Source organism: Olea europaea, chromosome 12, assembly GCF_002742605.1.
Source record: "Olea europaea var. sylvestris chromosome 12, O_europaea_v1, whole genome shotgun sequence".
Lineage (NCBI taxonomy): Eukaryota > Viridiplantae > Streptophyta > Magnoliopsida > Lamiales > Oleaceae > Olea > Olea europaea.
The window spans coordinates 11549533-11621621 of record NC_036248.1 but is presented as its reverse complement, the minus strand read 5'-3'; the positions used below and the strand labels follow the sequence as shown (position 1 = coordinate 11621621).

Genomic DNA, 72089 nt, shown 5'->3' with positions numbered 1-72089 from the left:
AAAATTTATCTTCAAAAAATAATAAACGTTAATGAAATAATTGAATTTTTTTAAAGAAAATATGAGTTAAACATCTCTTTTAAAATGTACTTTTGACGCATATTTAACTGTTTTCGAAATTCGTTTGGACCATTCAATATAACTACGATATAGAAACGAGCTTCTAAGTGACGTAGGCAATTTGTGGATTCAGGTAGTATAAGATTATCAACAAACTTTGAAATTTAGAATAATATTGAAATTCTTGAGATACTAGTTTGAAACGAGCTACTTTGATGCATCATAATTTTTGCTGCGGTTGATTAGTTTGCACGTTATTAACTAGTGAAAAACTAGATTATGAGCACTTATGGTATTAAAAATGTAATATTTCGACTTCATTTGATATCTCGTAATGAGTGTGTCAAAGTAGAGTCAAATAATTATTTTCAGAAAAAAAAAATTGTAGAATCATTTGACTCCACATGGCCCCATGTGGGTCCACCCCTACTCAACATCCAAGACAATTTGCAATTATGATATCCAGACTTACAGTATTGTAAATTATTTACCACCATTTGGCCCCCGTTAATTTTGATTATAATGGAGGGAGTAGTGTTTTTTTTAAAAATGGATGGTTGTAAAAGAATGAAAAAATTTCGATTTACATGTAATATTATTTTATTCAAGATTGTGTGGTTGAAAATAGGAACGAAAAAAATTTAATTTTGTGAGATGTAATAAGAGCCAAACAAGGGCTTAATATTTAGTTATTTGTAACTCTATAGCGTGATTCTTTTAAAATGCCAACTTTATTAAAACAAAAATCTCACATCTTTATACATTGATTATTATATTAAAATGTGTGCAATTATATAATATGCTATGCAAGCTGCATGGAAAACACTAATTTTGAAATTTGACCGAATTTTATATTAATTAAATTGCTAATTTTAGATTATGTGAGTTCTGATACGATATTAAATCTTACAATTTCTTTAAATGATCAAACTTTATGAAGTAGCCTAAATCCTTTATTTTCTAACTGGCTAACTCGCGTTTTAGTTTATCGACCAGTTTTTTATTTATTGAAAAAAAATGGAGAGAGAATTCATTCCTACCTCGAACATTCATAAACACTATAGTTATTACTTTCATTAAAATAAAAATAAATGAAAATTTATAATTCTAAAATGGTTGAAATAATTAATAGATGCTTCAAATGATTTGTGCCATTTTTTTCGCATAATGATGACATACTTTCCATCTTGTTTGCTTTGAAGTAGACAAAAATTAGTGTGCTATCAATCCTTTCTTAAATTATAAATGTCATAGTCAAATCGTGAATAGATATTGGTTTCATGACTTATTAGAGTGTTATACTATGGTATTGAAAAAGAAAAAGAAAAAGAAAAAGAAAAAGAAAAGAAAATAAAATAAATCACTTAAGCCTTGTTTGGGAGCCATTTTTTGCCCCAAAAAATTGAGTTTTTAACCGTTATTTCACTATTTCAGCCTTCATATTTGATTTCTTTTCTCACAGGTGGACCCCACTTTTCTCCTGACGGTCAAAAAATCAATTCTCAAAATCACTCCCAAACAGGCTCTTAATTTACTTGCTAATGAGTACTTTCAAGTAATCTTAGGGGCCGTTTGATCCCCATTATTTGTAGATTATAATGAGATGAATAGTATTTTTTTGAAAAATGAGTGTTTGAAAAGTTTTTGATTTACGTGTAATATTATTTTTTTGAAGATTGTGTGGTTAAAAGTAGGAGAGAGAAAAATTTAATATAATGTAATAAAAAATAATAAGCCTCAAACGGGGGCTAAGTAAAGAGTGTTATATATGGATTGACGAAAAATAGATGAATATGATTTGATTTATCCTTTTTGAAAATTGTTGGTGTCAAATTTCAAACCGCATTAGAGATATATTTCATTTTCATGTGTTATGCCATTTGTTTTTAATCTCCGAATATATTCAGCTTTTCTACCTGTGTATTATGGGCAGTATGGTGTGAAAGGAATAAGGTGTGCCAGGGTGAGAGGAAAGACCAGCAGTGAGTGGTGGAGACAGCAACTTGGCAAGAGCAATATTGCTTAATGAAGATAACGTGATTTTGTAAAAATATGCAATAAAATTGAAGTAATTATTAGCTTATAATCAATCAACTCTAAAATTTATAAATCTTCAAATATATCTTAATGATCTTTCGACGTGAAATTATGAGCGAGTTTACCTATAGCAATATCAATGAGAAATTCCACATTTTTATTGAGGTTGGATGGAGCATACTTTTGAAGCACATCATTTTTCTTGTCTATACGAGTTTAAAGATTTTGGGCTTAATTATCTCAAAAGTTATCTTGTACTTTAAAAGATTTTTTGTTAAATGCAAATTTTCGCTTAGATGTGATAATAGCTAATATATAAGGATTTGACAAACAATTGAATCCAGTCAAAGGGCAAAATTCGAGCCATGATCTTGGAGGATTGTCAAGAATAAAATCTCACAATACTAACATGGAATAAAATTTATATACAAGAGTTCGAATCAGTCGTTGATTTTTGAAGATGAAATTCAAAACTCAATATTTAGAGCAATTTACATGGATTAAGAGCTAATAAAGAATCAGATATGACAATTACAAAAAGGGTTGCAACTAATTGCTTAGGTTTTGTAAATTTTGGGCATCAATTTTCCATTTCTTGGCATTTTCAAGCCAATTCAACTCCATGCACCCTAGCTAAAGCATTTATTTCAATTTCTTACCTAAACTTCAACAAATCGTGGCTTCTTTAATATTATTTATGAACAATCTTATTGTTGTTTGATTAATCTCTTTTCAATTTGAATATGAACATGTTTAGTATGGTACATTAAATAATACATAAGAGAACAAAAAAAATAAAATAAAATTGTCTCTATCTTTAATTATATTCTAATGTACGATATATTGCATTATTAGATGCCTGACATTTTATCTTCTGCATCGCCCCTTGCGTAACGGACAAGAGTTGCAATGGAGATTGTGACATTCGTAAGGAAAATGTCTTGGGACTTGAATCTCTTACATCATTTTCTTTTTCTTCTTTTTTTTTTTTTTTCATATCCAGGTATCTCGGCTTACACTAGACTAAATCCTGGACCCTCAAGATCCTTGCCCCTAAAACCTTGGAGGGGGTAAATCGCTGATTATTTTCTTATCTTTTTGTTTTATTCTTGCTGGTATACGAGTATGTCGAGTCTTGATTGTTTGATTCGAGAAATAGCATTCAATCATCTCACACATCTCTTTTCTTACTTCTCTCTGAATGGATCAATTCTGTGTATCAAATAATCTGCTATAATTCAGTATATGTCAATAATAGACCAATAAGAAAACTTGTGTCAGAATTGCGTCATATAATTAAGAATTATGGGAATATTACATGTTACGCCTACAAGGAACGCTGCTTCACGTACAGGGTAAGGGTTAACCCATACCGACCGAATACTCACAACATCAAGGGATGGGTGGTTTTTTGTAGTTTTTTATATAGGCGGATCCCGCATGGTGTAAGTGTTGGTAACCCAGCAAAATTATTCTATGAGATATGTCACTTGACAAGTTCATATAAATAGAAAAACAAGACGAGCTCACGCAAGGTTCCCACTCTACTCCACCTCGCTATCCCACGTCTCTCCAAGGTGGTTGAACAATTGTGCGGAGATGATTGGACACCTTTTCTGAAGTGATAGCACTTCATCCGAATTGCTTCCGAGATGATTCGAAATAAATATTAGAGATTCAACTCCTACTCGATAACGCTAGTGGGATCTCCAATATTTATTTCTAGCTCTTTCACCATGGTTAATCTAGAATCTTGACATTTTAACTAGTAGAAATTTCAATAGAATGAATTGGCTAAGAAACTTCACTTTATTCTCCAAATTCTACGAGTTGTTCTGCACTACTTTTTAAAACAAAGATACATGTGCATATCAAACTGCCAATATCGCTTGCGTTTAGAACAAGAATTGCCTTATTTTGTTTTGTTTTTATTCCCATGCAATGGAGATTCTGATCCATGAGCTGGAGATCTTAAAGTTTTTAAAATAAGCCCAGTTTGTTTATCATTTTTGGAAGAATGAGAATGAAAAATATAACCGTTATGGGCTCCACACAAGAGATATAAATTCAAATTTGGTGGCTTTATGTGATAGATAACGATCATATTTTTCATTTTAATTAGAAAAAAATGGGAACCAAACAGGGGCTAAATTGCACTTCAGATTCCCTTGCAATTGTCGTTTTGACACGCAATTTATGTGCTTAACGTTGTTTATGAAATTAATGTATATATACAGATGTCACTCTCCGAATCATCCGGACAACCATGTACGCTCTCGTTCTTACTTACATTTTTAACTTTACTAAGCAATTTACGTGACTTGACATTTTTAATAGACCCTTTTTCTTTAGAGAAATAAGTCGTTTTTAAAGTTATTATTCTCAACAACCTAAGTGTAATTCTAGTACCCTCTTGACAACAAAATATGATATCATGCTTCCACCTCTTGAAAAAATTATTGGCTAGAATGAACTGAAAAAATTACTTTTAAGTAATTTCACTTTTAAGTTTAACCAAATATGCTGACGATTTTTTTTCCCCAAGAAATAAGTCATTATCACATTTATCAAATAGTTATTTGCCACTATCATATCCAGCCTCCATCAGTTTTCTCTTTACAAAGACACAAAAAAGTTCCATCAATATTTTCTGGCCGAATTAGGGCACAACGGGGTCCCATAAGCCAGAAAGAAAACAATTTCTAAGCCATTTTGCAAGGCAAATTCTGCACTATGAGACAATCCACTCCAGCTGTTTTTCCCATTTCTTTTTCATCTTTTTAATCTATTTCTGAAAGGGGCATCTCTTTTTTCCTTTTCTATCTCCATGCCATCTCTTCCCAGAAATTTCATGAATTATTGGTACAAGTGTAAATTGATACATGCCGAATTTATAGGATATATGGATTCTCCCGCTTGAGACTTTCTATTTTACTTTTTTTCTTTAAAAAAAATCAGCTTTTAAATAAAAATTGTTGGACACAATGGTCGTGCTTTGAACTGCAGCGCACTACTCGTGCCCATACATTGTGCTAGGTTTCACAATTTTCTATAACAGCTAGCTTGTACCAAACAAAAAACTACATATCGGGTCAAGGCATGAATAGTCCATGTCAACTCGAGTTGTTTTACACCTCTCATAGTTGATTAGTTCTAAAATCCAATTTAAAATTAAATAAAAAATAATAAGTTTTTTAACGAGTCGTTATCTAGATATTGTCATTTGTATTGAACACTATAGAAAATGCTTTATCATGTTGAATCATGAATAGCTTGTGTCAACTCGACTCAACTCTAACGATTGTGAATCATGGAATGTCAATTGGATTTAGAACAAAATTTTTGAATGAGTTTTCACCCTAGATATGATGTTTTGTCCTACTCTCACAGTAGAAGTTCACAAATATACACATAGGATATAATGATTGTAAAATGAAGAATTATAGAGAGTTGAATAAATGTGTGAATGGAGCAGGGTTAGTTTGAACATTTTCTAATAAAAAACCAGCAATGGAAATACATTTTATAAATTTAAGAAAACGTGTCTAGATTCACTTCACCTCTGCAAGCAAATTTGTACTATTCTTCTTGTACATTATAATCCTCCAAACTATAATAATTTAACTTGTCTTTTTATTAAAAATAAATTCATTTTAGTTTACAATGTATCCAACATTGTATTGTCATTGATTATACTCTATTGTCATTTTTGATAAAATAGAATAAATAACACTGAACAATATTAAAGGTTGAACCCTAACTTTGAGGGAGTATCGTGAGGAAGGTAAATCACGGGATGTGCCCTAGCAAGCCAGGGAACAAGAGTTTGCCCGTACTCTGGTGCCCACAAAGAGTCCAATTTCATATTTCAGAAATCAAATCCTTACACTAATACTGTCAACAAAGTTGAAACTACCTCACTCTTATCCTTTGCTTCACAGGATTATACCCTGAGGGGCACAACATTGAACAATATTAAGTACATTAAAGGTTACTATATAACGAATAATCCTCGCACCTTTGTACTTTAATATGCAATGGGTACAATATTACACCATTCAGTATTTGTAATTGTCATGTTTGATAAGATGATTTAAACAGTACTCAACACTACTATTAAAAATTAAAATATTATCCTCATACATACCTTGTAGATTCTATCATTCTACTTTGATCTAGAACATGTACACGATTGTATCATTGTTTATATTTTGTCATGTTTGTTAAGGCGGATTAATTAACAATATTGAATAGTACTATTAAAAAATGAAAAAAAAATTATTGTATACTGAACGTGCCTCGTAGATTGTGCCATTGTACTTCAATATATGTAACATTTACTACTATTCATTTAGAATAATGTTATTTGCAGTGAAAATTATCGACAGTCGTCCTATGTGATATACACTTGACAGTTTTTTATTTGATGTATAATTTGAAAAATAACTATCATATCTATGTATCAAATACCAAATTGTCAAGTGTATACCAAATAGGACGATTACTGACAGTCCTCACTACGAATAGCATTACTCATTCATTTATGGGTCAAAATCGACTAAATAGGTGGCTGTTCATTGAATCCAACCAAATTTGATGCTATTGGACAAACAAATTTATATGCTTTCCTTTATTTCCTAATATGGGAATTTTAAGGTTTTATAAGATGCTCCAAAATGCACATTTCGTTTATCCATTATCTTATATCACTCAAAAGTGGGCATATACTCTCCACTTCTCTATTAAAAAGTTTACATGAAATTCTATGCCCTTTTAAAATTACATACTTTACAGCACCATTCCATAATTCATATTCCTCATTACTTTCACATTGAAAAATAATTTACTTTTAAGTTTATTTTTTTTGCACACTTCCCTATGTGGAATGGCTTGGTGGGTTTTACTTTTACTATTGAGGTTGCCGCCAGCTTATAATTTTTCAATTGTCCTGGTTGTCAGGAAAAATCTGTTTTTGAGAATACTAAACTATTTAGCCATATAAGGAAGTAAATCTTATTTTTGATAAATTCGAGGTTGTATATACGAGTCTTTTACCATTTTAATTTTCATAAGGAGCTAAGTCCAATTTACATGCAGCTCTCTTGCAATAATTATAAATAAGACGTTCTGAAATTGTTATCATGCACTATCAAATAAGCACTCTAATTTTCCCTTTTGCATCTCTCTTTTTAAGTTTTATAGTTATTTAGTGACTTAAGTATTGAAGTATCGTGATGATAAGTTTTGCTCTCCTCTCTTAGATTGCATAGTATAGAATCAGATATATTTTTCAAATCAGTGAGACTTTTGATAGAATCTAAAATTACAATATTCGGTTGACAAAAATTAATGTCAACTCATGAGTCGTCTACTTAAAGGTTTTATGAAATCAGAATCTTTTACAACTCATAATTTGATTTGTCAAATGCAGAGCTGATGACGATACCTTTCACCCCTCCAAACAAGTCCTTAAGATTACATCCCAATTATGTTGGGTGTAAAATTAAGCTTTCTGTCCAATAAGTAAATAAATATTGGAATCCCACTTTTGTTTTCAAGAAGACTATCACTTCAGAAGTTTAACTCACAAGTTTGAGACCTTTCCATAGTTGCACAAAGCATGTGAGATAGTGGTCGCTTTGTGCTTTTTCAGAATGGGAAAAAGGACAAACAAAAATTAGGTCCATGAATTTAAATTATACTCTATTTTATAATATTTAAATGCAAATTGCAGTATGGAGTAATGGGGCCTCATTGCATGAAGAATAAATTGGAGGACAGAATCTTTTGTCCTTTCATATCCCTTTTCATTTCATTTTTACTTTTTGAATATATATATATATATATATAAAATTTTTGATAGTTGGCTTACATCCTCCATGACGTACCTCATAGCAAGACATACATTGTATAGTATCATTTCAAGGATAAATCTGATGTGCCAGGAAAATCTTGACATAGGGACTGATAGATTACTCACAATGTCGGAGCCCATATAAATAAAATATTTGAAAGAAGAAGTGGCTCCACCACCCAAATGTGAGGATCTATCAAAGCTTCTGGTGCTTCTCTTCTAGCACTGCTCTCATTTCAAAGTCCCAACATTTTTGCACATTTGAATCGAGACATATGTATATATATATTAAAACCATCCAATATCACCAATGGAAAATGGTTTCAATTTTAGTTGAAGACAATAATGTAGGTAAATAGTCCCTCCCACCAAAACGGCAAAAAGTTAATAAAAAAACCTTTTAACTTATTAGGCACCAGAAGTTGCCCAAAATACCTTGTGACGTTCACTTTGTTATCTATTAACTTTTCAATATGTTAATCTTATAAATCTTGATTACTCTCTAGATAAGTTCGAATTATAGAGCATTACTCTCTTAAATCATTGACCATTTGCGTATCAAATTATATTCTTCATTATCCAAGTAGTGCAAGTGGGAGAAAAATATAGTGCCAAAAATTAGGGTTGAAATTATAAATATAATAAATAAATATATTTTCTCTTTACAAATTATAACTTTTAAATAAGATAATTCTATAAAGTAATAGAGTAAATGAATATCTCAGGTAATTTTCATTTTCATATATTTATATATTAAAATATCATTTGCTTGATATTCAATTGAAAAAGATAGCTTGCATGTGAAAGGAGCAAGCGTGTTGAAGTTATAAACATGTTCTTCATTTTTTCCAAAGACTTCTTGTAACTTACTTTTTATTAATCAAATTAGGAGAACTTTGCAGTATTTGTTTTCAACTTATTGCCATGATAGCAAACTAGTTTTAAATCAAGGCTAAATTTTAGTTCAAGTGATTATAGAAGTGAATTCTTACCGAGTTGATGAATTCGAGCCTCCTTTTTGAGAAGGGGGTGAAATGTATCGATGCTCTTCTAAAAATTAAAAAAATAGTGTTAAATATTTGAAAATGAACAAGTTAATCTTCAAATTGTATTATAGTTGCACAACCAATTCTGAACAATGGAATTTTTCTTTATTAGATCATCGTATGAAAATCATAGAAACGTGTAACATTTAAAATTTTAGACAGCGGCCCAAGTTGAAAGGCAAATTGGCAAATTCTAACTTTGTTAATTAGAAACGTGTGAATGAAACAATTGTTTGCCGAAATTTTGGGTAGTTTTCGTCTCTGAGTTGTGCACCAACAATAAAAGACAAGAAACCAACTTATTCATTTTCAGATATTGGACCAATTTGCTACCGAGATAATACTTATAGTTGTCTTATTAAATAATATAGCTTAAGTTTATTTTTTCAGTACACGTTCCTTTAGAGAGGTTGTATATTAGTGGTCACCTAACTCACCCCGACTTGAGGACGAAAAGTGCAATTTTGTGTTTCAATTATTATACAGTACAAGGCTATATTGAATCATGACAGCTATGAAGTATATAGTGATACAAGTAGTCATAGTGTTAGCAATTATTGTGTACATGTAGACGAGTGTGATGTATACATCGGCATGAGTCTTGAATCTAACCTAAATATGTTGTAGTGTCATGATGTAAAAGCAATGAATTTGTCATGTCACATATTAGAATGTAGACTAGTGGTTGTAAACTAGAATTGACTAAACAAAAATTCAAAATTGCAATTATTAGGCTGTGATTATGCCATGGTAGGCCAACTTCTTGTTGGGGTCAGTCCTGAGTGAAATAAAGTTTCAATTAATCTGTAAAAAATTGATGTATCAACTATTTCGGCCACGCAAATTAGGATTTTGGACCTCAAAAATGCCAAATGTAGCAATTATTAACTGGTTGCTACGTATCATTTCAAACTAGAAATTATTGTGGGACCTTTTTTTTGGGGGGGTGGGTGCCAAGATTAGAACAAATGAGTGCATAATTTTTTTTTTTTAAAAAAAGGAAAAAATAGGGGAATTAATATAGACAAAAAAATTGCAAGAGTTTATGAAAAACGAAATGAAATAACTAATAATTTTGTGGGAACAAAATTTAGACATTTTAATTCTAGTTCTTCGAGTTTAAAAAACAAAGGCAAAAGAAAAGCTATTCATTTGTGTTGAAGTCAATCTGAGTCTTTTTCTCTTACATTTGTTATTTCAAAACGAATCCAAAATCTACACAAAATTGGATCCAAACTTACAATGAAGTGATCGCCATCCAACTCAGTCACTTAAAAATCAAACAATCGAATAATGACGAGAGATTAACACTCTCTCAAAATGTGCAATCCATGTTGTCCATGAGATTGAAGCTTCCATAGTGGAGGTGTGTAAATTCTTTACAATTGTAAATAACATGTCATTAAAAAATAAGAACTATAAAGATAAAATATCTTGATTGCAATAATGCAAATAACATATGATAACAAAATTCATTTGGTGCAATATTAGTGCGAATACAAATAAAAATACTAGCAAGAGTTTCAAACCAATTCGCTTTCTTTTGCCATGCCCCTTTTTTTATATCATTTCTAATGTCAACTAAAGAAATTTCATTATCAAGACAAGAACGAACTTCTATTTGTAGGCCCCGCTTATTATTCACGCAATTTCTTGTCCACTAATCAATCGTAAAGTATGATCACTGTGGCAAACATAAAATGCATCCATCTTTAATCATGTTCCTTAATCAAGAAAAAGAAAATAAAAACAATTCAAGATTTCAATGATCTTCAATTTTCATCATTAAAACAGCGCTTTCCTACTAATTAAAATTGCGTGTTTAATTAACAATGAAGAATGCGATTACTATGAATGCCACAAACAACCATTGATGACTTGCGCATATACATCGCATTCAAAGAATTAATTTGGTGCATTCACCTATGATTTTATTGCTTCTTACACTAAAAAATATGCAAATAAAGTAGTTAAATTAATTGTGAATGATTACAAAAATAAGTTGGGGGTGGGGGGGCGGGGGGGACATTTCACAACACTTGATGTTGATGTCCCTTCTACATTTTGTCCTCATTATATTTAAGAGCTTAGCTTTTTTCATCAAATTTATTAATATAATTTAATGTATGCTTGCGAGATCACTTGCTCTTTTATATGATTCACGTAATTTTTAAAAAAATAGATTTTGTCGACTATAATTTTTAAAACTATATCTTTCCAGTCATAAACAGTACTTTTCTAAGAAGTAACTTTTAAACAAAGACAAATACATATGAATGAATTCATAAAAGAATATAATAAAATTAAGATATGCTTATATACAAGAATGATCTAATGAGCACTGATAATTATCTTATGTTAAGAACCGACAACGTACCACATAAATCCATTAGTGAATTTTAAACTTAATTCAAATGTTGAAACCTACTATAAGTTTATCCATCAATGAATTTATATAATACATCATCGATACTTAATATAAGATGAATATCGATACTCATTAGATCATTCATATACTCGTATGATTGCAAAGAGCATAGTTGTGTTATTTCAATAAATATAACCATTGAAAAATAGGGTAATGAAATCGTTTATGGAGTTGAGATTAAATTTATTTGGGGTGAAAACTTAATTTATTGTTGTCGTTGTATGTCATTTTCACTTCTCTATCTTTTCGTTTGTCGAGAAAAAAAGCTTTGTGAAGACTTCAAAAGTCTGTCATTGACTCATTGGTTAACTTATAATTTCCATAAGTAAAAATTATGTATTCTCTGTTTTTCAAATAATAAAACAGTAAATTAAATATTATAATATCATGCACATACAACGCTTGACTCTAATGATTCCATAACGAAGATTGATCATATATTTTCTGTGTTGGATACCTTTCTTTGTCATCTCTGATCTGTCTCCTTTTTTAGAGAAGATTATTTTCATGAAGTTTATCTGATTTTACTTACAATTACGGTCTAAATTACACTAATTATTTCGAAATTTACTTGAACTTGACTCATTTTAAATTATAGATAAGTGAAGACTGAATATTTATGATCAAATAGTGAAATTCAGCCGACTTCAACTTTTCAATAATCAGCAATCATAACAGCTATTTACGCAATAGATTATGCCATCTCTTTCTCTTTCTCTTTCTCTGATCTACTCATTAAGCTCTGTAATCAGATTCCTTATCATATTTAATCATCCAACTTGGACTAAACACAAGATAATGGCCTATAATTATAAAAATAAAACCACTTCTTTATTTTCTCCAAAAAAAAATAAATAAATTATTCTATCGCTATCTTTTATCCTTGTTTGTAATATTCAAATTGATCCAAGGATTCATTTGACAGAGTTTTTGCTAGAAGAGTTCTATAAAAAAAGTTACTATAATTGATTTTTGGAAACTAAATTTCTAAAAGAACTTCATCTTTTGAAAGTGCACTTTGAGAAAGCTTAACTTTTTTAAAAATATCTTTTAACTTAAATAAACACTTTTGTAAAATTAATTTTTCAGAAGTTATTCCAAACGGATCTAACTAGCTCACCCGAAAGGGGAAAGAAAAAGGAGCTTGAAAACCACAATAAATAATCCAATTTTCCATTTTTTCGGAAAACGAATAATTTCTCTTTTAACGTTTGATTTTTATTTACAATATCAAAAAGTAATTTTTATTTATAAATTTTTCCTCATCGAGTGAATTCTGAATCAACCACGATCTAACTTTTTAACTCTTTTCTATGTGCCTATTCAAATTATTGTTCAGTTCGAGTTTTAAAATATTGTTTATACAACTTGTAATGAATTTTTTAATTTTTTTATTAACGATATCAAAGTTGGATAAGATTGAATTGATAATGAATAAGTTCGAGAGTAGGTTTGTTTAAAACAAATCGAGAAAATTGTAAGCCATCCAGACAAATTGAGAACTGGTCCATTCATTTTAGTATTTTTTTTTCTTTTTTTAGATTTAAATATTTTTAGCTTCTTGTTCGATCTTGATTTGACTTTTTTACCCTTGGCTCATTTTTATCTTTTAAGTTTTAACTGCGATAAAAATTCTCACCAAAAGAAGACTTCCAAGAAACGACAAAAATCAGATTCCTTCTCAGTTCTCTCTCTTTAATTTCGGCTGTTTCTGCAGCTGCTGCTCCTCTGTTTGACGCTTATAAAAGGACGGCCTCTGCATTAAAGAACTTCTCTATCAATTCTATATAGCCTGTGATTCTCTCTATTCCGTGCTTCTAATATAGAGAGAGTATATATTTATAGAGAGAAATTATACTGGCAAAGAAATGTACGATGAAACTGGACTAATGTTCCCCTATTTCCAGAGTTTCCCTCAAGAAGTTCAGCAGCTTGATGAGTTCTATTACTCTCGGAAACCCAATGCTCCATTGGTAATTGCCTTTTTGGTCTATTTTTCCCCCTTATTTTACGCTTTGACCTTCTCTTGAGTTCGCAAAACTTGATTGGCATTTCCTCGATGCAATACAATTTTTTGAAATTCTGTTGTGGAATGATGTTCATTTGGGCTTCTGATCTTTCATTTCGAACTGGATTTTTTTAATTTCAATTGTTTAGGATTTTTATGGAACATATGGGGTTTGACGTTCATAACTGCAAATGTGTTTGATCATATTTTTGTGGGTTTCGTTTGGTTTCTCTTAATTTGGGGGAAAATAATTGAAAGTTTTAATCTCGAACATTTTGGGGCAATTATTATTACAGTCTGAATAAGGAAAAAGTTTTCTGCTACGTCTGCCATGTAAAATTGAAAATTGATATGGGGTGAAGAAGAAAAGGAAAAAGGAAAAATTGAATTCTTTTGGAATGATTCGATTTTCTGTAAAGTTGTATTTTTCGTGGTACTTTAAGGGTATATGAAAAGTATTTGAGGTCTATTTTATTTGCTGGATTTTATATGGAAGGATAAAAAGGTTTGGAATTAATCTTAAAATGACAAGTTCCGTGTTCCGTGTTCCTTACTCCATTTCCCCTTTTCTTCCACACAGCTATGAGTTTACTTCCCATCTGATTCCCTCTTTATTCAGTAGAAGTCAATTTCATTTTCAGTTTTGTGCTTCTGATGTACAGGGCTGAGAAAGATTCGTAATAAGTCAGATGCGCCAGGCGTTGTTTCTAATGAATTTCGGTTCAATCGAACCATTTATTTTTCATCATTCCGTACTTACCGTTCATTGTTAGCAACCACATATCGTTTTTTGGTCTCCATAACTCCTCCTTTGTCTTCGAAGTGTGCTAGTGAGAGCATTCAGAAAGATTCATGTTAGAAAAAATAAAAGCAAAGCTAGTGCTTTATCCTTGTTATTTTATGGAGTTCTGCCTCTTGTGGAATTTCCAATTTTAGGAAAATCATATTTTCATTCTCTCTTATTCTTCTTGCTCCGTAGGTTCTTTGAGTGTAGAGTATTTGTAACTTTTAGGCTTGTTAAGGGCAGCTTAATAGCATTAGCGTCATAGTGCAAAGACTATACAATTTCAAAATTCTTGGAAAAATATGGCCTGATTTTGAAGAAAATAACAACCGCTGATATTTTTGTTGAGTCTTATATAAACCTTTACATGGTAGACAAGATCTAGCGTCCAATTTATTTATTGATGTCCTTTGCCGGGTTTCTTTGTGTGGTCGGAGTGAGCTGAAGTTTCAGGAAAGCTAACTAATTCATGGAAGACGTAAACCTTTTACATTGCCATGTACATATTTTATCCTCATCGGCACCGATTTTAGTCATTTTACATTTCAAATTTGTAAGCACCTCAGCAGTGATCATGCCAGACATCTATGGATGTGCACAAATACATTAAGTTCTATGTTTAGACTTCTGCATCGACGAGCATGTACTTTTCTTCAGTGCTAGATCAAATAATTTAAAAATAGCTCTGGTTCAGATGTCCCTTGAATGCACGGTAGATTAATTACAGATACTCTTGTTAAGATAAGTCTCTAAACATTTTCTTTAGAACTTAATATTAATAAGTTCGTGTAACCTTCATGTTGGTATGCCTTAACATACGAGGTCTTGTTCATCTATGGTTTGAGTTCTTAAATATGTTAGGACACGGGAAAGAGATGTATATAATAATATTTGAGGATGGATATGTGATGCTATGATACTTGAGATAAAAGAAATTATGCATTTGTTACACATAACTAACTCTTAACGACATGTTTTCTTACGTCTTCGAATTTCTTAATTTTGAATTTTAATACAGGGCAACCTCAATCAGACATCCTCCGTATCGGATTACAACCTCGGGGAAGAAGGGGATCTCTTCAAGGCTCCTGAACCAGTAATTCAAGAACCATTGATTGGCCTTGATCCAATGACAGCTGCCATTTCAATGATTTCTTGCGGAGAAAACATTATCTCCCCCGATGCACTGACAGCTTCCGCCATTGAATCATCAATTGAGAGTGGGCAACTCCTTAGTGAGGTCTACTATGAATGCAAGAAGGATATTTTGGCTAAAGATGCAACAGTAACACCACTCTCTGACATCATGGATATCAAAGTTCCGACTGTGAAGACCGACAAACTCCCAATTTCTGATGAAAAAATGCTTCCCGAGGGTCTGTTCCAGAAAAGTGTAAGTTCTGGTTGCCTATCATCGATGGACTGGATACGTGATGCTCCACTGAGACCGAATTTTCTGATTCCTGGCATGGACTTGGGGGAAGTTTACGGGATGCGAAGAGCATTCAGTGAGGGAGACATAAAGGTTAAGTTTACTCTTGCATCTTCTCTCTTCAATTCTTGTTTATCCATTTTCTTTTCCCCCTCGAGACTATTGAGTTGGAGAAAATGACCACTTTAAGATATGAGTGGATATATAAAGCCCAAAATTTCAAATTACATTAAAACAAATAAGTTTGAAATTCTGGTGAAATGATTAGTTGTCCAACCCTGTTCCTGTTGCGAACAAAAATCTCGCAATAGAAATATTTTGATTGAGCTCCATGTATTTATGGCGTGTTTGAGAGGAAGGATTGTATAGCACTCGATGGTATGAAGGAATAAAAATTTAAATTCACAGTGTGACCAAACATGTACTTATTGGTTCCATGACAAAGTCTACGAACTGAGAAATGTTTAGATGTTTCTTTCCTTCTAACAGGATAGGGCAGGGTCATTGATACTGAGTTTTTATGACAGACTCTTGGTAATGGTAATGTAAGCCTCCTACCATCCCCAGTTGGACAATCGCAGATTATAGGCAGTTGCACTTCTGAAGGGCGCAAGGAGAAGCTATCTAGATACTGGAGTAAGAAGAGTAAGAGGAATTTTGGCAGAAAAATCAAGGTGAGAGTTTTAGAGCTTTAACCCAGCTATATTTATGTCAAAAATTTATGCCAATTGCCGAGCTTGGTACTTCCACCTGCTAACCTGAAACTAGGGAAGTGCAAGATTGTGATTTTCTTGCTGGAAATGTTTGCATGGTGCTTATGGAATGAGAAGAAATAACCATATAAACGTATATCTCTCTTGGACGTAGTGTGTTCCTTGTGATTTAAGATGCTGAATCATAATTTGTGTGTATGGATGCATAATAGCATAATGGCCCATTGTAGTTGTTAAATGATTTAGTTGCTTAAATCTGCCATTAGATTTAGTAATGAAACGAACGGAAAGGAGAAAAATTGGTTAATGTAGCAGATCACAAATTAATCTGGAACAAGGCTAAGAACATGTTTGAATAAGCTTGAAAGGTTCACTTAGATGTAAATGAGTAAGTTTTAAAATAAATAATTTCATTAGTAAAAGCTGAAAATAAGTTTGGATGTGCATACCACTATGAACGCTGGAGTTAAAAAGCATATGCTAATGATGTGTTTATTTCAGTATGCCTGCAGGAAGGCCCTAGCCGACAGCCAACCAAGAATCCGGGGAAGATTTGCAAAGACAGAAGAAATAGGCACTCCCAAGAAGCAATAACTCCGAGCAGGATGAAAAAATATAGGAAGGCAGTAGGTAGAACTGATGCTGTAATGAAAGAGATCCATGGTAATGTTAGCTATTATAATTTAAGTCTATGCAGGATCTAGAAATAAGCTGGGATTTAGTTGATTTCTTGCTAAGTGAAATAATCTGTAGATCTAATGTTCAACTGGAGTTGTATATACCGTTTGTTCAATAAAAATATTTTTATATATTAAATAAACATATCCTTGGTAGTTAGGGATACTAGAGGTGCCAAAAGTGGCTGGATGGGTTGTCTGGCCTTAGTCCTGTCAACGTCCTCTGGTTTTAGTTTTCGTGTATATTTTAATGTTTTGAATGGAAAACCTAGAAAATGAAATTTGGGAAGAAGTATACACGGATCGGGTTGAGAGAGTCTTTGAAAGTGTCCATGAATAATATATCAATAGCCAATCCAATCCTGTTTTGATAACACTAAGGTGGATGCTATCAAATTGTCCTAAAAGCTACCTTTGTAAATTCGAAGAACATTTTACTTGTAACTTGAATGTAGAAATATTTGCAGTCAACACTGAAGACTCTCCACCAAAACCATGGTCTCAAACAAGGAACTTTCTCCTTTAAAACTTGTCGAATAACTTTTGAATAATAAATTTAAATCATGGTCTTCGACTACGAAGCTTTTCTATCTCCCTAACTCGACGAATAGCTTTTGAACAATAGTTCCATACTAGAGGTCATTCCGAGCTCCGACAAGAGGTTTGAATTGTCCATTATCCGAGTTGTTCTTGTGGATCTACATTAATCAATCGGGTTTGCTTTGATGAAAAAAATCCCATCAGCAAGAAAATTTGTTTTCCAGAAATAGAACAAATAGTCTTGCAGTAAAAAGTTTGAGCCACATTAATGTAAGAATGAGAATGAAAAATGTAGTCGTTACGGGCTTCACACAACAGATAGATTTTCAAATATGATGGTTTGATGTGATGAATAACAATCATATACCTTCTTTAAACACCCTTCCGCACTTACCATATTATTCACCTCCATTATCTTAAAAAGTCTACCTAGGCACAGAAGTTAACCTTGCCCTTGACCTTTTTTAAAACATAACCCAACTGTTGTGCAATCACAGTCCAAATTGACCTTATTCAATGAGACAATTCCATATGCACATGAGGTAAGATCGTTTATTTAAATCACGACGCCTCAAACTTTAAATCATTCATAACGTGCACTTCGATGTCTAGGGGGTATAAGAAAGAAAATAAAGTAAGTGTTGGATGCGAGGTATTACAATTGAATAGCTCAATATTCGATGTGTCGTGATTTGAATGGACAGTCCTATAGCGTGTGCGTATAAAATTATTATATCAAAACTTCTCTCGTTATAACATTTCCTTCTCTCCATATATCGATACGTCCATAAAATATTATAATTTTCTACGTTACGCTACATTATAACTGTTTTACACATTCATATGCAAAATATCATCGAAATCATCATTTCCATATTTTATTCTCGATCATTGTCCGGATGCACATATTCATTTCTCACCTTATACATTTAGGCCCCGTTTGATTACACGAAATTTTCCATGGAACTTGGAATTCGAATTCCAACTTTCACTTTTGGCCTGTTTGATTGACAAAATTTTCCAGGGAATTGATTTTCCATGAATTTCTAGGTACAACACCTTAAAGCGTGATTTTCCACCTTTTTTTTCCTAGGGGATAGGTGGTTTTTGGTTTTCCACCTTATTTTTATTTTATTTTTTTTTGCTTTTTTTAATTTTTTTTAATTGTTGACAATGGGAACAAATTTTAGGAATAATTGTAAAAGAGGATATCCCTGAAATTGACAATTTCCACGTAAAACAAAGTCAAACGAACATCAAAAAATACTTTTACTTCAACATTTTCCACATGAAAAATTTATACAATCAAACACAATAATTTACAATTTCCATGAAAACAATTTCTAGGTAATTCAATTCCCTGGAATTCATTTTCTTTCCATGTAATTTTCCTACTTGTAATCAAACGCACCCTTATTTATTTTACGACATTGTCCCATGTACAAAGTTGTATTCTAATACAAGTCCAGAGAATTAGATAAAGATTATCCATTTTTAGTAGAATACAGATATTTTAATTAGTATTGGGTGGGGGGCGGACGCCGACATGCGAAAATCTCACGTCAAAACGCTTAAGGCGTCATCTTACACGCTGCTCTCGCACGCTTCTCTATTTACATAACCCCTCCCCATTTCTTCTTCCTCCAATTGCTCTCTCCGGTAAGCTTATGAGATTCTCACTCTCCTTCTTCTTTTTCTGTATCAGAACCAATCAATAATGATCAATTTATAGTATACGATCAAAATTACTACAATTGTTGTTTGATTTACACCTTTTTTTTAATTTGTTTATGATTTTGTACATATTGCTATCTGTCGCTACTAGTGAATTTAGCTTCGGTGTGAAAAAATTACACCGATTGTTGTTTGATTTACAATTTTTTTTTTTTTTTTGTCTTGTTTATGTATGATTTTGTGTTAAAGTGTAATTTGCTGCTATTAGTTTTAGTAGGTGTGTGTACACGTAGTATTGTCAACTTGAGTCATGAACTTTTAATTGAATACCTCACAGTTCTTACTCCTACAATTCTTATGTCAATATACTTCTGTTAGCCGTCTCCGTGTTCCTCTTCATCGTTGGTTAATTTTTATAATGGGTTAACTTTAATATGATTAAAATATGAAAATAATACACTAATTGTTATTTGATTTACATCTTTATCGTTTTACACATACATGATTTCATCTTGTAAAGTAGGATAATTTAAGGGTACCACTATTTCCATTCACACTTTTTATATATACATCCACTTTTAAAAATTAAATTTTGTTATATTTTAAATCCTATGTAAATTTACTTAAATCGACATTAACAAAAATAAATAAAAGTACTTAACTCCAAATTGATCAAATAGTTTTTATTTTCATTTATGCTTAACTAGAATCCTAATAGATAGAGAAAAATACATTAATATAATTATCGGCGATGGTGGCCCTGAATGTGATTTCTATGCCGGGAATCATATCGGATTTCAAAGAATGCAAAACGGAATCTGATGCAGTTTCATCAGTTAATCAAGAAAGAAGAATAATTGTAGCCAACAAAGATAGTAAAATTCAGTTTGCTTAATCGAACTTTCTTCTTCTTTATTTCTTTAGCCTTTGTTGTTTGAAGCATTCTAATGCTCAGAACTTTAATGACAAAGAATTTATTTCATGTTAATTTAATGTTCAATCAGTTCGGCTTTATTCTTATTTAATTCATTTGGTTTAAGAGTTTATGATTTTAGGGATTGGGCGAATATATAGTGATAGGGATGTATTTAAAGTCGGATGAATAAATAAAATTCATGTGAATACATAGTATTTAAATGAATGAATTTAATAACGACAAGATTGGAATATGATGTGGATGTAAATAGTATTTTCTAAAATTTTTAAAATTTTATTAGGGATAAACTTAGAGTGGGATGTACCTATAAAAAATATGGAAGGAAACAGCAGTAAATTTAGCTTCAGTAAAGCATAAGTGTTGTCCTTGTTCTTCATCATTAATACTGATTTTTACAGCAGTGCACAATAATGTTTGATTCACACATTTTTTGCTTTATAATGTTTGATTCACACATTTTTTGCTTTATATGTTTATGATTGTCTTATAGTATAATACATTGTAATCTGCTGCTATTAGTATATTTAGCTTAGGTTTAGAGGGTGGGTGTATATTTTAGTAATTTTTCGGCTACAGATAATGATCTAACTGTAATGTGATTAGAATATGAAAAAAAATTAAAAAATTGAACCAATTGTTGTTTAATTTACAATTTTTTCGTTTTATTGTTAGTGATTTTGTGTTGTAGCGGTGTAATCTGCAGCTATTGGTAAATATATCTCCGTTTTTAGTAGGTAAGAAGTTTATGAAATTTTATTGGATTTTTGAATTTTGTTTGTTTAGATTGTAGATGGCATTGTCAATTGGAGTATGGTCGAGTTCTACTCTTGAAGGTGTTGAATTACCTTGTTTCCGGTTACTGAATAACCGTAATTTGTTGATGCGACAAAAGTTTTTGCTCCCGATTTCAAGGATCAATGATAATTATTTGCGGAAGCAAAAGGCAGAAATCAAGTGTTTAGCATCAAAGGAAAGTGTAACTCATGCGTTGGAATCTGAAGAAAATGTTAGTGCAACTAGCTCTGGTTTTGTGGAGGATGATGATTTAAGCCATGTGATGAAGTTCAAGATGTCAGACTTCAAAATTCATGATCGTGTTAGCATCGGTCTATGTGGCAGGGTATGAAAAGAAAACTTGTACTTGAAATGATATGTTCTGCAATGTGGCTGGTCTGATTTATGGTTACTGCTTTGGCTATCTGTCATGCAGGGGAATGAGTTAGTGTATGAAGCCACCATGAAAGATCCTTGTAGGTTTGTTTTGATTTACTTTTCTTTAAGCTGAGTATGACTAAAATTTTGGGGAGAGAAGGAGATTTTAATATTAGTTTCTAAGATAATGCAGTCCACTGTATAACACGAGAGTTGTTCTTCGGCGGCTTATTAGTGCTCAGGCCAAGCGTAGGGGAAGACGGGCAATAGAGGTTTGTGAAATGATTGGAAATGTCATATTATTACAGAATTAGTGATCTCAGACTTGCTTCACTATCTTCTATGGTGTTTCATTGTAGGTGTTAAAGAGGTTGACTCATCGACGACTAATGTACCATTCTTATGCAATGAATGTTCATGGTTATGTTTGCTCATCCACAACAGGAGACAGTGATTCATTTACTCTTGTTCACGGAGTAAGTTATTTTCTATTAAAATACATTTCTTGTTTTCCGTACTCTCAACTCCTGTCTGTCCTGCAAACTAGAGGAAAATACTAATAGTTTTGGAGTAGACTGTGTAATGAAGAAAAAAAAGTATAAACCAAATCGATTTTTTGTTTGGTGCTTCTGTTTGTTCGTGTGTTTGACAGTATATAACATGCATTAATATAATCACTTGACTTTAATTGGCATCTTGTCAAATTTATTTTCCTATACTCCACCCAGCAAAATGATCACTGATGAGGCTTGCAAGAATACTGAGAATTTTAACTCTTTTCTTCTGCAGTACCATGGTAGCTTTTCCTTGAGGCATTGGCTTCAACAATCAGATTGGCTTCCAACTTTGGAAGCTACTCTTGCCTTGGATGAGGAGTCTGTTAGGAGAGTAGGAGATGACACAGTAGGAGGGCCAGCAGTTTCTCGACAGTTACGACTTATTCGGATTTTAATGAGGGATCTCCTAATCGGAGTATGATTTATTTTCATAGTATTATTGTGTCACAAGCATATAAGCAAATGAATTATTGTTGTCAGAATTCGACTGTTCATGATGTTTATGTTTCATGTTCATCCCAGGTGAATTACTTACACAGCCATGGACTTGCCCATACAGAGTTGAGACTTGAAAATTTGCATATTTGTCCAGTGGATAGACATATCAAAGTGAGTATAAGCTTTCCATTATTCGATAGAACTTAGGAACCTACTGTTAGGTCTATAACTTTGTGAGTGATCTAAATTTGACTTCCCTGAAAAAGTACATGGCTGCACGTTGTCTTGACATGGTGATGTAACTTCTCATAGTGACAACTGCTACAATACTGTTGAGATGTGCTATTATACTTGACAGGGATCATGTAATTTGATACTTTAATGAATCATATAGGTCAATTTCATTTTTTCTCTTATTTTTGTCTTTTCAGTAAATGCCCTACTCCATTTGTATAGTCATCACTTTTCAATTTTTTAGGTGGGGATATTGGGCAATGCTGCCGACTTTCATGAGTACAGTCCTGATGATAGCAAAATGGGCAGCTATATGGATAGGCGGCAAATGATGATTGCATTTGACATGAGGTATGATACACATACTGAATAAGTGTATTCTAAACTCAAATATCTTACAAGTTATTCATGAGATACCTCTTTCTCTTCGTGTCTGTTAGATGCGTTGGATTTGTCCTGGCTAAAATGGTGTTGAGGGACCTAATGGATCCGCTCATTTTCTCGAAGTTCAAAGCATTCCTCTCCAAGGTATTACATATTCAATCTGCAAAATATTCTTAGACTCATGAATGGAATTTTTGCATTTAGCTTTTGTCATATCCTTTTTTTTTTTTTTTTTTGGCCACTTTCAGGGAACCGACCCTTCCTGCTTGCGTGAGTTTCTGATGCATGTTGTCAATAGAAATTCTTCGTCCAAAAATGTTGGATTCCAAGTTAGTAAATAATCCATTATACATATCGTTATCTTGTTTCTTCTTTCCATTATCACAAAGATGTGCTCATATATTATGCTTTTTGCAGATCCTTGATAGAAATTGGGGTGCAGGCTGGAACTTGCTATCCTTACTTCTTGCAACCAAACCTTCACAAAGAATAAGGTAAGCAAACCTTTATGGTGGTTGTAATGATGAATTTGCGTGCATCTATGTTAAAATGGGCACGTCAAACATGTGTGGTCATTGTGCATTTAAAACACACGTTACTTTCTTGCCAATTTGTTTACTTTATTAATTTCTGCAGTTGCTTAAATGCACTGAGGCATCCTTTCCTCTGTGGACCAAGATGGAGGGTGGACCCACCCATGGGCATGATCAGATGGAGTCTTGGTTCAACTGCAGTTCGAATCACAGAGGAATACATTTATGGCAGGCAGCAGGTTTATTAGACCTTCAGTCTAAATTATATATTGTTTTTTTCTCCGCTATCAAAAGCCTTTTTCAATTCTATATTGCTCAAATTTTGGGATTCATATAGGGAGTCCATTATTTTCTTCTTCTTTTTGTCACAAGGGATCCATATTTCAAACTTTTCAAATTTGTATGGTTTAAATTTGTTAATGTAGTAGGTTTCTTATTCTTCCATGTTTTATTGCCTAAATGATTCTACTTTTCATGTCACTCAAAGCACAAAATAAGTGGACTTTTCTGGGAACTTATCTTTCTTGGAAAAATATTATAATTCTAGGCTAATTCGACTTGACGTAGTTCAAGGTTTCTTTGTGTTCTTATTGTACACTAAATTATGTGCTTAAGCAATTTCATTATTAACAAATAATAGGAAGAATTGAATAGGTTAAACTATTTAAAAGGACCTCCACGGGGGAACCATAACACCTGTTGATTATGCCAAATTTCCGGGGCAAAAGATTTTGCCACATTTGTTTTCCATTAATGCTTTTTGCTTCACTGGTTCCACTTTATATCTGCAAGAACTGTGTTAAAAAGTTATTATTTTTCATAAACTTGCTAATTTGCTATACTCAAATTTCTCAGCGACGGAGGCTTGCACATTTTATTGAACTAATGGAGATGTTAAATCCTCACTCAAAGCCGAAGGTAAGAATTTTTGAATTATTTTCTTTTATTTTCTCAGTTTTGTGTAAATCACTTGGTAACCTGAACCACCATCGCCCCTTTTCTTGACATCATATTATTCTCTTTCAATTCATATTTCCGTTGCACATTCCCCTATCTGTTTGTTTTTCACATTGTGGTGCTTATATCAGATTCAACTAGTTTCTCTTCAAGTGATTGAAAACCCCATTCTTATTAAAATGCAGCACTGGCTCAACTTGCTTCCAGGCACTTGGCGCCTCCTATATAGCACTGGCAGGCACATAGGACTGACCCTTCGGCAACCTCCTGCCCGAGTCCTTATTGGAGACGTGCTACTCACTGTGTCTAAACTTTCAAAGCCAAATGCAACTTTTTCAGTAGCATCAGACATCGGCTTCACGGTAATGCTCGGACAAGATTGGGCTCACGACAAGGCTGGCATAAGCGGAAATATGCAAGTAAGTTCGCTATCTAAATTGAGAGCTGGGAGACGATTATATATAAAGGAAGAACCCAACACCAGAAACTTTTATTCTTCCACATTGGATGTTCACAATTCTATACAAGAAAAGTTGTCTAGTAAAAAGTGGAAGAACATAATTCCAATAAAGGAATTTCCTTCTAGTTTGCCTGTAGCTAAACTTGTAACTAGTGATGTGGAAGTGACTATGAGTTTGGATGAGCCGTTGAGTCGAGACATGAAAACAGCACAGAATGTAATTCAAGAAGTTAGATTGCAGGTTCCACCTGAATTATTTGATCTGTCGAAAATTGTGTGTGGTACATATGTAGATTCTAGGTTGCTTGTCCTTAGATGTGTAAATGGTTCTGCCCTCTTGTTTACTAGGTCCATTCTTTGTGAATAAAAAGTGTACGTGAAATTTTTGGTTAGAATTGAATATTAATTTTTTTTTTTTTTTTTTTTTTGCCTCCTTTTACAATTAATTCTCCAACCATAATTATGTGTTAAGAGTTGATATTTATAGTACTCTCCAAGGAATCCCAAAAGCCTTTAGAATTCGTGCAAAATTTTTATTTTTTTTTTTTTTTTTTTGCCTTCATTTTTTTTTTTTCCCTTCTAGCATTAGATAAAAGACTCGGGTTACGCCTGGATTTTTTTATTTATAAAATAAAGTGAAGTATTTTATTCATCAATATCTAGTTCAAGTGGTAAAAGCAGAACCTTACTGAGTCATTAAACTAAATTTGAGTCCTTTTTGGGAGAGTAAATGTGAATTCAAATGAAAATCAGCAAGTAAATAAATAAAAACAAATACGATCGCCCAAGTTGTCCCCATGATCAGATCCATATATTTTTGTTCAAAAGGTAACTTCCGTAATTAATGAAGTCACAAGAATTGTGTAGATCTTCGTTACAATAATCTCAAGGCCTCTTAAGGGGCCCAATACAGGAGGCTTAACGCCCTTGCTCCGTAGATGTGGTTGCTCGGTGGTGCTGTAAGTAATGGGCGTCGTACCTCCACCAAAACAGCTCCGAAAGAAAGAAAGAGGTGCTTGCTCCACTCGGCACACTCACAAAGGACTATCAGTAATATACTGGACGAAGATTGAGACATCATTTAAAATCTTGCAATAACAAAGATTATCAAAGCAATGAATTCTTGTCATAGGAATCGAGTATACTCTATTAATAAAAGGCCTTATTGGTCACAAGTACTAAACTCTCTACTTGACTAGGTTACATTGACGAGCGAATGCAAGTGAAACGTTTAATTCTCTCGTCATTTTTCATTTTTGTATGCAACAACAAGAAACGTTTAATTCTCTCGTCATTTTTCATTTTTGTATGCAACAACAAAAACTCGTAGAATGGACTCGAAATTCGCTCCCAAATCAATACAAATGCTCTCTATGCAAGCCTCACCTAAGGACTTTTATCAATTTTTTGACACATTCAAAAGAAAGGTAACTAAATAGTTCGATACCTTCAAACAAAAACATGGACAAATAGAGACTCAAAAAGGAAAACAGAAAATTGCAATTTTGGGATTACAATGTTATAACGGAAGGTCTCTTTGACGAAAATTTAAGAAAAATGTTTCAATTACAAAATCTAAAATAAGTACGCATCTCATAAGGAATTAAACAAGCCTGCGTTTCCCCTTTTCACATAAAAGATACATCATGCATATTAGGTCGTTCCTTGCTATAATCTTTATAAAGCTTCCTTCTTTTTCTACTCCGAATTACATGCCACAAAAGATTAGGTCCTCTGTATGTCAAGACTGATGGCTGTAGAGCAATAGATCTAGTGCCCTACATTATACAATACACAAATAAATAACTGGAAGTAAATATACAGTCACTGGATAACAAGTATGAATTGATTTGAGAAGTCTTACCATAAAATTCAGGAAATAATGAAGGAATACAGTGGAACTGTTTATTTTAAATCAAACCCTGGCGTTGCAAATCGCTGTACGTCTTTTTATTGTAGATGTTGCCCTCTTGGTCTTCATATTCTTCTTCAAGATCAGGTCGCCATTTATTCAGCCCTTGCCGTTCTTGGATTCTCTCCCACAGTTGCTTTGCTTCCTGAGCGATCAGAGAATATCGTGCGTTATATGTCTTATGGGACGAATTGATGCTGTACAGTAGTGTCTATTCCACTTCACCAAACATGCCACACTAAGCGTGAATATTCTCAATATAAATGCAGTCAAACATCATTCATCAGATAGATCTAAACACCAAACATCTGAAAAACAAATGACGGGATAATGAAGGTATGCTGAAATGAAGTGTCAAGAAAGCAAACCTCAATAGATGTTATTTCATTGAAGTTCTTGGTATTTGGAATACCAAGACATCGCATTCCATGCTGATGTCTCCATTCCTTGAAATGTCTCTCGTAAGCCCTCCGGCCCCAATAACTATGGTTTCCACAAATCTCACATTTGAACTCCTGAAAACATTCATAACAAGACCTTGAGTCAGTTGATGATGTCAAAATAAATACCAAATCAGTAATAGACTCCTCAAAACAGAAAACAATAACAAGATGCTGATATAATCTGAACCAAAACAGACACCCTCTCATTCGTTTGATAAAATTATGCCTTTCTTTCTACGTTCAAGTATGTTGTTACTGTGCTCAAATGGAAAACGTCAGAAAGGATATGGCATTAGATGGTAATACCACCTCTATTTTCTCCTTCTGAGTTCCACTATGCACAAAGTTTTTGGCACAAAGGAAGTTAGACAATTAATGGGCTGTTACCATTTCACAGCTGTCACTTTTTTCCTTTTCATTCTCTTGTAAACCGTTTACCTTTTGTTCCCTTTTTTCCACTTCTATAAGCTCGTAACGAGGAAATTTTGATTAGAAACTGAAAAGGAATGCAGTAACAAGCTAAGGTTACATATGAAGTTCACTTAGAAGCCTACCTGTGCATGATATCATATTTATAGAGAGACATTAAGACATAAATATCTGACCACTTGCTCGTAGAGTTTGTTGTGACCAATTAGAAAGAAACTTATTTCGTATGACACCATGAACTTGTGAACGTAAATGACAATTACCTGCCCAAGCCCATGAAGCTTATATAACCAGTAGGGGATAGGCTTCCCATCCCACCCCATGGGCAATTTCAGGGGATTATATATCTGCTGCTCATCATCATCACTCTCAGATTCAGCTTGTACATCTTCCTGATCAAAAAGTTCAAATCAAACAAAAATATATTGTCAGATAGAAGTGCAAATGAATCTACAGTAGGTTTAACACATCCAAATATCAGATGTGGAACTGTTTCAAGTTTTAAACTGATAAGGCAATAAAATAACTCATACTAGCTATCATTTCGTCATTCCATCACCTATGAAAATTTATCATATAATGCTGCAACACTAATCCATCTTTGCATTGTTTTTGAGGTGTAACTTAAGAGAATAGATACTAAAAATTTCTAGGCAATGCAAAATATATAATGATATCAGATAGGCCATCATCCTTTATGCTTGCTATTTCCAATACCACGGAAAGCCAATACACCAACTAGACAATCTTTTCAAGGACACCATTACCATCATCTTTCCCTTTTTTTCGTGTGCGTGTTGGGGTTGGAGGAAATTACCTCATCACGTTCTGCTTCCATTTCCTCGTATGTCAACGCCTGTTTCTTCTCGACGTTTTCTTTTGTTCGGACAATTATCTGTACAGTACAGAAAAACCAGAGAAAAAATATATAAGGAGGTAGTTAAATGCATAATAAAGAAGAAAAATTACAGAGCTTCATGGATTATCTAGAATCATCAGAAAGAAAGAGAAGACGAAGACAGGAAAAGAAAAAAAGGGAAAAAATCTTTTCTTCCGGAATGGATAGGGTTAGCTCACCTCTTGCAACAAGTCACATAACCTTTTAACTTTGGCTTCAATCAGGGCAATCTCTTTTGCATCTGCACTTGGTTGTGGAGTTAGAGCATTACCATTTTGTTGCGGACCATGAGAGCCTTTGGCAAAATGTTTCCTATCCAACTTCTCAAGAGGTGTATGCTAAAAAAGAAATATTAAAGATCAGCGTGCTTGCCAAGACAAATTCAGCATGATATTTAAAAAGAAGCTCACAGACAGAGACCACCACTAATTGACTCTAGAGAGAGATTCCTACTAATTGTTAATCCAATCCTCATTCTGAAAGAGAATATAGAGAATTTATAGATATTATATACATACAAGTACTTGGAAGGGAAGTTGTATACTCAAAGACACAGTTAAATAAAATAATAAACTAGGAGGTGGGAAAGTAATCAAGATCAAACAGGGTTCAATTAACTGCCAAGCTTTCATTGAAAACGATCTTCTAAGCTTTGAAGAAAGAGTGGAAGTATGGGTGCACGAATTTAACCTTATCAGAACCCATGGACTGCAACCATTAACCAGTAAAAAAAACCATACCCTTAAATTGAAAAGGGAACTTACAGCAACTAATAATTGAATTCCCACCATAATACTGACTTGGTCACTCGGATGTTTTAATTGTGTAAATGGTTTTGCAGTAATATACAGTAGATCAATGAAAATAATCTATCAACCAGAAATTGTATAAAACTGTAGCAAAGGAAGATCAAAAGAGTAAGTTATATCAATTTAGTCAAATTCTCATATATATATATAAACTCTCCATTCCATCAAGCATACGTAGATGCGCAGACACAAGAGATACCCATGTCTCATATCCACCTCACCCCCTGCCCCAACCAGGGGAAGGGGAAAAGTTAAAAAGAGAAGCAAAAAAGACAGGGCAATGGAATAGGGAGAGTTCCATAAATTAAAACATTAAACAAAACCTTGGTAAAAGGATATTGATAATTACAAGGAAAAGATGATAAATCCTGACCTTTGTAAGATAAAGCCTCTCTGCACGCTGTTGAAGGGTACCGCCTGTCTTCAAACCTAGTGCAGCCAATGCCTATCATGCAGGATATTTATCAATCATGTGTAACACAACCAAGAAAAGCAACTTTTCATAAGAACTTTAAATGCAGATGAGAAACTATGGATCCAATTGTAGGACATAGAAAGCATACTGGAGAGAAAATGCTACATGTCGGAGAGGTATTTTAGAGTACACAGTGTTTAAATTACATAGCATTTTCATTGTTAATGCTTGTTCCGTAAACCATTGCTTGGAATATACAGGCACTTGTAAATGCCAGTTCACAGCATTACAGCGTGGTGCTACCTAAATCCCCAATCCATTAGAGCAATGAGTTATCATTCATCATTACAAAATAATTTTGTACAGCCAAAAGGTTATGATGCGGACATCATCCCCATTTTATCTTTTATTTATTTTGAGCTTATGTCTTTTAGTTACTTAATTTTGGGCTTATGTTTCATTGGGCTTGTATATGGGTTTGGCCCAAGCCCAAGTTATTAATTTGTTATTTATGTTATTGTAATTGGGATTGAAATGTGGTTGATGAATTAATAAATTGAATTGTGGTTTGCTTCCAACGTTTTCTCCCTCCCCTATTTTCTTTCCCTTTCTTCTTCTTCTTCTGTCTGTTTCTTCTTCTCCAATTGTCTTCTTCTACTGCACCTAGTCTGCTTCTTCTGCTGGTTATTTCAACTTGTTTATCATCTAATGTTTTAACTTCCAAATATTCTCAACTATCCTACATCAGATTTTGGTACCAGAGCCAAACCTGGGCATTGGTTAACTACATCAACCTCTTACCATCAGTTTTGTGAGGCAGTAAGTTGTTCATTAACTTAAAGCTCGGCCTGAAATTGTATCCTGTCATCTTCACAAATTGTCCACCATCTGCAGTCGTATAATCTCACCCACAGCCTGTCTTCCTTCAATTTCATATTTGGGAGAGGTCTGAAACTTTGATACAAAATTATTTTCAAACAACTGCTTCAAATCCCCGATTGCATCAATATCTTCCATTACCATCCACACTACCAGCCCAGCGACAGTAACCGCCAGTAACCTCACAATAACTGTCAAATTCAGCAACCCTCAACCCACCACAACACCCATTCACAAAAAATAAAAAAATAACAGCCCACGATCATTAAAACCATAATAACCCACCACACAATCACGCCACAAGCGACTCATCACCTCCAAATTATCAACTAACTATCACTACTCACGAAACCACCAAATTAACAGCCCATTAAGCCCCAATCATATGATACCCATAATCCGAACTCAATCACGAACTCACCGTCGAAGAAGCCGACCGCTGTTGCTGAAAATCAGATCACCGTCGACGCAGCAACCGTTTCTTTTCACAGTCGCTACCCACTTCTCGCGACCACTGCTACCCAAACTTCATCTTCTCTACACAAGAACAACGAGCCTACTTCTGCCATCCATACGCTACAACAATATCTCACTACCATCGGCCAACACCTAGTCGAGCATCAAAGCCACAGACGAAGCCAAATAAGGAGGTTTTGTGGACTGCAGTTTCGGTGTCCAGTCCAATATGTTTTGGGCATTAGTATCGACCCTGTTTTGTTATATGGTGTAATTCAAGTATTTTGTATTTTAGTTTTGTTTAAGGCCCCCCGTTTGTATATCCGTTTTGGTCCATTTGCTTGGTTAGAAATTTTATTTGTAAAATAAAAAAAAAAAGAGTTATTTTTTTCTAACATCGTTTTTTTCATGTGCCTCTTTCATTCCAGTTGATTGGACGCAGCTTCTGAACGAACGAAAGGAAAGTCATTGTTTAAATTTATCCTCAGTTATATTTCTGTTTATCTTGAATTGCATCGATTAATTTTTGTGCTGTAGTCTTTACATAAAACTCACATGACTAGACCCTATATCTGTTAACTCTTCGACTTGTTATATTTTCGCATTTCCTCCCATTTATTTTACGTGATTATGTCGTTGACTAGTGTTTGACCCCTACTTTATTATTTTGCATAGACCAGCAATATCAGCTTGACACATTTGAATTTTCATAATTTCAAAAAAATAAAATAAAATAATTTAAATGCTGAAGTTGTTATTTTCATTTCTTGAACTAGTTGTTTATTGATCTCGTCAATCATCGCATTAGGTTAGTGTTATGTTGCATGCATTTGCGTAGTGGTCGTTTTGTCATACCAAATTCCAATACTGTGACCATGGACCCATCTCAATTTGATACCCTTACTCGACAATTAGCTCAATTACAGGCTCAATTAACAACCGTCCAAACCGAGGTGACTACTACTCGTGAGGAGAGTAGAGAATTAGCTGCTAGGGTGAACAATCTAGAGCAAACCTCCCCCTCAACCGACGCTGATAACTCTAAAGCGTCTCATAACATACCCTATCGTCGTCGACATGGTGGTTGACAGCGTGTTCGTCGTGAACGAAAATATGGGGAACAGGAGCGCAATCATGAACGAGACCATGACCCTTATGGAACTCATTCACCTCCTCGCTATGAGGAGCGTTACTTTCGAAACATCAAATTAGACGCTCCTACTTTCGATAGCTGTTTAGATCCTAGAGTTTTTACACAGTGGGTTAGAGATATGGATCGCTTCTTTTCGTGGTATGGAGTACCAGAGGATCGAAGAGTTCAATTTGCCAGTTTGAAATTAACTGGTACTGCCCAACTCTTTTGGGAAAGCGTTGAAGACCTTCTTGAAAGGCGTCATGCACCTCCCGTTGGAGGTTGGGGGAAATGAAACGCCGCCTTCAAGAGAAGTATTTGCCCCACTCTTATAGGAGTAATTTGTTGGACCAATGGAATACCCTCACACAAGGAAACCGTCCAATGACTGACTATGTTACTCAATTTGATGAGTTCCGAATGCGATGCCACATCGTCGAGGATGAAGCTATGACTTTAAGTAGGTTCAAACAGGACCTTAGAGACGATCTTCGGCGTGAGCTTGTCCTGCGAGGTGTCACCACTCTCGATCACGCTTATTCCTTAGTTTGAGATTACGAGTCAATTACTAAGACTTCGTATGGAAGGCGTAGTGATAACCGTCCATCTATCTCATCGGCACCTCCTCCTCCAACCAAATCTCTCCTAGGACCTCCACCGTCTAACACGCTCCCTGCTTTAGACAATAAGGGTAAAGCTCCTGAAACTTCAAGAACTTCTTCTCGTTTGCAATGCTTCAATTGTAAAGGCTTCGGCCATATCTCCTCTAGATGTCCGAGCCGAGCATTAGTTATTGATGAGCGAAAGGATGTTGTTGATGAACCCTTAGAAGATCAAGTCTATGAGCCTAACTTTGAAGAGTTTGACGATTTGGGTGACAATGAGGATTCCTTCTTAGGTTGCCTTCGTACCCTTCCTGTAGGTCTAGGTCCTGCTTCTGTAGTCCCCGATACCTCTCGATTGAGTGTTGTACGATGCACCCTTACCCAACCTAGGGATGTCGATGATTGGCGCCGCCATGCCATTTTTCATACTTACATTAAGATCAACGATAAGGGTTGTAAGATTATTGTTGACAGTGGGAGTTGTATCAACGCGGTCTCTGTGACCACAGTGTCCTGTCTTGGTTTGAAATCAGTCCCGCACCCCCAACCATACAGCGTCTCTTGGGTTGACACTTCTTCTATTGCTGTGAAAGAGCGTTGTCTGGTGCTTATCCAGTTCCTTGAGTATAAGGATCATATATGATGTGACGTCATCACTATGGATGTCGGACATGTCATTCTTGGTCGACCTTGGTTGTTCGATCTGGATGTAACTATCCATGGGCAATCAAATTCATGTTCATTTGTATTTAATGGGAAAAAAATTCATCTTAATCCTTTACCACCAAAATTTGTTGACCTACACCAAACCAAAAAAGTTGGCGAGAGGAAAGGACTACATGTGATTAGCCCTACAGAATTTGAACGGACAATCGTAAATGACTCAATCGTATTTACTGTGTTTGTTTTGGAAGTCCCGCCCGATTCCCCACTAGCAACCCCTACTGAAGCTCAATCCCTCCTTCAAGAATTTAAGGATGTATTTCCTGACGACCTCCCTGATTTATTACCTCCCTTACGGGATATCTAACATGCTATAGATCTGGTTCCAGTTTCGTCTCTCCCAAATTTGCCTCACTATAGAATGAATCCTACTGAACATGCTGAGCTCCAGAGACAAGTGGGTGAACTCCTTCACAAATGCTTCATCCGTGAAAGCTTAAGCCCCTGTGCAGTTCCTGCCCTTCTCACACCTAAGAAGGATGGTTCTTGGAGGATGTGCTTTGATAGTCGCGCTATCAATAAGATTACTGTCAAGAATCGTTTTTCCATCCCTCGACTTGATGATATACTAGATATGATGGCCGGTGCCACAATCTTTTCCAAAATCGATTTGAAGAGCGGGTATCATCAGATTCGTATCCGCCCAGGAGACGAGTGGAAAACTGCATTTAAAACGAAAGATGGCCTATACGAGTGGTTGGTAATGCCTTTTGGACTAACCAATGCTCCAAGTACTTTTATGAGGGTGATGACACAGGCCCTTCGGCCTTTCATGGGCAAATTCATTGTCGTATACTTTGATGACATCCTTGTGTACAGCAAAACAAGGGAACAACATCGAGATCATCCCACGCAAGTTTGCTCTACATTGCGTGCAACAAGCTTGTATGCCAATGTGAAGAAATGTTCTTTCTTCACGGATACAATTGTGTTTCTCGGATTTGTTGTTTCCACTACGGGAGTATCTGCTGATCCTACAGAGATTCGGGCAATTGTTGAGTGGCCAGATCCCAAGAATATACATGATGTTAGGAGTTTTCATGGTTTAGCTACATTTTATCGTCGTTTCATCAAGGGATTTAGTACGATTATGGCTCCTATCACAGAGTGTATGAAGAGAGGAGAATTTCATTGGACGCAGAAAGCAGCTAAGGCCTTTCAATTAATCAAAAGGCGAATGACAGAGGCTCTTGTCATTCGACTCCCAGATTTTTCCAAAGTTTTTGAGGTCGAATGTGATGCGTCAGGGGTAGGAATAGGTGGAGTCTTGAGTCAAGAACGCCATCCTATTGCTTATTTTAGTGAGAAATTAAATGATGCCAAGCAACGGTACTCGACTTATGATAAGGAGTTGTACGCAGTTGTACAAGCCTTGCGCTATTGGCGTCATTACTTATTACCCGACGAATTTGTCCTCTTTTTTGACCATGAGGCCCTTCGTTTCCTTAATTCCCAGAGATGATTGAATTCTTGGCATGGCCGCTGGATCGAATATTTGCAAGCCTATTCTTTTGTCTTAAAGCATAAGAAGGGTGTTGAAAATCAAGCTGCTAACGCTTTAAGCCATCGCATCTCCTTGTTGTCCGTCATGAGTGTTAAGGTTCTAGGGTTTGAACGACTTAAGGAAGAGTACGAGTCATATCCCGATTTCAGGGACATTTTTCTTGCTTTGCAAAATGGGAAGTTGGACACCGCTGATGGTTTCCGTTTGGAGGGGGGCTATCTTTTTAGATCCAATAAGTTGTGCATCCCCAGGACTTCAGTGCGAGACTTTATAGCATGGAAAAGTCATGCTGGTGGGTTAGCTGGACATTTTGGGCGTGATAAGATCATAGAGAAAATTGAACATCAATTCTATTGGCCCAGTTTAAAGACCGACGTGGGCAAGATTGTCGGCACATGTAACACCTATCAACGATCTAAGCACAAAAGGCAGAACACAGGCCTCTACACTCCTTTCCCCGTCCCTAGTTGTCCTTGGCAAGACGTTAGTATGGATTTCGTGTTAGGGTTGCCACGTACTCCAAAGAAACACGACTCCATTTTTGTTGTCGTAGATCGCTTCTCAAAAATGGCACACTTTATTCCCTGTAGCAAGACTTCTGATGCATCTAAGGTTACTAAGTTATACTTCCATGAGATCGTCAAGCTGTATGGCCTCCCTAAGACCATTGTCTCGAATAGAGATGTTCGTTTCACTAGCCATTTTTGGTGAACCCTATGGAGTATGGTTGGCACTAAACTGAAATTCTCTACTGCATATCACCCACAAACGGACGGTCAAACTGAGGTTGTTAACCGCAGTCTCGGTAATTTATTAAGATGTCTAGTCCAGGAAAATCTTAGGAATTGGGACTTAATTCTTCCTACTGCCCAACTTGCATATAATAGTTCGGTGAATCGGTCTATAGGTACGAGTCCTTTTGAGGTTGTTCATGGTTTTAAGTCTAGGAAGCTGTTAGACCTTATTCCTATGTCTCCACATGCTAGTGTGTCTGTGTCAGCTGAGTCTTTTGCACAACATCTGCGTGACTTGCATATTGAGATCAATAAACAGCTAGAAGCGAGTAATGCATTATATAAACTTCGAGCTGATTTGCACAAACGCCATGTTGAATTTAATGTTGGGGATTATGTTATGATTCGAATTAGACCGAAACGGCGTCCATCTGGGCCTGCTTCCAAATTACAAGCTCGTAGTGCTGGTCCTTTTAAAATTTTAAAGCGTGTTGGTCCAAATGCTTATGTTATTGACTTACCATCACACTTTGGTTACCACCCTACCTTTAATGTTGAAGACTTAGTTGCTTACAAAGGTCAATTTCACCCCGCTGATGATCCTTTCACACCTCCATCTTTGTACCCTTATCCTGAACATGTTATTCCTACCCCAATCCCACCAGCTGCAGCACATAAAGATAAAATTGATGCTATTCTAGATGCACAAACTACATTAACCAAAGATGGAGACATTCAGCGCTTCCTTGTTCGTTGGGAGGATCGTCCTGATTCTGATTGTACTTGGATCCCCAAAGAGACACTTCAACAGCTTGATCCTGACTTATTGCAACATTATAGGAGTCAACAAGATCTTCCTCTACTCGGACCACCATCCTTGCGTGTCTATAGACGTCGAAAGAAGTTTGCTCAACCGATCAGTTTGCGGCTAGGAGATTGACAGCAGCCTTTTATGATCTACCTCCTCAACGGGGTCGAGTTTTTCTCCCACCCCGGGAGAGTTGATGCGGACATCATCCCCATTTTATCTTTTATTTATTTTGAGCTTATGTCTTTTAGTTACTTATTTTGGACTTATGTCTCATTGGGCTTGTATATGGGTTTGGCCCAAGCCCAAGTTATTATTTTGTTATTTATGTTATTGTAATTGGGATTGAAAGGTGGTTGATGAATTAATAAATTGAATTGTGGTTTGCTTCCAACGTTTTCTCCCTCCCCTATTTTCTTTCCCTTTCTTCTTCTTCTTCTTCTGTCTGTTTCTTCTTCTCCAATTGTCTTCTTCTACTGCACCTTGTCTGCTTCTTCTGCTGGTTATTTCAACTTGTTTATCATCTAATGTTTTAACTTCCAAATATTCTCAACTATCCTACATCAGGTTACCAAGAGCATAAATTGGACAATAAATGCAGATCACAATACCAGTTAATTTAAATAGACCATGCAGGAAAAACATAGAAGTGCTTCAGTGAACTCCTGCCATACCTCTTTTAGCCTCTCAGGCCCTACCTCCACCAGTTCTTCAACAGTAGTATAATAATCAAGATCAATAGCAGAATGCTCTGCTGGAATATTAACATTTTCTTGACCCTCATTTTCCCATCCTTCAACCTTTCCATTTGTCCACTGCTCTTCAAATTCTGTAATTACCTGCCAGAAACCATCCGTTTTAAAATATATATATACACACACATACATACAGAAAATTATTATTCTTCAAGCAGACAATTCATACTGAACTCAACTAATCCACTTTCTAGGAATTAAACAACTTCTATATGGAAATATCTTTAAAAATCGAGCTAAAAACTCACAGATACTTGACCTCCACCCCTCAAAAAAATAGTGGGTAACTATGGAATACTGTGGTAGGATCAGTTTGTCACTTCAAATCATAAATGACTCCTCTAAATTACAATTTCACAGGCAAATATATTATTGCAGTACACAGCTCAAGATGGTACTGCCCATCAACAGATGCATATATGCGAGCTAATTTCATGAAATGAAACAGTACAGATAACCATATCTTTCCCAGATTAGCCAACACACTTGCTGACTGCATGCACGAAAGCAACCAAAATATTTCCCCAATCATAAACTTATACCAGAAGTTCTCCTTACAGGGAGAAGTATTATTTTTTTTTATTATAGAGAGCACAAACATGGAGAAATTTATACCTCCAGTTCGTAGATATATGTTCTAAAATTCAGAAATGACTGCTTTCCAATTATCGCAATCGTCGTTAGCAATATTAATCTAAATTCAGATGCAAATACCTATGATGAGATCATCACTGATAAGGAGTAAAAAATTAAAGAAACACTTTCAATTATAACTTTAACTGTTATGAGGGCACAACTGCGCTCAAAATACAAGTGACATCTTTACTGCAACAACATGAGTCTTTCACAGAAGCAATAGAAGACGGTTGGCATTGATCCTAAAACTCAATGTACAGGGGGGAGTTATGTTCGAAATTGAACCTTCGAGAATATTCTGTCAAGATCTTGCAGAGGCTCTGTCCGCTCAAAAAAGTATATCAGATACTCCAGTAATTTCTGCATATATTCCTGGTATTGCCTGTTGATACCAAAGTTATTAAGGAATTAGTTTACATTACAAAAAACAGAAAGACGATATAGAAAAGTATGTCCCACATACTGTATTATTTACCTGATCCTACACAAGGAAAGATCTACTATCTGTGCACGGAAATCATTGGATAGTTAAGTTGCTTAAGCTCCCTTGGTGCTAAATTTACTATTACAAAATCTAATCAATAAGGCAATGAACTCTTTTCTTATTGTTAATCTGAAAGATCATGCCATGTCTTCGTGGAAGTCAAATTCTTTTAATCAATACAGACAGAATAAGGAACAACATATTTTCGTCAATAGCCTCCAACGAGTTCCCAAAAGTGCCCTAACGAAGAAAAAATCCTTAGAAGTGGTGACACCTATTATTCAAGCACAAAATGAATAAAGTGGCACCTTTATAAATTTGAAGCTACAGAGATATTAGCAACTCCAGCATGTTTACTTCCATGATTTTGCAGCAGGATAGCTTTTACTCTTTTCTATTACTTCTCTTTATTTTTCATTGGAAAGGATAGCTTTTACTCTTTTCTATTACTTCTCTTTATTTTTCATTGGAATAAGTATCATTCAGCTATCTTTCTTCATGCAAGATTTAAAATCTAACTTCCAAGGATTCTAGTATCTTTCAAGCTCAAAAAGATACTACTAAATCATACTGTATGATACAGCCCAACCCATTTGTGTAAGTAGTGTTGTGCAACTGTGCAAGTACATTGCCATTTTTTGCCACAAGTGGAAAACTTCCCCAAATGACCCAATGCTTCTCATTTACAGATGTGGTAAGCAGAATTCATATGTACCATCTTTCTCGTTGCTTGCTTTATGCAATTCCTTTCTCCAAGATGCAGACATAGGAATATATAATGCTCATGAAATACAAATGACAAATCGTTTGAGAAGAAGAAATAGAATCCAAAATAAATTAAAAAGGAAAAATGTTTACCTCGTTAGCTTCAATTTGCGAGAAATCTTCTCTGGTTGCGAGAACACATTAAGATAAGCGGAGTACTCAATCTTCTCCCCAAATTTAGAGTTGATATAGTCATTGAATAATTCGTGCAAATCAAGGTATCGTCCAACAGCTTCCTGAAAGTAGATATGCAGTTACTAAATTAGAAAAGGAATACAAAATGAACAAGGAACTATGCAATTCAAAGTTTCTCTCATAACTTACTCAAACTTCTATGAAAATCCGAATTCCTACTTAGAAAATGGTCAAGAAGGCACTCTCGCTTTTAGTAACAATGGGTAACAACTGTTACGACTTAATTAAATTAACCCAAAAACTCCCCACAGAAACTACCAAGGAACCCAGCTTAATGCCCAACACTTGGCAACGATAACTACATATATCCCTCAATTGGAAACTTTGTAAATTTCAGCAACCCACGATGTCCCTTAAGACACCACCCACCAACTTTAGAGAACATATAGCTCCAACAGCTTTCTGCAGCAAACAACACACCATGTGCAACATAAACCCCCCACCCAGGCAGAAAGAACCCACCTAGATGGTTTGGTAAGTCATTGCCATATCTAACTGAATTGCCTTACCGGTTCACCAAATAAGTACCTTGAATGTTCCATTGTTAGGTAATTTTTGACATGCTAGTGCCATGTTCGATGGTGCTAAATTGAAATCAAAACAATGACAGTATTGTTTCTATAACATGAAATTTGGGTATGCGGCACACTCCAAAGACAAGGGGCCAAGAAATGGAAAGGCACATCATGCATACACATTCAAAATTAAAACTTCCCATCAATTTTGCCCACAAGACCATCCATTCAAATTGCAGCTGACCGTAATGGACTCAAGGACCTTGAATATAATAAAAAATTGCCCTGTCTTTTTTCTGTGCGAGTGAGTGAGTGAGAGTGGGTGTGCATGCGCGTGAGTGTGACCTTACCGGTTCACCAAATAAGTACCTTGAATGTTCCATTGTTAGGTAATTTTTGACATGCTAGTGCCATGTTCGATGGTGCTAAATTGAAATCAAAACAATGACAGTATTGTTTCTATAACATGAAATTTGGGTATGCGGCACACTCCAAAGACAAGGGGCCAAGAAATGGAAAGGCACATCATGCATACACATTCAAAATTAAAACTTCCCATCAATTTTGCCCACAAGACCATCCATTCAAATTGCAGCTGACCGTAATGGACTCAAGGACCTTGAATATAATAAAAAATTGCCCTGTCTTTTTTCTGTGCGAGTGAGTGAGTGAGAGTGGGTGTGCATGCGCGTGAGTGTGAGAGAGAAGAGAGAGAGAGTAAACCTCCCCGCTGAACTCAATTTGCGGTTCCTCTTTAAGAAGTTGTTCATACTCGTCATTGGCATCAAGAACCCGTGCAGCTGGATGTCGTCTATGATACTCACGAATCTACACATAACTCAAACATAGTACTCAATTTAGGAAATGAAAATTTTCGGCAGACGAGAAAATTCAATAGACAAACAATTAAGTATGCCCCTGTTAAAAAGACAGAAATTTCCTTCTACTCAAAAGCAAAAACCCGCCAAGTGCGAACCTCTTTTAATCTATCATAAAATGCACTAAAAACGTTGGTTCCCGTGGCTGTCTGGCCTCCAAGAGCCGCAATCTCATCCTTCCTGGCACCGTCTTTATCTTCATATATTTCAATCTATTTCAATAAAACCAAATAGATCAACATCAACTACTAATTTTACCATTAAATCAACACAAATATTGAACTAGAATAAAATGAAAGCAAAAAACTAATAAATTGGACAGAAATTACGAGTTTGTTAGTCGAGGAGGTGATTTGCTCTATCATGTTACGAACGCGGTGGCTCTGGTGGAGCCGGTCCTTGTTGGTCGGCGGCTCGTTCTGGAGGTCCTTTACGATTAGCCTTTCAAGCCGCTCCACCTCTTCGTGAGATGCACGCGTCACCTCCAGCAGCGTCGACGACATTCTCACTCTCTACTGTATCTCTCTCCCTAGGGTTTTGATTTTCTCCTTCCGGCCCGGCAGTAGTAGAGGGTTTTCGGAAGGAGGTTACGGTGTCGTATTTAAGTAAGTGGCGAAATAACACGGGTCTGCAAACTCACGTTTTTAGGGGTCAATTCGTAAATAAGAATAATTTGCGAGTTGATTAAAAAATAATAATAATTGTAATAATTATATTCAATCATTTTTATAAACTCGCATTAATTTTTTTAATAGGCTTAACATCTTAATTTTTTGAAGTAATCGATCTCAGCTGAATGGGAATATTACACCGATATTGTGCATATTATATTCACAAAACATACCTTATACATTAACGAATTCGAATCACAGTTTCGACTTACCGAATTTGGATTTGAAAAAATAAACAATAGTAGTTTTTGATTCTTGAACGAAAATAAACTATTCTTTGAATCAAATCTCGTAGAACAAATATGTAAATGATGTTAACCAGTTTCTGAAATCAAATCATAATAAAATGAAATCAGAAAACAAAAAAAGAAGATGCAAGTGATGGATTGGACAAGACAAGTGTTTGACACTCTTTCCTTAAGATGAATTTGCCCCACATCGGTGCTAGCGATTTTTCAACAATTATCTCCAAGATACAACGACCACGTCGAGCCATAGGAGCACTCCAAATGATTTCAACCAGTGAACTCTAACGAAATTCCCTCTCTACAATAAACATGACTTTGATGCATAACATAATCACTTATACAAAGTATTTTATATAACTTGACATGAAATGAATGATATGGAAAGAATTGGAATTACAAATACACGTCCAAGGGGTCCTATGTATAGAAGATGAAGGGTTGTGGGTGAAGGGACACAGTCCAAATTCAGCAATTTTTTCATAAAAAGTCGCAACATAATTGTCGCTAACTTTTCGCAATTCAGCATTTTTCATGAAAAATTGGAATACAATTGTCGCTAGCTTTTCACTGATCCATCGCTTGAGCGATGGTCTTACTCACTGAATTTCGATTTCCTTAAAATATTGGACCAAATTTCTCATTCATGCAAATTGATCTTCAACCAATTTCCAACAATCCCCCACATGAATAGAAATTTCATATATACAAATGATAATGCAGATACTAATAGAGAGAGCGGAAAAACACTACATCAACGATGGTAGCTTCTGGCCTTGAACCTCCCTTAGTGAAATATCATCAAACTTACTCGACTAATTGGTAAATGTGATGTCTTGAACCATTCAGCCTTTAGTGTAAGCCAAAACAACATTATTCACATGATGTCTTCCCTAAATTGCTCATGGTTCTCATGACTTAGTTCATTTTGGCCATGAACACTTCTTGGTTCTGCGAATTTTTAGAGAATTCAAGCCTTGAATAATTCTCATTGAAGCGACCCACTTCACACTCACATAGGTGACTTCTTATTAAGAGTATTTTGCCCTACTCTACTTAACTTAATCATGATATATGAATCATTAAAAGTTATTTTAACCCTTTACAACTCCGCAGAAAGTACTTTAATACCATAGGAATGAGTTAGGAAATTATTTTCCTTAGTGCTTCATGAAATCCTCATAACTTAGTTGTCAATTTAAACTAAGATCTTGAGATCTCCAGTCAACAAAGTAGGGTTACCATTACAAGGACTCTAATGTAGTAGGCTTCAATCACATTCCTATCGATATGCAGTATCCTCATAACTTAGTTGTTCCTTTAAACCAAGATCTTGGAATCTCCAGTCAATAAGGTAGGGTTACCATTGTAAGGACTCTAATGTAGTAGGCTCCAATCACATTCCTTTTGATATGCAGTATACTTAATCTCTTAGTGAATCTTTTAAAGGTACCACAAGTTTACACCATTGAGATCAACTGCTTAATGGTATTATGTCTATGACTAATAAGTCTAGACCTACCATTATATGAGACTTAGTATCTTATCAAATATTGTCAGCCAACGATTGATTTCATTTAATAGATACAAATTGTCATCACCAAGAAATCTTCTCATGAAGCTACATGCTTTTTATTAGCTTTTTCTAAAACTTAAATAAATCCAAACAACACTGTTAGAGGATTTTTATCTAATTATTACACTAGTCAACCATGTTTACTAGTGAATTTCAGAATCACGGGTATTCAATATCATCATTGAAATATTACAATGCATTCGAACTTTATGAATATTTTTCAAATATTTCAATTGTTCTTGCATGTCCAAATAACCGCCACAATTGGCTTCTACCCATTTAATCCACTTTAGACTTAGTGTATATCATCATTATAATTAGTATAAGAGTTTTGTATCTTTCCACCTTCATAAATATCTTTCCATGATTATAAGATAGAAGCAAATTTAATTGTTAAACTAAGTTTCCCTACAATTTCTCAATTAGGAATACATATGCAATCTAGTAATGTTGCATCCACGAGTTTTGAACTTTTTATTCAAATTCACGAGCATTTATGATAGCCCCCACATATATGAGTTACAATTGAACTTAGGATTCAACAACTCTTTCATAGTTCAATTCATTTATCTCTTAGATAATATCCGTACCAAGTGTTTCGTGAAAGTCTAAGTACTTTCAAAATAGTGGTCGTCAACTCACAATTTATTTCAATTAAAGTTGCATATAGCGCATTTCAATCCAATTATTTTAATATGATCATTCAAATTAAATCAAGGTCATCATATAGACTAGCAATGCTTTCCAAGCATAAAACAATTTAATTGGTCTCACGATTGAAGTCAATTTTCAACAGTGAAGATGGTATTATCACATTTGTGACATTTCACATGATAGTTTTATTTTCAAATGATAAGGTACATATTCACCTTATTCACTATATTCAAATTTGAACAAACGAATCAACTATAGGTTGAAAAGTTGTGTTCTCAAGAAGCACAACCCTACAAAATGAACACATTTTGAATTGATTTATATGAAGAGACATGCCTGTTGGAAAAATAATCATACCAAAAGTCATGATTATTCGTATGAAAAGATACATTTTCATTTCAATTGATCCTAGAATATTTCATAATATTTTACATAATTTTCCAACAATTCCAAGTAATCAAATTAGGACAAATCACATTTTGTTTGTGCATATTATATTCACACATTTTCCTCCCATGCGAATGCACTTGTTCAAAATAAAATCACTAATTTAATTATTGAACATGCACGTTTTCACTTGTCAAAATTTCAGCAAGTGAATTCATCCAAAATCAATTTCAAAACGAAATTGTACCATGAAAAGATCATCCTTCGACATATTTCCTCCTATGACTATTACAAAATATATAATGATCCATGGAATGACCAAATCACATCAGACGAGATTCCATAATTCAAAGCTTACTTGGACATAAAGGAAATTACCAATTAAATGAAACACAATCAGATTTTAATTTCCAATTCTAAACAGAACATAATTGCCATGCGCTGCTATATATATTTCAAAGATATGTGAAGAGAGAAATCCTAAAATGTCTCTTAAAACAAATCCATACCCATTCATATAAAACAACATAATAACAAGGTCATTGCCTCATCAACTGTTAAGGATCAATATTAATTAACGAGTTTTACAGATATAGATCTGACATATATCTTTAAACTGATGCCAATTAAAAAAAATGAAACAAAAGTGAAAAGACACGGCTTTACAGGAAGTCATATTTCATATGTCATTCTTCATATTGCATTTAAAATGTATAAATATACGTTTCATGCACTTGATTATAGTAATTGATTACTGGTTTATAATGCTCGTAATAGCAATATGCATTCCTAAAGCACAAACAGGAAAGCCCAACTTCATAAGAATATGAGTAGAAAAGCAAAAAGCAAACAACAGTTTCATGTGCTATTTAGCAAATATCTACACGAATTTTGATGTCATGCACCATCGAATATGACATCAAAATTCAAAAATATTATATATTTTAGAAATGTGATAATTTAATTTGATAATTCAAATTTTCATGCAAGCAATAGCATTAGATTAGATCTGTGAAATATAAGATGCAACTAAAAAGTTCATCTTAAGATTGTTGGGAATATTACCTCGATATTGTGCATATTATATTCACAAAACGTACCTTATACATTCACGAATTCGAATCAAAGTTTCGACTTATCGAATATGGATTTGAGAAGATAAACAATAATAGTTACCCAATCTGAATACATGGATATGGATTCATTCCTTTTGATTCTTCAACGAAATCAAGTTATTCTTTGAATCAAATCTCGCAGAACAAACATGTAAATAATATTAACCAGTTTCTGAAATCAAACCATAATTAACAGAAATTAGAAAACGAAGAATGAAAATGCAAGTGATGGATTGGCCGAGGCAAGTATTTGACACTCTTCTGTAAGATGAATTTGCCCCGCATCGGTGCTAGCGATTTTTCGACAATCATCTCCTAAGATACAACGACCACGTCGAGCCATAGGAGTACTCCAAATAATTTCAATCAGCGAGCTCGAACGAAATTCCCTCTCTCCCATAAACATGACTTTGATGCAAGATATAATCACTTCTACAAAGTATTTTATGTAACTTGATATGAAATGAATAATATGGAATCATGGAATGAATTAGAATTACAAATACACGTCCAATGGGTCATATATATAGAAGATAAAGGATTGTTGGTGAAAGAACACACCCCAAATTCAGCATTTTTTCATGAAAAGTTGCAACCCAATTGTCGCTAGTTGTTCGCTGACCTATCATTTGAGCGACGATCTTACCCGCTGAATTTCGATTTCCTTCAAACATTGGACCAAATTTCTCATTCATAGAAATTGGTCTTCCAACAGAACATTTGGAAGAAAGAAGTCAATTGTTTATTAGTTCACAGTTTAAACTAAATAATGGACAAGAAAATTGAAATGAAAAATACGTTGAAATTTTGTCTATTGTCCAATCTAAATTTGGTCTAATATAGCATACTATCTATGTACAAGTTGCATTATAATTTTGACAATTGAACTAAAAGGAATGGATATTATTGCATTAGGCCCAAATTATCAAAAATAAAGTTAAATTTGATTGGCGCTTATATAACAAAATTTTGAATAAGATATTTGATGTACTTCGATAGTTTGGTTTGATAAATATAGCTTTAAAATTAATTTTGTTCACTTAATAGTGTTTTTACGAAATAAATTTTACCAATGAAATGAATATTTCAACAAAATCTTATCAGTGTCATGGTGACAAGAATTGTACTTTCATTGTGTATGTTAGTAGCATTCGACTGGTAGGAAAATAACGAAAAAAATTTCTCCAAAAGCAACAAAAAATTTTTACTTTTTTTTGCCATAAATTGTGGGTTTGTTTAAGCCCTATTTTTTCGGGAAAAAATGAATTTTGTAATAGTGATTTTTTTGAAAATGTGTCATTAAAATATGGGAAAATTTTTGAATTTACTTCTAAAATTACGTTATTGAGAGAATGCGTGATTGGAAATTGGTTTTGAAAAAAAAAAAAAAGAGATGGGGGGGGGGGGCTTCATCTTTGAAAAGCTTAAAAATTTCAAGTTGGGATTTTCGGCTTCCAAGGGAAATACATGGAAATGACCTAAACAAAGAGGCCATTTTTTTCAAAATGACCTTTGACCAATTTATCAAATGAAAATACCTAAAATACCCCTCCTTTTGAATATTGCATAACAAGTCACTATAATATAGAAATCTTCCATTTTAATCCTTAAAGTTAAATATTACTTGAATTCTTTGATAGATTTATTGTTTATAGATTCATTTGATTTATTTGATTCTTGTTCACTCAAAGTAGCACTCCCCCTCCAATTGGTATCAGAGCCATAGAGATGATGGAAATTAAAATAAGAAAAAAAAGTTATTAGCATTTAGAGCCTGTTTGGGAGTGATTTTGAGAATTGATTTTTTGACCGTTAGGAGAAAAGTGGGGTCCACTTGTGAGAGAAGAAGTCAAATATGACGGTTGGAATAGTGAAATAACGGTCAAAAAATCAATTTTTTGGATGAAAAAATCGAGCCCAAACAGGCCCTTAGAAGAAGAAAGAGGAAGTTATATATTTTTAAAACCTATTCATAATAAATTAAAATAATGAAATTAACAATAATTAAAGAATTACCCAAAGAAATAAAAGAACGAATATTAGAAAAATTAATAATAGGATCAACAAAGGATAGATATATATACATATATATGTGAAAAATTTGTTAAAGTATATGAAGATGAAGAAATTGATTTATATTATAAAGAGAAGTATGAGTGCAAGTAATAATACAAATTTGAAATTAAATAGATTACTTATAAAAATGAAAAAATACAAGATATAATGTTAATACCAAAAAGAATAAGAGTATCAAATAAAAAATAATTAATAAAATTAAAATGTGAAAGATTAAAACTTGAGAGTAAATATTTTAATATAGTAAAAGAATAATTGGTAAATACAGATATAACTAATAGAAGATTTGGAATAATAATAGATAAAAAAAAAAGTAGATAAAAGATGCAAATTGACTTATATGTTAGAAAGATGATTAGAAAGATTTAATATGCCAATAAGTGAATATATGGAAAAATTAAAGTCATTAATAAAAATGTTAACAAATGATGTACGAGATTTAAGAAATGAAATAAAAGAAACAAGAAACGATATAAATATATTAAAAATTGAAATTAGAGAAATAAAAGAAAATAATAAAAATAAAGAAAAGAAAATAGATAAAAAAGAAATTACCCGAATAGGAAAGAAACATATTGAGAAAGAGAATATAATAATAGAAACCGGAAGTATGGATGATGAATTTAGAAAGAATATATTACCTAAAATATTAGAAGAAGAAGAATGATCTAGAGAAACAATATTAGAAAAATTAAAAGTAGAAGAAAAAGAAGATAAAGATGAATAAGAAATTAGATTTACTAATAGAAGATTTTGATCAATTAAGTTTAGATGATATAAGTGAATACCAAGTTTTAATGAATACTAGATGATGACTTAATCCAATAGGAACTTCTAAATAAGAATTACAAGAATCAGATGAAATTTATGCACCCATATATAATAAATATAGACAATTTTATGATAAAGTAAGAGATGGACAACTAAATAAAGGAAAGAAATATAAAGATAAGTTTGAATTAAATGATAATTATGATAAACCAATTAATCATGAAGGAACAAAATTAGATTTAAATTGTAAAATAGATACTAAAAAACCTTATTAACTTGAGCAGATTCAATGATATTATTCTTTTTTATATAATAAAGATGACACATGGAAAAGTACTGAAAAATAATAGATTTCTTAATAGCATCCTTTGAAGGAGATATTAAAAATTGATGGGAATGAATAAGTAATGATACAAAAACATTAATAAAAAGAAATGTACAAACATAGATAATAAAATTAGATAGACAAAGTATAAAAAATTAGTAGAATATATTTTAGATGAATTTTTAGCGGAAAATTGGATAAGAAGTGCTGAAAGAGAAGCAGTGAGAGAAAGAGATAATGCTAGAATTATATTAATAAATTTAACAATATGCGATATGTGTAAAATTAAATAATACACTTGTGAATTTAGAAATTATTATTACGTTCAATTCTATAGTAATGAAAATCAAAAAATATATCAAGACATGTACTATAATAAGTTACCAGGTTCGTTGGGAATATATTTTAAAATAAAATTTGAAAAATATGTTAGAGATAATGTTGAAATACCTAGAACTTTATGTTCAAGAATAAATTTTTTATTTGAAAGACTTGCATGCATATAATGGGGATGTAATCCCAAAAGAAGGATTAATAAAAGGAAATATAAAAATAAAAAGTTTAGAAAGTTTAATAAAAAATACATAAAACTTAGAAGAAGACATTATAAAAGAAAAAAATAACTGATATGGTCGACAGAAGAATAAAAATTATAAGAAAAATAAAAGCCAATGTATATGTTAGAATTGCGGGGAAACATGTCATATAAGCCCTGATTGTGATAAAAAAAAATTAAAATATTACAAAAAGAATACTTAAAAATAAAAGATGAATTGAGTAAAATATCAGATATTGAAGAATATTATAATTAATAAGTTTATATAAGTGAAACAAAGGATGGTGGATCAAAATCTGAATAAGGAAATAGAGGAAATAGAAAGTAATAATATAAATATACGAGAATATGAAGAAATAGAAGGATATGAATTAAAAGTTACATTTGATAATAATAAATTTAGAAAATTGCAAAAATTATCTTTAGATTTAAAAATAGGGAAATGTGAAGTCTTAGATAGAATATGGAAACGAAAAATGATAGAAATAAATGAATATCACAAAATAGAAAAAATCATAGATGTAAGAATAACATATGGACAACATAAAATAAATCTTTTAACAAAAAATACGGTTGGAGAATTATTAATAAAAATTAATATAAACAAAGTGAAAAAAATTCAATAGATTTATTTAGTAGGAATACAAATAATGTTTAAATCATTATTTAGAGAATGGATAGATTCACCCTTAACTATAACATTACATGATAGAAGAATAATAAATTTAAAAGATAGTCATTTAGGAACAATAGAAGTAAATTTGGCATATTAAAAAATAATATTTACATGCTATCCAAAATATTGTGCTTCATTAAAATATAAAAAATTTAATGAAGTTTTAGAACTACGCTTTAAACTACATAGAGACGATATTATGCAGTCAAGTGATCAAATTATGACTATAGAGTATAAAGTTTTATACACATTTACCAAATCTAATTATAGGAATATTTATTTAACTAAACCATATATTGAAATACATAAATAACGTAAGGATATTAGCAAAATAATAGTACCAAATAAACAAATAAATTTAATTCTTGAAGAATATGAATTAAGTATAACAAAAAATGAACCTGAAAGAATGAAATTAAATAAAGGAGAATGTTCTAATAATAACACATTTAAAGATGGAAAATTAATTAAAAAATCAAAAAGTCTTAGGATATCTAATAAAAATCAGTTAAAGGAATTTAATAATATAAAAGAAGTAAAACTATATAGGAATACTGTAAATATGAAAATAGAAGGAAAATATTTTAATGGAAAAGAATATATAAATGGACCAAATATATTAATAGACACTTGAGCTAGTGAATGTCATATAATTTCAATCAGAAATAAGGGTTTAATAACTTATAAAACTGAACCATATAAGTATGTAAATTTTGATAGACAAGTACATATTACAAATTTGGAAGTCAAGGTACCAATAAAAATAGGAGGAATAATTCTTTTAATACCGTGTTATATAGATAAAAGTATGGATATAAACCTCATATACTTTTAAGAATGAGTTTTCTAAATAAATTAAAATGTTATAGTATAAAAAGAGAAGGATTATATATCGTTCATAATGGGCAAACTAGATTGTCTAAAAAGAACTAAATGAATGATTAGAGAGTTTTTCATTGGCTGTATATATACAAATTACTATTATAAAAACAAATATTACAATCTGTGCCTTAATAGGCACAGGGGGTGATATAACAATATTTAAAAGGTTTTTTGATAAAATTATGAAATAATAATAGCAATAGTAACATAAAAATAACTAGAGTCACAGGAGAAAGTATCCAGATAATAAATAGTGCTGATAAAGTTAGTGTAATTCTTGGAAGTAAACAAGTTACAATAAATAAAATATATAAATATGATAAAAGTAAAGTGTGATTTATTATTAGGAAATGACTTTATAGAACAATTTCAATATTATAAACAAAATATTTATATGATAATGCTACAAGCACCTTGTGGACACTTATTAAAAATTTCAAGAGAATTTAGATCTTATAGAGTTCAGCCAACCCAGCGTGGTGATAAATGAGAGAAAAAATCGATTATATATAATGAAGTAAAAAATAAAAGAATATTGTATAAAAAAAGTCCGAGAAACATGAATAGAAATGAGTACAGAAAAAATTATTGAACAATTAGAAAAAGTTTATAGAGAAAATTCATTATTACTTTGAAAACCAAATCATCCAAATGCCAAAATAAAATTAACAGAAATGTTATAATAAGAGTTAGACCAATGATTTATATTTTAAAAGATACACAAGAATTTAAAAATCAGATGAAAGAATTATTAGAATAGAAACTTATTAGACCTAGCAATGGACCTCATAGTAGTCCAACTTTTATGATTATGAAACATTTTGAATAAATTAGAGGAAAAGCAAGAATGATTATAAATTATAAAGAATTAAATAAATATACTAAATTCGATGGATTTTTTTACCAAATAAAGAAATTTTAATAAATCTTACCAGAGGAAAATAATATCATTCCAAATTTGATTGTAAATCAATATTTTGGCAAGTAAAAATTGAAGAAAATAGTATATAATATACTGCACTTAGTACACCTCAAGGAAAATATGAATGGTTAGTGATGTCATTTAGTTTAAAAAATACACCACAAATATATCAAAGAAAAATGGATAATATATTTAAAAAGTTTAATGGATTTCTGATTGTTTATATAAATATATATTAATATGTTCTAATAGTAAAGAAGAACATATGAATCATTTAATCCAATTTATAAATGAATGTAAAAAAGAAAGAATTGTACTTTCTAAAAAGAATTTTATAATAGAAAAATAAGAAATAGACTTTCTTGGATTATCAATAAATAAAAGAGGAATAAAATTGCAAACTTATATATCTAAAAACATAGATAGTTTTCCAAATAAATTAGACTCCAAAAAACAAATACAAAATTTTTTAGAATATTTAAATTATGCAGGATGATTTATTGAAAATCTTTCTAAGAAAATGCATAAGATACGAATTTTACTTAAAAAATAAATACTAAATGATGAAATGAGGAACACATGGAAATAGTTAAATCATCAAAAAAAAAATGTAAAAATTTATTAAAATTAAGATTACCAGATGAAAAAAATAATTTGATTGTTAATACTGATATCTTAGATAAATATTGGGCAGCGATATTAAAAATAGATTTGAATGAGATTTGTAGATATTCAAGTAGAACCTTTAATTAAGCAGAAATAAATTATACTGCTTATGAAAAAAATTACTAGCAATTATTAGAGGAATAAAGAAATTCTCATTATTTTTATTATCCAAGAAATTTATTGTTAAAACTGATAATTCTCAAGTTGCAGGATTAGTCAAGAATAAGCTGCTATCAAAACCTCAATACAAAAGGCTCTATAGATGACAAACTTATTTAACATTTTATAATTTTGATATAGTTCATATTAAAGAAGTCAATAATTTTCTTGCAGATTTTCCTAGCAGAAATATAGAATTAACTGATAGATAAAGTTAAGGTCATGGATTTATACCAATCTATCCAACATATACAAAAAATGATAGATTTTCTCAAAGAAGAAGTTGAAGACATAAATACTGGAGCAATACAAATTTCAGATAAGTTCAACTCAAATATAAAAATTTTGTTGAATATCACTACTAAACAACAAAAAGAGACCATAGAACTAAAAAATCAAGTTGATGCTATTGTAACACAACTAAAAAATATACTGTTTGAAACAGATATAACACAGAGCTCAGAAAATGAGTTTTCCAATTCAATACCAAACAGGGACAATTGGAAGCAGCAGTAGACTCAAACGTGACAACATATCAACTGATAAAAAATGAGATTCCATTTCAGTATCATCAACCAAAAAAGTAATGATATATGGAGATAAAAGAGATTCCAAAACTATCAGCATCATAGATCAGGATGATACAATCCGTTTAGATCCAAGAGAAGAAGAGTATACTAAAATAGTCAGAATTTCTTATAAAATAAAAATAAGTGACTTATATTTCATCTCCGGAAAATATTATTTCTCCCAGAATAACAGCCATGGAAGGAGGAGACCCTTCGTTTATAAAGATTATGACAGACTATAGATATATGAATTTAATATATTCAGGAAAAAATTTGATTGAAATTTCAAAATTTGATGATATATTCATAAAAGAAGTATCCAAATTTGCCAAAGGACGAAGAATATATTTGAAATTTTATTTAATAAGTCTTGAATATGATGGAGTTGTTTACTATCCAGTTGAACATATAATATCAATTGGGTATGTAGCAGCCAACTTCCAAATAAATGTGGTGGAAAATGATAGAAAAGTTCCAATAGTGACAAAGTCATGGATCAGATATAGAAGAGCACTTGGAATTAAAACTATACACAATATTGTTAAAAATTTGTTTGATAAAAAATTCTCATGCTTGCGTCAATATGAAAATTGAATGTTGATATCAAATGGAAGATATGAAAAATCAAAAATCTTGAAGGACTACATTATAAAATTCGAAATATATCAATTTCTAGGATATCCTACCACTATAAAAGAATCCTACCAGCTAAGGGAGTGCCCCAACTGCATATGAAGACATAAAAGATAGATGGCAATAATAGAGAAAGATACTCTTTGGATAAAAAGTTGAAAAAGTATGTGGAGATATAGAAAAATGAGGACAATAATAGAAGCTCCTTAAATAAAAATCAGATGCTGCATGTGAAGATGTAAGTCCAAGGAGGACAATAATAAAAGGCAAGTGTGCGTTTGCTGATGTACTGAATGATGTAATAAATCAATAATAGAATCTCATATATTTGTATAAACAGAGGCATTGTAATAGAAAAATCATCTTGAAATCGAAGAATCTTCTCTCAAATTGAAAACTCGATTGGTAGTAGAGAATCAAATTTTCAAAACCAATTTTTCTGGAAATCCCTTTGTACCAAATAGAAATCTTGTATAAATTCTTATATAAATAAAATTTCAATATTTTGATATCAATATGACTTTCTAAATCTTTATTCCCATAGATTCTTGAAGAATCTAATAGAAAGTTTCCTTCTTATTTTAACACTAGTCGATGCCACGTGCGTTGCACAATTATTGTATTTAATGTGTCTTTATTAGCGCGACGTAGAGATTTTAGTTTTCTTGGTATAATCTTAACATGCTTTTGAAGTTTGAATTAAATTTGTTGGCATGAATCTTCTCTGGCAGTTAGTAAAAATTAGATTTAAAATTGTGGGAATATAAGTAAAAGATAATTTATAATTTTGCTAAAGTAAAGATGGAATCTTAAGATTATTTAGAAAGCAAATGATATGAAAAGATTAGACTTATAATTTGAATTTCGACAAACGCCAAATGAAAGTGTATAATTGGAAGTGTATGGAGATGATTTCTTGGAAGTGGAAGAGAGAGACAGTAGACATGGTTCATAGTATAAAAATGGTCAAAGAAGATAATAATTTGGACGATAGAATGTTACAGAGCACAGCAAAAGAAAAAGAAAAAGAAAAAGAAAAAGAAAAAGCAAAGAATCCTGTAGGCAAAAGATAAATGCCAAAAAAGAAAGAATATTGCTGCAAGAATGCCAAATGCAATTAATGTTAGTAACTATTTCACCAACCTACTTCATTTCTTCACCTCAAATTCATAACTCCTTAATTTTTCATCTGCATATTCAATTCATTCATCTCAAACTAATTATAGTCTATTTCAAACGAATTAAGCAACAAATTCTAAGGTAAGTTAATTTTTATGAATAATGTTTATTTATACGAATAACTTACTATTTTTAATCTGTTGGTATTTGTGGAAGAAAGGCGAAGTTTGTAGCGAAAACTAAGTTGGTGGTGTGAAAAGCAAGTGGCTTCGTGCAGAGTCCTCGCTTCGTGCGGGGAATCTGCCTGCAGTGCAGGGACTTCCCGCACGCGGTTAGTGCGAAGTCCCCGCATAGACTGTGCAGGGACTCAGCACCAATTTCATGCAAGGAGTTTGCGGGGATCGAAACTCACTCGTTTTTTTTTTTGCTTCTTTTTTAAAGTTAAATTATAATTTTTTTATATATAAATTGGAGATAAAATCTCAGAATTAGAAAATATATATTAAATTTGATGATAAATATGCACTGACAGCAATTTTTTTTCCAGCTTACATAATATATATCATATATAAGTATATGAAATCATGAACATATGTTGGTATGCGTTATGACATTTTTCATATATATGTTCCATTATTTGTGCAGATGTCTCTAGATTATATACTGTCACCAAACCAATGGTTTTCTGCTACTATCACTTAATACCCCAATTACCAATATGTAAAAGATTGTATAGAATTGCTTCAAGCAGATGAGCAATCACTTTTACTCTCTAGCAGTAGTAGTTTTCATGGATTTCTTTATGGTTTTATGTATAGAGATGAAGAGCAACAATTCAGCAGTAAACTAATACATAAATTTATAATGAGGTTTGTTGATTGTGGTAAAACGAATGAGGTGTGGGTGAGGTTGGACGATCATTTTGCTCGTTTTGGTTTGCAAGAATTTTATCTAATCACAGGATTACCTTGCCATAAATTATCTGTTAATCTTGATCCCAACAATTCTCAACTTAAAGATCAATATTTTGAAAGAAAAAAGAATTAACATGAGAATGGTTTACGATGCATTCCAATTGTGTGAAGATCCAGAGGATAAATTAAAATTGGGATTGGTGATGTTGGTAAAATGTGTTTTGACACCAACGAAAAGATATATTGATTATAGAACTTTAGGCATGGTTGAGCAGTTGAACGATTTTCTGCTGTATCCTTGGGACCGTAAGACATACTTTGTTTTGTTGAAGTCGTTGCAACAATCACATATTGAAAGAATATAAAGAATGCAACAGTCTAGCCAAAATGAATGTAGATATATACTATATGGATATTCCCTTGCCTTTCAGATATTTTTTTCTTTCTAATTTATTTACTCTATATTTTGATTTTATATGTATTTAATAGTGATTTTGAATTCTCTGTTGTAGTTTTGGATATATGAAACATTTCCTCAAATTGGAGACAAATTTGGACGACGATGTATAAGACATTATAGGCCCCCAAGAATGCATAGATGGAAGCCAAAAAAAATATTGAGTGAGAGAGGAGTAAAGTAATTTTTCGCTACCCAAGAGGTACGATAATTTTAGATATACATTTAATTATCAATTATCTAATTATTTAATCGTGTGAGATGAAAGTATTCTAATATTTTATTATATTTGTAGATTGAAGTACTTGTAGTGTTAGCACCCACTGAAGAAGAATTGGATAGAGTTTGGTATATGACTTTATCATTACCAATTGATAACCAACATACTATTTTAGATGGCATCGTTGGTGGAAAATTTGAGAATGCATTTCAACAAATTCCACAACGTATGAACGAGCAACAAACAGGTGTTGCTGGTAGTTCAACAACACAGACTTCAATTGGAGTTCAAGAGCTTAGTTGTTCTTCTCTTGATTTCAACTATGTAAGAAGAGAAAAAATGGAAGAAATGTTCAGTATGTATAGGCAGCATGTAGTGTCAGATATGTTCGGCTCGTGTCATAATCTGAAGATAAACATAGTTGATGAATTAAGTAGACAAGAAGCAGAAACTCTTCAAAACCAGAGATAAATGTTTGAACAACATCAGAAATGGTACGGAGATCAACACCAGGGTTCGGGCTTCCAATATGGCATTCATTCCTATCATACTACTTAAGAAACAAAAGAACAAGATGCTTGTTATCAAACATTTCTTGATCAATAGAAAGAAATGTTTCAACAACAATAGAAATGACATGAAGAGCAGTATCAAGGAATGCTTCAACAAAAACAAAAATGGAATGAAGATCAGTATATGGGAATGCAGTCTTATAGGAACAATAATTTTGCTTCCATGCAGTCTTATATGGACAACAATTTTGATTCAATGAGGTCGTCCATTGACAACAAAAACGAAAATGTGATGAATCGATTATATGATTTGGAATCAAAACTGGAAGCTATTGCTTGTTCACAACTGCGGGATGTTCCTAGTTCTAGTAGTGGCCAGAAAGTACTATTTCAACAAATTCAACCGGTGGGAACGTCCAGAAAAAAAGAAAAATAAGAAAATAAAGTATTCTGGTTATCCGTTAGAAGACTATCTCATGGAAAGATATACAACAATAAGAAAGTGGGTGGCGCGAAATTCATCCGGGTAAGAAATTTGATTGTATTTTATTAATTGTATTACATTGATTTAGTATTAATTTAAACTACAATGTATACATATAGTGCATATTGAAAGATTGTAGAAGGTGACAGCTTATATAGAAGAGATACAATAAAAACTATAATGGATGCAACTAAAGATATCAATATTGCAGTTAGTGAAGTTTATAACTCTGGCTTAATTAATTTTATTTTATGCTCAACATATCTAATCTATTTCTAATTTATTGTATTAGCATAGAAAAATGGAATTAAAGCTATTGAGATAGTTGATCAATGAAGGTTGCAGTTTTGTTTCCAAAGAATATGCAATTCTAGACTTTAAATTTGAACATGAATGTGTTGCCCAATTGATGTGGCAACATAATGTAATGGCAGAATATTTTAGTCATTCTCAAAAGGATTTATTAACTGTGACAGTAATACATGAATGGCGATTTGCCGGTGGCTGCGCGTTCATGGATAGCTTGCAACTATTTATTAATTTCATATATCCGGGAAAAAAATTGGTATCTATGTCTTGTTAATTTTTCGGAATGGAAAGTTCAAATATACGATTGTAGTGAGGAGTCTCATACACCAGAAGAAATTAGGGAACAAATAAAATCATTAATTGAAATAGTCCAAATTTCATTGAATTCTAGCAATTTTTCTTTTAGGAGACAGGATTTAAGGAAACATAGAAACAAAAGGCTCAATTTGGAAATTATACCTTACCTACCTTGCACAAATAACGGGTATGTATTTAATGCATTTAAATTGACAACATTTATTCTTTCCTGATTTATGATTTTACCCTTCCATTATTCATTTTGTCTAACAGAAAATAATTCTTTGATACAGGGCAAATTCTCTAGTATTTTTACTTAAATACATAGAATGCTTTGTTTTAAACTATCCATTAAAAATAGTTGAAGCAGACTGGATGAGTATATATAGAAGAAATATTGCAATAGACATTTGTTTTAATTAATATTTTCTACATCTCCGTAGTTCCTGATTAGTTTTTTATTGTAAATTTGAAGAATTTATAATATATAAACAATTTGAAATTAGCTTAAGATTATTTTTGGTGCGACTACGTAAGTTCAAGATTTAAAAGTGAAAAATTGTACACGAATATTTTAGCTGTTTATTTGCTTTGAATAAAGTAAATGAAAGACAAAGAATAAACCAGAATATACTTTGGAATATATACTTCATTAATGTTGACAATTCACTGCAAAAATACAAAATAAATATTCTACTGTCCATATTAAATGGATAGCAATAAATTATGTAAGTATCATGTTATACATACATCATTTGTCAACATTATGGTTGCCAAAATAAAGCAAAATAAAGAAAAATAAAGCAAACAACAAAAAAGCCATCTATTTTTTTACCAGACAAAAAGATTTCAGTCATTCTTCTCTCTATCTTTTGCTTTGCAGCAAACGGATTTATGTCACATATATTTGAAACTATGTTTGCATCACAAGTAACATTTGAATTTGAAGCATCATTTGAAAATTTGAAAAGGGCTCTCTTTGATGGAAGCGACCAATTTTCCTTAGGCAAGTTTGTATGGATGTTTTTTTCAACATTTTCTTGGCTTTTTTCACTTGGAGTGTTTCTATCGTCTAAATCTGTCAAATCTATCACGGAGATGATGTCAAATCTATAATTTGACGAATTAGGCTCAGTTTGGAATGCTTTCAAGTAGAATGCTCCTGGAGTATCCTGCATTTTTTGAAGAATAATTTCAAATTTTGTCTGTGAATCCTATATGCCAATGATGTATACTCTATTAATATTATAGTCTAAGAACATAAATATATTTATGGACTGTCAGGACGTTTAAGTCAGGTAAAAATTCTTACATAATTTCTTTCCTCCATCAATGACTCTGCATTTGTAAACAACGATCTTTCAGCCACTTCGCCAATTGCACTTGTATTAATTGAGCCTGTGACATCTGACAATTGCACATATGCTCTAGCCCTAAAGTAGAATAAAAATAGATAAAACAAACATTGAAGAGAATTAGAAAAAGTATATATACAAGTAAATTTACCAAGTCTAATAAAGGAAAATATAAATATCAATTACTACTTCATATTATCGAGGAATAGCTTTGGAGTTTGGATTCTTGCAAAAAATTTAGAGATATATTTCTCCAAAATCAACATTGGATTGTCATTAGCAGTTGTTACAAAACCATGTACCAAGATTTGTTATCAATTTAGTCTTCAGTTGCTATGCCGTTTACCTAATAAAACTTCCGCTTTTTTGACAAAAATGAAGCAAACATTAAGTCATATTATAAATAACAAATAGAAATTAATTACATCTATATAACATGTAACATTGCCGTCAATAGACGTCCTTGAAGATTTTGAATTGGAGTGAACTTACTTCGCATAGGAGGAGAAAGTTTTGTGGGATTTCTCTCTATGTATGGTTTCTTTAGTACCAAATCATCAATTTTAATTGAATTTATTTTCACCCTAAATTAGTTCAAATAATATGAACACATGTAGAAGAATTAATATGTGCGAAACAACAACAAAATAAATACTAAAGTTAAAACAAAAGAAATGTACCATTATGTCATTTCTTTCACTCTTGTGAAAGGTGTATTTATAAAGAATGTGTTACGAACTTTTGTAGATAATTTTAATTCTATATAAGAATTTTTATAATATATATTAGTGGTGACTATGTATAAAATATTACATGTGACTATGTGTGCAGTAATATATGTACTTGGTAATACATATCAAAGAACGACGTAACTCTCAGATGTGTAGCAAAGATGACTGGTTTTTTCTCAACATTCTCTGCTATTACTACACATTCTCTATCTACAAAAGAGTCCCAAAGTGTAAGCACCATGTTGTGAAATTTTTGTCCAGAAGTATGACATCTTGTACTCATGTTTGATTGCCATCTTTCGATTGAATCATTCATTTGGGTATGATATCTATTGCAACAGGGAGTATATCTGAAAATTTAAAATTAGAAATGATGTTACTTTTATATGTAGCATTAAATAAGTCAAATATATTATCAAATAGTAAATATGTAACTGTTACTCAAATCAGTATCTGTATCCATATATTGTTCAACTTCCTGAAAAGGTGTTAGGCGATATTTTGAAAAAAACAAATTCCAAATTATCTTCTTTTAGTTCAAGAAGACGAGTTTCCCCAGATATAATCCTGTGATAAGATCCTATAGAAGATTTATATCTAGTCGTATTGTTCATCACATAGGCTTTTGAAATAGCATAAGTTTTTTCCAGGATAAGTCGATCTTCAAAAGCGCTGATATTAGAATCATATAAACTAGCTTGGATAATATTCTGAAAAATGAGGAGAAATTTCATAAATGTTGGTATTATGTGTATATGTGTATGTATGACATAAAAAGAGTTACCCACTTATCCATACATTAATCCATATATTAGTAATACATGTATGTGTGAAGAAGACTACCTCAATATCCATCAACACCAAATGTTAATACCTTCCATTGCCTTGTTTTGAAGGTTTTGGTGATTGTTTTTCTACTACAATAACTCTGGCTTTTCCATTCCTAAGTGTTCGAGATAATTTCTGGTATTAGTTGGTATTCTTCCATTTTCAGACTCAAACAAAGATTTTGAAGTAAAAGACTTATGGTGTGTGTATATGTCAAAAGCAACTCCAGTGATCAAAACAAAAAATGACATGGTTCAATTTATAGCGATAAAGTTTGAAAAGAAAGCAAGTAAGATCAAATCAACCTTACAACTATGGGTATTGCCAATTAAACTTCTATTAACTATGCAAGCAAATAAAATTTTCAAACTTTTTGAGTACAAATACAGATAGTTGAGTATGGTGGAATCAAGCAATAATCAGGGTATGGTTGGTGCAATCAAACAATAATAGAATGGATATGGCAAGCAATTAGAATGGCATGGTGAATTCAAGCAATAATCATAGTGGGTATGGTGAATTCAAGCAACAGTTAGAATGGGTACGGTGAATTCAAGTAATAATCGGAATGGGTACGGTGAAATCAAGCAATATTTCAAAAGCAATATTCAGAATAGGTTTGGTGAAACCAAGCAATAATCAAAATCAAATGAGATGTTAAATAACTTCACGCAACAATTTTGTCAGTAAAACTATCAATTATTAAGTAAAGAAAACAAAAAAATGTGAGAGGTTGATGATTGGGTTATGGAACAAAAAACAAAAATATATAATAAAAAATATATAACAACATAATATAACTGTCGATAATTTGCTCAATATAATCTATATCATTTTCTTTAAAAAGTACATGTTATGTACCTTAACCATTTATTTGGAAGTCAAAATTCAAATTAAGCAAAATAGTAACACTTTCTCGAGAGAGTTATATACGATCTCTTATGCATAACTGAATGTCGATTTCCCAATACACTTAAATGCGAGAGCATAACCTTCCTTTAAATTTTGATGGTCGCAGAATTAACCAAAAATATTAATACTATAGGGCAAAAAGAATGTTATATTTCAGTTAAAAACACCACAGTAAAAAGAAAGGAAAAAATGTAGTCTATGAAACTGTCGATGAGAAAATTAACTGCTGGATAAACATAAAATTAAACATTATTGACGTGGGAATATCATCAGCAAAAAAAGTTTCGTAGACGTATTAGAATCATTTTGTTATGGTTTTTTTGTAAACCATAAATATTGGAGATTCTCTATTTAATAGTTCAAATACACATGTATCGCCAATTTGTAGCAGCTTGCGTGTCAGAAAATCTGCCCAACCTACACTAAGACAGCGCATTATACCATTTCCTCTTGAATTTGTTGCGGACTCGCCGCACATTTTTTGTGCGAGCACCACACAAATGTGCGGTGTAGCCCCGCACATTCTTCATGCTGCAAACGGGAAAATAGACATTTTCGCAGAGCAAGTTACTTTTGAGGCTCCAAATTCACAAGTGTGAAAGTTGAAAATGAGAGTTTCTTATACTTTGTTAATACTCGAGTATGAAAGAAAGAAAAAATTTCTTACAATTGTACGGGTGCAAGGACAACCACACATTTTCTGCGGGGTGTGCATGGGTGCGGGGACACCGCACATTTTCTACGGTGTATATGGTTTTTTATTTTTTTGTTGTTAATGATAGTTTAATGGTAGTTTCACAGGTTATACTAATTTTCAATTTTCTGATTAGTTTTCATTAAACATTATTGTTTTGCTAGTTGTTTATTCAACATGAATTTTAACTTATCATTCTAAAACTTATTAGCTTTGACAACTAAATATAAGAAATTATGTCACTTATTCTGTACGTATAGATTTACTTGTATGAAAATAAATCTAAATAGAAGACAAAAACAAATACAAGATTTATCAACTAAGCTTGCAACAATAATTGATGTTATCTAGCACACATAAAGCAAACCAAATACCTTGATGTATATATCATTTCTAATCTAAACAGTTTAAACATTACATGATTTAAAAGAAGAGAATAATTGTTGCCAAAAACTTCTCAAATATCTCAATCATCATCCACTCATTTTTTTCCCTTTAGTGCAGAAGAACTTGTGTCATTTATGTCTTCATCACAAGTAATCTTTAAATTTGAAAACTTGAAAGTTTGGTTTGCCTCAGGTAACCAATTTTTGAAGAGAGTGTGTACCAATAATTTTCCTATGCACCAACACTTCCTTAACCTTCTTCTCATAAATTTGAATGTCCATATGTTGCATAAATTAAATTGATTTAGATACTCTGAAAAAAATGTTTTGAAGTAGAATGTCATTTATATTTTGAATAACAACTTCAAAATGCTAGTCACGTTAGAATTCTTACAAAAGTGATCCACTCCATTCCATTAGTCAACTTCTAAAAGTGCTACCTTTATATTCTGCAAAGGAATATTATGAGTCAAAAAGACAAATACTCTAAAATCAATATTCTATCATAAATATTAGATGTTGGAATGAATTCTATGTGTACCTTCTTCTTAGATTAGAATTGAATTTAAGCTCCTTCAGAATGATTAATTGTCATGAATCAAGTTCAAAATTTCATTATAAACAATATTTTTTATACAACAACCATGTGATTTATTTTTGTTAGAAGGTTTGATCAAAACTTTTATATCTTTTATTGTCCTAGCTCGGGATAATGCAACATACAATTGACCATGGGAAATATATCTTTGGGAAGATATAAGCCAACAAAATCTAGAGTTTGACCTTGAGTTTTGTTAATAGTCATTGCAAAACAAGGACGAAGTGGAAATTGAGATCTTTTGAACGATATTGATTGTTTATCACCTTCAAGTGAAATGAATGGAATTCTAGGTAAAAAAAACTTGCTTTCCTTGATATTCTCCCATTTCAATTTCACATAAAATCACATTTTGTCTAAATTCACGACAAATCAGTCTTGTTTCATTACATAAACCCTCTACAGGATTAATATTTCTAAGCAACATAACTGGACAATTTCGTTTCAGCACAAGTTCATGTGGAGGAATACCATTCGGAGTTGGACTGTTTAAAAAATCTTCATGAATAAATCCTTCGTTTTTATCAATTACTTCATCAAAACTAAAATAAGTAAACTTCTCTTCTGAAATTTCTTTCAGCAACATGTTGTTTACTAAATCCACATATTCATTTTTTGAGATTAAAATAACTCTATTCATCATAATATTTAGATTGTCTTCATATGATTGGAAATTGGGAAACACAATGTTAATTAATTCTTTCAGTGATTTAAATTCATTTTCAAAATTGATGGTGATATCTTGAGGAAGCATAATCATCTGGCATGACTCAATTCCATTCCCAATTTTCTGCAAATATTCAGAAAACGAAGTATTTAATTTAGCTCTCATATTTTGAATCAATGGTAGTTGTTCGAAAGAAGGTCACAAATGTGGAAAAACTAAACTTGCTTTCATTATTTTCTCTTTCGTTCCTCTCTGTACCACTGGTAAAACTTGACGAATATCTCCTCCACACATAATGACTTTTCCACCAAACGGTTTAGGAGATTCTGTAATGTCTTTAACATTTTATCCAAAGTTTCAAAAGCATGTTTATAAACAATTGGCACCTCATCCCATATTTTAGTTTAGAAATTGATAAAAGTTTACCAATTACAGATTGTTTACTCACCGAACAGCACACATAAGAACTTATTTGAAGTGAAATTTTGAATCGTGAATGTCCTGTCCGACCAGCCGTAATAAAGACGCAGCTATACCAGATGATGCTATTGCTAATGCAATAAGATTTCGTGATCTTATAGTAGCAAGCAACGCCTTGTATAAGTATATTTTTCTAGTGTCACCTGGGCAATCAATAAAAAACATTCCATTCTTATCACTCAAAACAAAATCCAAAATTATATCATACGCATTCTGTTGCTCTTTATTTAGACTTTTAGCATAATGTATGTTTGACTCAACATTAATATTTGTCGTTTCTTCAGCAATCATGATTTGAAAGCTATCATCATCAGTCACATTCAAATTGAAATCTACCAAGCCAAAATCAATCACATTTTTACCAACACCTTTCAAGAAAGAATTTATAAAATGCAAAACTCTCATCTCAGCATTCTGTTGTGATATACTGTTATGTAAATAACCTTCCATTATAAAACCCTTAAATTTATCCCATAAATTTTTTGGATTTGCAGGACAACACAGTGTCAAAACATTAGCAAATAGTCGACGCAATAATATGGGCATTTGGTAAACAATTGCTTCAATTAAACAAGTCTCAGAATAGTTATTTCCATATAAAATCGCTACCTCACTATAAGTAGATAAAATGACACCATTGACAGTTCTTAAATCTTTAAAAGATTTTGACCTTTTAATATGATTTAGTAAAACTCTCAAAAAATATCGTTCACCCTCGGATGGATTAGCAGCGACTTTTTAACCAATAACATCTTTCTTTTTTCTAGGAGTTCAAATTCGCATGGATGCATTCCAGACAAAATATGTGAGGAATTCTTTGTACAAGAGAGTTCTTACCTTTTCATTTGAAATATTCATCTTAAAGAATTCAGTTAACATTGTTCGATGAATAAACTCTCTATTGATAACTTTTGATAAATCATCACTTTCGTTATAAGTAACCATTTGAGCATTTTAAGTATACAACTGTAAACAAATCACTGCAGGAGACATATCGAATAAATCAAAACTAAATATCCTCCACATAACTTTAAGTGCGGAAATCCATCTAGCCGTTTGGTAGTTTGTAATTTCATCAACAAAGTGTTCATTTGTTTCTTTATTCACAGTAAAATGGATACGATCGTGACCCTTGTATACATATTTGTATAAATATTTAATAGCTTTAACAGAAGAGCATACATCTAAATTAATACGACGATCGTATTTAGCTAGAATGTAAGGATTGTATGGCACAACCCATCCATTGTCTAACATACAACCTCTTACTTTAACAGTTATACCATCATTACGACATTTATAATGCGAGTAAGAATCATCACCTAATGAAGTATATTGGACAAATTCTCTTGGATATTTATTTTTACATACATAATTTTTTTCCATGCAAACATTCTTTGGATTCAATTGCCCACAAGGACCATGCATTATATGTTTTACAACAGCTGAATGTAAATGAGGGTATTTATTTTTGTTTGGTATTTCACACGAAACCATTTCATCTACTTTTAAAGAATTTCTACTCTTAAAATTTGGTTTAAATATTACAAGAAAATGAGCACGAGGTACTCATCTCTTTTGGAATTCAATGACATAAACATATGCAGCTATAGGAGCCAACAACTTTCTTTTAACCAAATTTGTCTTTAGTTATTCAAGCTTGGCCCGAAATATTCGCACCAACAAATCTGACATATTCTATATTTTATCATTGTGTCTCAATTCATGTTTTATTTCAGGTCAATTTGGATTACATGTTATCGTAAAAAACATATCAGGTTTTTCATACCTTTGAACTAAAGACATCACATCCATATATATTTTTCTCATATTTCTAAGACCCCCAATAAAATCAGCAGGCAACATCAATGATCTACCAATTTTATAACATATATTCTCGCCATTTTGAACGCTATCTACAATTCCCTGATATACTTCTACTCTTATAACATTTTGGTTATTGCGAAAATAGTCAAATCTTGATGTTTCAATTTTAACATATATATCCACTACATATTGCTGTAAAAGTCTGTCTGTATGTAAAAGAAGACAATTGTTTTCATACCTGATTTGGAGCTTGTAGAAATAATATTCTCAACAAAATACTATCATCCGTTTCCTCCTTGTCTTCAAAACTGCAAAAAATAAACACATATATCAATAATAAGATAAATACATTTAGTCAATAAAACATGAATTATTATGAGCAATGAGTTTTACCATCATCTTCTATTTCCAAGAGCTCCTCAGCTAAGTGGAGATTATTAATTTCTATTAAATTTTGACAAACTTGAAGTCGGGATACATTCACATTTACCTTCTCAATACCTTCATGCCATCCAGATTCTCCATACGGAAAAAGTAATGGATTTTGAAGTGGATCATAACAACCATAATAATATTGAATTTTATACACACTACCTGAATGTCCATAAATTAATAAATTTCGACCCCCAGTATTTTCAGATGGGCCATCATCAACCCAAACTACAGCCACCTGTTTTGATGTTGCCAAATTATATGTTCTCTGATCAAGACCTGGATCACACCTTAGTAAAATTCGACAATATTCTAGATCAGTAACTTCACTCAACGATTTGAAAAAGTTAGAATACGAATTTTTGTTTAAAATGTCCATCAACTTTCTCAAAGTCATCACAAAACCTGTATGAAGTATTAAGTCTATTACCAATTTCATTGTTAGTATCACAGAAGTATAATTGTAAATATGTTGGATGACAATCTAACGGTACAAGAGAGTTTATAAAATGGTATATTTGTCTCTGAATTCTGAAAGTATATATACCTTTATTGTTCTTACACAATTACCTGTCATGCTTAATATCAAATGAAGTGAATGCAAAATGATTATTGTAACTGCGAACAACTTTCTTAAAAGCAATAGCCTCTTCAGATGTAGACGTAAATAAATAAAATAGTTCAGGAGGCATATTATGTAATTGTACTTTGACCTTTCCATCACAACAACAAAAGCCCTTGCTTTCTGTGCAGAATTTTTTTGCACCACAATGTGTACAAGTTCTAGGAAATGACAAGACAAAAGGTTCAACAAGGATATTTTCCCTATCAATTTGTCCTGCACAGTCAACAGTAACATCAACATGCGACTGACATTCAATATGATTATCCTCATAATTTTTATTTAGTTTTTCAGTAACACAATTTTCATATAGCTACATCAATAGTTTGATCCTTCTGTAAATCAATTTGAGATTCAAGCAGATGATTATCATAACCTAAGAGAAAAAAAGAATAAGAATGCATTTTCAAAGGAAATTTTGTAAGAAAAATTTTTATAAAGCTGAAGGGTATGATAAATAGGATTAAATATAACGTTAAATACAAACCTGTTAAACTGAAGTTTCTCACACGTCGATGAGGTTGCACTTCATAGTTCTTATTGGACTGCTTTCATTTTTTTTCTCTTTCTAATTGAGTACGCCTATCCTTAAACCACTTACGCATATTTTTTTTTTCAGAAATATAATTATGTGAGGATAGGTAGGACCTATTTGTACAATTTCTATATTGGTTGGACTTTCATTTCCTTCATCAAATATGGTTTGGAAAATATCAAGTTGCGTAAATGTAGGTACCCAACATTGTCTTCCCATAATTAAATTACCTAACAATCCATAACTGAATTTTTTTACAATTAACATGTTGGAAACATGTAACATGCAAACTGTGGAAATGAAGAAAAATGTAATAAATTAAATAGAATCCATAAAAATTATCTGTGAAAGGAATTCCAGAATATCGATAGGGGTGGGGTGTAAGAGCAATACCAAGAGACTCTTAAGTCGTAAAATCGGGTAGTAGAGATGGAATTGTTAGACGGCCAGCACAAATCACTGGAGACCCAGATAATCATAAAAAATAAAAACGAACGAAAAAAATTAAAATTTATAATGATAAAATTAATCTACATTAACCACGACACAAAACAATGCAGACTTTGGACTCGATTAAATAACATTGACAGAATATATTTCATTCTCTTCCCCTGCTTTGTGCAGAGAAATTCTAGATTTGAATTAATACATTAGGAAACTTTGCTAAACGGGCTAAAAATTTAATTAACTCAGAATAGTGATTTAAATAATATCCAAAACTAACTTATTTCCATACTTCACGATTTCTGTCAAGATTACTGATGCATGATATACACAAGAGATATAAATGAATTAACAAGCTAATAATCATTTTAATTTACATTAAACCAGGAATATACCTCTCAATTCACACAAAAACCCAAAATTATGAATTGAATAAACAAAATTATAATTATTAGATAAAATCGAGGATATACCTCTATATTCACTCGAAATAAAAAAATTTGCACGTAAAGTTTTGAATAAACAAAATCATAATCTGAGAAAAACGGCATGCGAGGATTTAACTCTCTATTCACGAGAATTTTGCACGAAGAGATTAATCACAGAAAAAATGAGAGAAGAATTGAAGAAGAAGCGAGAGAAGAAAATGATGATGATGATGAAGAAAGCTTCTGTCTGCAGAAAATGGGTTTGCGTGGGGAAATGGAGAACTGAGAAGGAAATTGTTTCACCGTCCTTTTGATTGAGTAAGAAAAAATGAGTATGACTGATATCTACAGTGAAATCACTGTTTAGTTACAGTAGAAGTCCCGAATACTATTACAACTACAGTGAATTTTATTAATCTTTCTTTCTATAAGTAGTTAGAAAAAAAGAGTTTTTATTTAACATAAGTCTAGAATTTTATTCTTTAGAGTTGATACAGTAAGAGCAAAAACCTGAAATAGTAAAGATTTTGTGAAGATAGGAGGCCGTTGAAGGAAGCATTTACACATATAGAGCTCAAAGGTCACTCGATTCTAAGAATAAAGATTCAGATCAAAGTTAAGGTAAAACTATTAAATTTTTGCTAAAATTAGAATGAATTTTTTTAGATCTTAGAGAATCAAAGCGATTAATTGCATGATTTGATGTTTATTTGTATTAATGTCAGGATACACAATTGAAGGATTAGATAATTTGTTAGAAAAAATGTTAGAAGAAATAAAAAAAAATATTATTTCTCAATTAAAAATATATGAATGCATCTTCTGAATAATATAATATACACAATGAAAAATATGAACAGTATGTTACAGATTATTCCAATCTACTTGATCGAAGAATGGATTTATATGCTAAAATTCAAAATAGAATAAATATAAGATAAAATAGTTTAAAAGATTAGGATATATGTTGCAATATAGAAAGAATCATTTCATTGAGGGTTATATAGATTTTTCCATGAAAAAGAATAGTAACGGGCCAAATAGAAAAATCCCCCGCTTCCCAAAAAGACACGGGAGAGTTGGTCCGATCGCTCTGAAACCACTGAAGACGAAAAAACTTATTTTGATCAAAAAATGTAAAAATTTAATTAATCTATCAGCGTCAAGTGAATTTGAAGAGCAGCCGGAAGATAATTTATTGGATGGAACTGAAGGCCTTTGTTCTCTTTTCCCCTTTACAGGTACAATAACTACATCCTCAATTAAGCAAAGATCTGGTATGAAGATTCAGTTTTTGTTCAAAACCCTATTCTTTTTTGGAGTTTTTTGCATGAGCAAAGATTGTACGGATTTGCTGCTTGTTTTGCAGCTGGGCTTATTTGTGTGTTCCTGGTATGTAAATCCCACATTTCAATTTTCAGTTCCTTGAAGATTGATTATGTTATATTATTTACTGAGCATTCCGTGGAAACCTTGAAACGATTCCTACGGTGATGAATGCAAGCACAATTGAAAGTTCTATTTCTTTCAGTGTCCCAAAGTATTCACTATTTAGAGCAGCCTTGGCTAAGCTTAAAATTTTACTTATAAGCAAATATATGTTCTACAATAAACATTGATCTTATTGATCAAACTCATAAATAAGTTAAGCGCATTTTCAAAATAATGAACTTGTTCTACTAAAAAGTTATTCAAAATAAGGTGTCTTGTAAAGTTTTTGATAGTATTAAAAAGGAAAAAATAAGCTCAAACATCGTTTACACTATTGTCCAAGTCCTATCCAGACTCCAAGTACTACATGCCAAATGTGCATTAAGATTTCTTTGCCGCTAAAGCTTAGATCTTGGAGATTTATGTTTTTATTGCTTCCATATACTTGAATCCATGGCGTCTTGACCAAAAACTCTACATACAGGACATGTTTTGTACACCGTATTGATTGGGGAATAGGATTAGAGTGGATTGTTCTAACAGTGTTTGGTGCTACATCGTGCAAGTATAAAATATTAAAAAACTTATTGAAAATATTTTTTATGAGAATTTTTTTTTTACTTGTAAGTTTCATAAATTTTTTTTTTTTACTTATAATTCCTATGAAACTTGTCTTAGTCATAAGTGAAATTTTTACTTATTATTAAATTTTTTACATATATATAGTTTTTTTTCCATAAGGAGCTCCCCGAGCCGACCATTCTATCCGATAGAATGGAGTCAGGCTCGGTTCCTTACATGTAAATTTTATAGTTATAAGTAAATTTTGTAATTGTAAGTAATTTTTTCTATAGGTTAGCCGGTGAGAATCATGACTTAATTTAGATATAAATCAATCCACATTTTTTTTAATCCATTTCATTCTTTCCTATTTAAGAATACCAAATATCTTTCAAAACGTGGAGTGGGAATCAAATCCATGCTTGCAATTGTCTTCAACATTCTAAAAGATTAGTGTCTATTTTGAATTGTTTGTTCACAGATGATGTCAAGAAAGTTTTGTGATGGCATGCTTCTTGGGAATTTGTAAGACTTTCAACTTCACGGTATTGATAACAATATCAATGTGCACCCATTTCACATATTAGATGTAGCGGTGTATTAACTATACAAGTGTAAAAATAGATTGGGTGATCTAGACCCACTAGGGTCGATCCTTCAAGAACAGCCGACAGCCTAGCATAGCATGGCCAAACTGTACTATGGGCTGGTCCGTCTCTTGAGTCGGCCACAATGTGGCAAGCTCCAAGGGTCCTAGGCCTGTGTAGGCTTCTATAAAGAACAGAAGTCGACTGTAAAGTGAAAGCCCGGCAAGGCCCATTAGGAAAAGTGGAGGGCTAATTAGGCCCAATACCCTAAAAAATTAGCTAGTTTGATTAAAGGAATATTTCATATTTAAGAAATTAAGTATGATCCATTTTAAAATTTAAAAATAAGGTTTAAAATTTCAAAAATTAGATATGAGTAAAATTTTATTTATGAAATAATGAATTTAAAACATATTTGATTAATTAAATATATTAAAGTTACAATTCTACACTGTTTGGTCACAAATTAAAAATTTTATAGATCACAAATTATTTC

At 32.4% G+C, this 72089-nt stretch overlaps 3 protein-coding genes across 5 annotated transcripts; 2 read left to right on the top strand and 1 right to left on the bottom strand.

The window, feature by feature from the left end:
- Window positions 1-13086: 13086 nt before the first annotated feature.
- Window positions 13087-17182, top strand: LOC111405631. 2 transcript variants are annotated; one of them, XM_023034595.1, is made up of 4 exons: window positions 13087-13398; window positions 15236-15742; window positions 16177-16323; window positions 16864-17182. In XM_023034595.1, the coding sequence occupies exons 1-4, from the start codon at window positions 13294-13296 to the stop codon at window positions 16954-16956; spliced, it is 852 nt and encodes a 283-aa protein (XP_022890363.1). In that variant the 5' UTR covers window positions 13087-13293; the 3' UTR covers window positions 16957-17182. The 2 variants fall into 2 exon arrangements, with proteins under 2 accessions (XP_022890363.1, XP_022890364.1); XM_023034596.1 differs by lacking the exon at window positions 13087-13398 and adding an exon at window positions 13974-14716.
- Window positions 17183-19090: 1908 nt separating this feature from the next.
- On the top strand, window positions 19091-25311 carry LOC111405630 (probable plastid-lipid-associated protein 14, chloroplastic). 2 transcript variants are annotated; one of them, XM_023034593.1, is made up of 14 exons: window positions 19091-19238; window positions 20974-21310; window positions 21401-21444; window positions 21536-21614; window positions 21702-21818; window positions 22132-22314; window positions 22422-22508; window positions 22816-22922; window positions 23012-23099; window positions 23204-23284; window positions 23373-23449; window positions 23592-23727; window positions 24344-24406; window positions 24631-25311. In XM_023034593.1, the coding sequence occupies exons 2-14, from the start codon at window positions 20981-20983 to the stop codon at window positions 25270-25272; spliced, it is 2034 nt and encodes a 677-aa protein (XP_022890361.1). In that variant the 5' UTR covers window positions 19091-19238; window positions 20974-20980; the 3' UTR covers window positions 25273-25311. The 2 variants fall into 2 exon arrangements, with proteins under 2 accessions (XP_022890361.1, XP_022890362.1); XM_023034594.1 differs by lacking the exon at window positions 19091-19238 and having other exon boundaries at window positions 19952-21310.
- A 1066-nt stretch (window positions 25312-26377) lies between these two features.
- On the bottom strand, window positions 26378-41508 carry LOC111405629 (splicing factor SF3a60 homolog). Its single transcript, XM_023034592.1, has 13 exons — window positions 41210-41508; window positions 40979-41092; window positions 40726-40830; window positions 39386-39528; window positions 38329-38425; window positions 37327-37491; window positions 29770-29841; window positions 28767-28925; window positions 28507-28584; window positions 27953-28081; window positions 27186-27332; window positions 26770-26962; window positions 26378-26683 (listed from the first exon to the last, which is right to left on the bottom strand). Exons 1-12 carry the CDS (start codon window positions 41381-41383, stop codon window positions 26816-26818), a joined length of 1530 nt encoding a protein of 509 aa, XP_022890360.1. The 5' UTR covers window positions 41384-41508; the 3' UTR covers window positions 26378-26683; window positions 26770-26815.
- Between the last annotated feature and the right edge of the window lie 30581 nt (window positions 41509-72089).

Bases quoted from the DNA above. Each gene is read 5' to 3' on its own strand.
- LOC111405631 (XM_023034595.1), top strand. From the start codon at position 13,294: ATGTACGATGAAACTGGACTAATGTTCCCCTATTTCCAGAGTTTCCCT. The intron at 13,399-15,235 runs GTAATTGCCTTT...ATTTTAATACAG, and splicing joins GGAAACCCAATGCTCCATTG to GGCAACCTCAATCAGACATC. The intron at 15,743-16,176 runs GTTAAGTTTACT...TTTTTATGACAG, and splicing joins TCAGTGAGGGAGACATAAAG to ACTCTTGGTAATGGTAATGT.
- LOC111405629 (XM_023034592.1), bottom strand. From the start codon at position 41,383: ATGTCGTCGACGCTGCTGGAGGTGACGCGTGCATCTCACGAAGAGGTG. The intron at 40,831-40,978 runs GTTCGCACTTGG...AGTTATGTGTAG, and splicing joins TTTATGATAGATTAAAAGAG to ATTCGTGAGTATCATAGACG. The intron at 29,842-37,326 runs GTATGGCAGGAG...CCTGCATGATAG, and splicing joins GGCCTGAGAGGCTAAAAGAG to GCATTGGCTGCACTAGGTTT.
- LOC111405630 (XM_023034593.1), top strand. From the start codon at position 20,981: ATGGCATTGTCAATTGGAGTATGGTCGAGTTCTACTCTTGAAGGTGTT. The intron at 21,311-21,400 runs GTATGAAAAGAA...TCTGTCATGCAG, and splicing joins GCATCGGTCTATGTGGCAGG to GGGAATGAGTTAGTGTATGA. The intron at 24,407-24,630 runs GTAAGAATTTTT...ATTAAAATGCAG, and splicing joins ATCCTCACTCAAAGCCGAAG to CACTGGCTCAACTTGCTTCC.